Source organism: Perna viridis, chromosome 11 (genome assembly GCF_037379345.1).
Source record: "Perna viridis isolate PV_CMFRI_1.1 ecotype Kerala chromosome 11, ASM3737934v1, whole genome shotgun sequence".
Lineage (NCBI taxonomy): Eukaryota > Metazoa > Mollusca > Bivalvia > Mytilida > Mytilidae > Perna > Perna viridis.
Genome location: NC_142455.1, coordinates 21,835,732 through 21,907,820, shown reverse-complemented (window position 1 = coordinate 21,907,820; position 72,089 = coordinate 21,835,732). Strand labels below are relative to the sequence as shown.

General features: G+C 33.0%; 3 protein-coding genes across 3 annotated transcripts; 1 reads left to right on the top strand and 2 right to left on the bottom strand.

The window, feature by feature from the left end:
- The first annotated feature begins 35,828 nt into the window (after positions 1 to 35,828).
- LOC148603349 (glycoprotein-N-acetylgalactosamine 3-beta-galactosyltransferase 1-like) lies at positions 35,829 to 43,602 on the top strand. The gene is made up of 3 exons (XM_088552749.1): positions 35,829 to 36,203; positions 39,571 to 40,166; positions 43,245 to 43,602. The coding sequence occupies exons 1-3, from the start codon at positions 35,924 to 35,926 to the stop codon at positions 43,338 to 43,340; spliced, it is 972 nt and encodes a 323-aa protein (XP_088408875.1). The 5' UTR covers positions 35,829 to 35,923; the 3' UTR covers positions 43,341 to 43,602.
- On the bottom strand, positions 37,524 to 38,330 carry LOC148603350 (uncharacterized). The gene is made up of 2 exons (XM_088553245.1): positions 38,324 to 38,330; positions 37,524 to 37,744 (listed from the first exon to the last, which is right to left on the bottom strand). Exons 1-2 carry the CDS (start codon positions 38,328 to 38,330, stop codon positions 37,539 to 37,541), a joined length of 213 nt encoding a protein of 70 aa, XP_088409371.1. The 3' UTR covers positions 37,524 to 37,538.
- A 2,140-nt stretch (positions 43,603 to 45,742) lies between the features above and the next one.
- On the bottom strand, positions 45,743 to 48,479 carry LOC148603348 (uncharacterized). The gene is made up of 3 exons (XM_088552751.1): positions 48,425 to 48,479; positions 46,190 to 46,656; positions 45,743 to 45,862 (listed from the first exon to the last, which is right to left on the bottom strand). Exons 1-3 carry the CDS (start codon positions 48,471 to 48,473, stop codon positions 45,842 to 45,844), a joined length of 537 nt encoding a protein of 178 aa, XP_088408877.1. The 5' UTR covers positions 48,474 to 48,479; the 3' UTR covers positions 45,743 to 45,841.
- Positions 48,480 to 72,089: the final 23,610 nt, after the last annotated feature.

The following is a 72,089-nucleotide window of genomic DNA, read 5'->3' as shown; positions in this document are numbered from 1 at the left end:
ATTTTCAAATGTGACGACGAAAAACTAATTGAACCCATCTACATTGAACAAATCTAAAATGAAAACGAAAAAACGGAAATATGGCAAATAAATAATCTTTATTTAATGTCTAGGAATTGTTAATGAATTTGAGATCTTTCTGAGTGAAATACCTAACAGCAATAGAACTAAATATAATCAAGATTAAGGAAACATAACTTCTCGCCATGGTGTAAGCCAATCTGTTAAATGAAGCTATTTTTGATAGATTTGTCATTAACGACTATTGAGATCATACAAATAGACAAACTTGTAACCAAATTATGACAAAAACTTATTATTTCGGAAGTTAATGAAGTCTGAACCAGCTTGAAGCTTTCTTTGTTGATGATAAAAAAAATTCCATAGTTTGCATTCATGAACGTCTTTGCACTACAAGACAACGTTAAAATTGCCATTACGTGAAGTATCCTGCAGAATTGAATTTAAATATTTTGATACATTCTTCTTCTGTATAACTCACTAAGCAATCTGGTGTTACATGTGATTAGTATTTTTTTTTATTATTTTAATTTTTTTTTAAATTTTTTATGTGTTTTTATTATTAATTTTTTTTTTTGCAATGTTTTCTTAGTCCCTTTTCGATGCAATAAAATGTTATGCATAAGACACAGCATTTGAAAGCAATAAGACTTTGTCCTTTGTGGAATTAATACGTTGCAGTATATCTCATTTTCAATCATATTAAATATTTATCAACGAAATTTTCAGTTCGTATTATTCGAATAAGCCACAAAACAACCTGTCAAAATTTACACCCATGTTTGAGTAAGCTGTACTGTATATACAGTGTATTACTATTTGCTTTTCTATAATGCAAGCTTTACCTGTCATAATTATTTACACCTATTTTTCGTGTATAAGCGCCGATTACACCTTGCATGCAACAATATCTTTTAATCATGCTTTCCGGCAAGCTGTGGTTCAGATGTTCACGTCACAATCTCTTACATGTAAGTTTCGCGTGTAGCGCCCTTAACACTTGCGTTGAAAACTCACCTTTCATATTTACCTCTCACAATCATTCATACCATATGATGTGTCTAAGATCTGGTAAGGCTTGTGTGATAAAAATACCCGAAACCGTGTGTAGTGTAAGGTCTGTTTTATATAAGCCTGATAATATGACTAAATGCATGTGCTCTAAGTATTGTAGGTTATAATAAAAACCTAATGATGCTATCACCTGTAATCATGTGTTGTGTACAGAGTAACCGACTCTCCCAATATCCATTTTATATGTTCGATTAGATTCAAGACTTAAGGTTACATCGTCATGTAACCTGTACGTGGTGTACATGTAGTAGGAAATACTGAACATTCAAAAAGTTTAGAAAAGTTAAATCACATCAAGACACACTCAGCTGTGAAATGGTGGACAGACACTATCCTATAAAGCATATGCAGCTGCGAGACATACACGATATTGTCATTAAATTTCGATAAAGTATATTCATGTGTTACAAAATTCTGGAATGTTATTTGTTAATCGTCATACTTTTAATAACAAATGCGTCATTAGCTAAGAAAATGTGTGTACATTTTATGTCACAGAACAACTAGTTTTCTTTTTTGCTTTTATTGTGTTGTGTACATGTATATAATTCTACATATATCACTCATAAAATAAATTTATGAACTGACAACTACACACTTTAAGTTTTGGACTCGTGGTGTACAATGATAAGTTGTTTGTTTACATGTCGATGACGGACACTAAACATGTTTAACAATGAGCCAAACTAAGGATCACGTTGATGTAGGACGAAAATATTTATAGCAATAGAAACTAAAGAACATTTCCCTACAGATGTACTTTAGCAAGTACCTTGTAGCAAGCACTTTTCGTGAGGTGCTAATTTTGACTTAACTTTTGGCTTAATTACTCAAAGCACCTTTTCGCATCTGCCAAAATGATAAACGCCAAATTTATTTCTAAACCCTACAGTTGAGATCACTTCTAAACTCGTTTCGATTCTGTCAGGATTCGCTGTCATAGAACAGTTCTAAACTGTAAAAAAAATGTTTTGACCCATGATGCGCTTTGTTAGGATCTGTCAGGACTTTGGACAATCTCTGTCATAATCTGTCAAGGGTCGTTACATTTTCCTGTTAGGAACTGTTCTAGGTAGAACTGAGACGTGGATCATAAGAGGTCTCGACAGATCCTGACAGATTCTAACAGTTACTAGCTAGAAAATACTTCTCTGACTGCATAACATACAGTACACATGTACGTGATTCCGAAAAAAAAAACGTAGCACCCGAATCCCAGTTCGTACGACGGGAAGGAAAATTATATCCCTGTTGTATTTGAACTTTTTTTTCAATGTTTTACAAGACTGTTATGTATAGCATGCAGCACCAACAAAAAGTATTGTTTGCTGTACCAGGTGCTACGGCTTGACTTCTAAGAATTTGGACTGAATTTTTGTTGTTGTTGTTGTAGTCACCTGTATGATAAGAGTACCAATGTAGACAATTTTAAACATTTTATACAGAAATTTTATAGACTTTCATGAAACTTGAAAATGCTCACACTCATACATTTTGCAAGAATATGACATTTTTAAAGAATTTTGAATGAAATGTATAGATAGCAGTCACCAATTCAAGGATTAAATTTCAATTTTAACTTTTAACAGAATAATTTGTGACTCGAAAACTACTTAGTAAATCTTGAACTTCGTGAGAATTACCAATCATCTGAAAGTTATCGGTTACCGTTTTTACACTTAGAACAAAAACATAAAATTTTAATTTATAATTAAATAATTTAATGCAATTACAGGTCTATGACAGAATGTAAAAAAATAAACGTGTAAACACTGATATTTTTTAAAAGATGAGTGACTGGATCTTAATCGATGAAAATTGGAAAATGAATCACAATCGAATGATTGTGGGGAGATGATCACGACGAGATATAAAATTGGAAATAAGGGTAACAACAAAATTACCGATTCATAATCAGTTCAAGACCAAAATAAATCTGGCAAAGTAGATATTACACCACCGAAGCAGCTGGTACCGCAATGGTTCTGACTTGGTACAGCCACTTCAGACGATATGGTGGGTTAAATCTAGGTTTTACAGCGCGCTAAACCTCCCTCTTTCACTGCGGCCTGACTGTAACCAATGCTGATTAAAAATCATTTGCTTGCTATTGTCATAATCGGTAATTCAGCGGTCACATCAGCACAAAGAACATTTTACAAAAATTAATCGTTACACATTGTTCAAGAAGAAACTGAGTATTTTTCAACTAAGGACTGATACCTAAAAAAGAATTTTGTAAGAGATCCCTTAAGACGCATTTCCTCATACCCCTGATTCTGGAGTCTGTTACGCAGATATTTATGGCGTTCATGGAAATCAGAGTATTCAGTACTTGCTCTAGCGTAGCGAATCAATTGTGAAATATAAACACCATATGCAGGAGATGAAGAAATATTGCTGCACTTGTCAAGAAAATTTATGATATTAAAATTAAAGTCGTCTTTTTCAAATCGTATTGCTGAGGTGACCACTGTTGTCAAATTCGAGATGTAGGTCAAAAAAAGATGCAGAACAGGTTGTATTCAATGTAAATTTTGAAATCAAGATTTTTTTTCTTAATCTGATTGGCTAATTTACGTTAGTCACATAGTCTCCATTATTAATCGCGGACTTCCTGTTCTAAATTATGTTAGAGTGTTTGGAACTGTCCAGGGGCATGATAGTTTAGAACAGTTTTTCGTATTTCTTTGTCAAGACCAAGGACAGTTTCTGTCAGGATATGTTTGGGAATAGGGCAATATGTGCTCCGACCCAGGACAGCCTCTGTCAGACCTTGTCAGGATCTGTCAGGATTTCTGTTTTATTTACTCTCATAGAACAGTTTTCCTGACAGATTCTGACAGAGAGGTAAGAAGTGATCGCAACTGTAACTGCTTCAAAATCACTACATCTGCATTTTACACCCACCAAATAACCCGGTAGTCACCGAGAATAACAAAGAGGTAACACAATATTATACGTTAATTTATATTGGTGAATATTGTCCTGCAAACATGCTAAATTCCACGGGCTTTCAAGTGCAATATAATTGCTGGCGTAGGATAATATTTACCTTTTAAAATGCAAATATCTTTTTATCATGTCGTCATTATTGAGACAACCTTATTCGCTTATATAGATACAATGCATTATTTTCCGTAATTGAATACATGTACATGTATATCAACACGCTTTGGTTATTATCCAGAATAAATATGCAGCACCCTTGGAAATACAGGAATATATCATATATTTAGATTAAAATATACCTTTTTGCATATACATTTAAAGTATTTAAACTTGTGTCATTAACCCTTTATTGAATACTCTACATCACACTTGTAGATACATGTATATATCGCATACCCTATATTATGTTCCTAGGCCTATATCGCATATCCAATATCGCACCCATTCAAGGACCATAGCTGAAGTATAATTATAAAATATATGGTATAATGAACATGGCATGTGTAATTTTGCGCCACATACTTTGGCATTTAATACTCAGTATATACTGCAATTTTTTAAAAAAATGCGGAAATCAAAAGAATGTAATCCAGGGACAAAGACCAGACATGGAAAACAGGCATACACAACAAAGAACATAACATAATCAAACTAATACATACAAATTAAAAAAAGTAAAATGGGCAACTCCACTAAAAACTGAAAGCATGGATCAGGTGCACCGGTAAGCATCCTCTGCTATTCTAAAAACACCCACTGAGTTGATCATCAAGCCAAGGGTAGACAAAAGAGGAAAGGAGACAAAAACACGTTGAACAAATCAGTTATTGTGGTGCAGATGGATGTACCGTAACGATCCACGAGGTCATCATGACGACAATAAAACTTCTGTAGTGATGACTTCAATCTTATAGCAACATAACCCTGTTCCATAAACCTCAATGTAAGAAGTCTAGCCCGATAAAAAAAAGTCTGCGCTGTTACAGCAAGCTATGGAATAACGTATGACTTTTTGATAAAAGAGCTTTAACATCTTTCGTATTCGTCTAAACAAGTAAAGGATGGAAGGTCATGATCAGTACGACTGGTATAAAATCTGCCTATCGTCAAGGCAACGAAAAAGATAAAGATGTTTACTCTCAACCACCTATGGAAAGTGACTCCTTATGGCACAATACGTACACTTAAACATTGTCTGTATGTACTAAAGGATGGTGCAAGACAATCTTATTTGATTGTTAACTAAGAACTGATCAAACTAGGATTTATTATGTGAATCATAGAGCAAGCTTTGTTCTATTTTCACAATGAAAGAGGCGTCAAGGACGTCATTTGTTGTTATGTAGACGGTTTCATTAATGTTGGAGAAAAAAGTTTTAATGGCAGTATGGAGAAAGATTTTTTACTGGCATGGTTATTGAAAGAAAGTTCAGTTATATTGGATTTGAATTTAAGCAGAAATTCGAAGGAAACACCTTTAAATTCAGATGAGCAAACATTATCTCGGCAAACTGTAGGTTAGCTAAATTAGGCTATACAGGGATCAAGACTTGATATTGCCTTGCGTAAATTGAGTTAAGTACCAAATTCAGCAAAGCAACTGTTGGCTACCTAAATAAGGCTGTGAAGATAACCAATACACTTTAAGATTTGATTAGCATTGTGAGATTCCCAGCACTTGATTTAAACACTCTTAGTCACCTATACAGATTCCTCTCTTAGGAATCTAAATTATGGAGCAGGCTGTACACAGGGAGCTGTCATATGGATAATGGATAGTTCAGAGAAGTTTTGTCCACTTTGGTGGCATTCTAAAATCAAAAAATCAAAAAGTTGGTCTAATCCAATTTCGCGGTCGAGGCTTCCTGCTTACAGAATGGATCAGAATCAAGTTATTATTTCAGGCACGTGGTTAGAGAGAATTATGGGACTTTAAAAAGGATAATTCTAATATATGCATTTGTATACAATACACGTGTTTAGTCAGTTGGATAATAAAACACTTTGTTTTGATGTAGCTGCACTCACAGTCAGTTGAACTTAGAGAAGATAAACAAATATTGTGGTGTTCGGGGATGCAGTGTGAAAATTAATTTATAACATTTAAGTGTGTTTTTTTATTGAACCAATCCTAACAGATTCGTCTGATCCAATTGCTTGAGCTTTCTGTGTGTCTCTATTCGCTCGAAAAGTTAGAGTTCCTGTAATTTACTTGGCAATGAGAGTTATCCCTCTTTGCAGGCAAAAACCCTAAATGTTTCAGTTATTTTCATAAGATTCGGAGAAAGTGTCTCTCCCATTGTGTTTAATATATATGCCACTGCCGTCGAGTTGTCTAATTTCATGCGCACATGTATTTTGTATTTGTCTTTCGCTAGAGCTTGAAGGCCAAATATTATACTTTCAAATTATAAGTTATGAATCAACCAGTTTATTTCACTTTTGCATTCGGGAGAGAATGTAATTATTGGCTTGTAATTTCCTGAATGCAAAAGAGCTTCTGACTAGTGCATTTGGAGCTCCCGTATGTACAGTGAAGTTGGGGTTATCGCTTCCGCAGTTTAGAGTACATATTGAACTCGCAAAATCGCGTGGATTGACGTTTACTCCGCCCGTAACAGGTGCTCGCATGTTTGTATTATCCCTGTGCACTTTGTCTTGGAGAACGAAACTTCCATTTTGTTCGAGTTATTATCAGGCCAAGACTCGGTCGCTGATTTTGACCAGTTTATATTCCACCCAATATAATGTGTAGGACTAAGGTCTAAGGCAAATATTTTTGTCTTATTAGGGCTACAGTGGGTTTTATAATATATGTAATATTCCGTGGACCGGAGCCCAGTCCAAACGGAAGAAACACTTTTTGCACAGCTTGTCCAGGTGTATGAATTGTAAGCCTTTTTTCAGATCGAGTTCGCCATCCAATCCCCCTTTTCAGCAATCGTTTTAATATGTGGAAACCTTACATTTTGAAATGCTCGTATTTTATACATTTGTTAAAACCTCTTATATTTATAATGGGTCCAATTCCCCCGTCCTCGTTTGGGCGCGTAAATGGAGATTTCTACTAATTTGACGGAACTCGCCGTAAACAAACTTAACTCAAAGAAACTTGCCCTAACTGAACCTTATGCGACAGACCGTGAAGGACGGGAGAAATCATACATAATTAGTGCAGATCAAAATCGTGCAACTTCACAGTTCATTACTTTATTGGAGATTAACAATATTAACACAGCATTTGCAACTTATCTTGGAATCTCATATTCTGTGCAGATATTTATGCTTTAGAGATTTCAAATAGGCGGATCGGAAAAAAAGTGGGATACAAGGCTATTGAAAGCTCAAATAAGCAATTTGTTTGAATAGTAAAGGGGATTCCAAACCACGGACGCTACACACACACAAACTTTTTCAAGCTTTACCATTGCAATTGTAAATGTAAAATGCTTATTTTAAGTCACAGCTATTTATTTATAGTCTAGAGCTCTCGAATTATCAATCTAAATGTCTTTGGCTTGAGAGCGTTTTATGTGGATATAATTTTCCAATCTTCTAAGTTTAAGATAAGTGTTATATTTTGAAGGAGTTTGTAGTTAACTGATATGTAAAAGTATGGACTATAACATATTTTACTAGTGCTCCTTTAAATGACCATGTATGTAGAATCTACAATACCACTAAAAGTCACTTTGCTTGTTCTATCACTTTTTAAACGTACAATGGCAAGGCGATCACTCCACATCATATCTCGAGACTTGAGATATTGTATTGATAATAAATGTGTGTCTATAAAATACATTTCAACAATAAGATTGTTATTGAATTATGGTACTGATACTGTTCCTGTATTTATTAACTGATGACTTAAAATACAATGTAAATTGCCCCTTTAATACAACAGGAGGTTTTAGCAACCATAATTTATACAGGGCAATTGCCCTGTATTAATTTAATACAGGGCACATGCCCTGTATTAATTCTGGCTCTGTATAAAAGTTAAACTTGTCCGCCATTTTGTTTGAAACAGACTATAGAATTCTGTTTGCCAAAACAATTTAAAAAAAAATATGTCTTTTTTTCATACATTTAATTGATCTACATGTATGTTTCATAAAGGGATCACTTTATGGCTAAGTTCTATATGTGAAAACAAAAACACATTAACACACAAAAAATCAAAACTGTATAATGATCTACACATTAATAAAATTCGTGGGAAAAGCTAAAGAATGCATTAAAAACCTAATTTGAGAAGGTATCAGCAAACTTGGTATATTAATATAGATCTATATAGAAAAGAACAGTTGGGGTGAATAAATGCATCAAGAGATCTGGAGTGTTACAGTCTTCACTAGGAAATATGTCATACTGAGCTGTATTTAAAGGTTTGTACAGATAACTCCTGTTATTTTAAGTCATCAGTTAATAAAGGGATCATAAAATGGTTATGTTCATATTAATCCTGTATTATGTCCAAGTACAGTCGTATTGGGTTGAGATCACTTGTATTGGCCCGAGGCGAAGCCGAGGGCCAATACAAGTGGTCGAAACCCAATACGACTGTACTTGGACATAATACAGGATTAATATGAAAATAACCATTTAATAACCCTATAGTACAAACAACATAAAACTATAATTTGAAGTACTACATGTACCAAGTGAACACGCAACTAGATTGACCTCCATAAAAGATGAATGTTCAATGACGTTCTCAAAAATGAAAACTGTTGAATGTTTTGTCATTTGATTTGACGACGCTTTTTTGTTAAATTATTTTCTCTTTAGAGTTTCTTTTCATTTACAGTTCCTACTTTTCTATATACACAATTTGTATACGTTTGTTAGTCTAAATCCCTAGCTGTCTTCATTACATATTTGTCCGAAAATAATTCAAAATTCGCATAGTCTAATTTTGATCTTTTTGTTTGCAAAGTGTATCTATACGAATTACTAAATCACAAATACGCTTAATGTTTGCACACTAATCTCCTTTGGAATTCTAGTACTTAAGTGTGAAATATAGTCACGAGTATTGTATCCGAATATACAAATGTACATATCCATGCAGATTATTAAGTTAAAACACACCACGTATGAGGTATTGCATTCAGTCGCTGATGAAAGGACGGACGTGTCGGGCGAACGCACTCACTATTTCCCTAAAATGGGAAAGAATAATTTCATATCCATTTTCTAAAAATATTTTGAAAATGGTAATGGGGTAATCAGGGAAGTTACCTACAACGAAAAAAAACAATAAAAAAACAAAGAATTATTCAGCTTTCCCCTTGGTGACACCAACAAAGAAGAGAGAGGGAGAAATATAATTACATCCGGACAAATTCTTGAGAACACGGACTTTATGATATGATGTACCGGTATAATATAGCACAGACTGTCTGCATTTGAGGGTAGTATTTATGCACTAGATCACCATACTCAGAATTTGTCTCGTGCGATATCCTACCTTCGTGTAATAATTTAGTATCAAAGTACTCATTCGTCGAGTCTGCTATACATATGTATACATATCGACATTAATTCGCGAAATACCCCAGTTGTCAAAAGCACCAGTTTTACACATTTATAAATTGCCCAATGCCTCATGAGCAGGAATAACTGTAACATGTGTAAATCCATTTAAAGATCACAGCAAACTCAATATGTACTATATATATTACTGTGTCATAAATTCAGAAAAAAAAAACTCGGGACCTAAACAGTGACGATTTATATCTTTTCGCTTCCAAATGCGCCCATTTTATTTTTTTATGCGAGTTCGAGTGATTATTCTGAAAGGACGACTTGTCTGTCCTTTTCCTTTTAGTTTCAAGACCTTCCTCTTTCGCTTTCTCTCTGGCCCTTTTCTGTTTTTGCTGATTTTATTCAAAATGTTATAGAAGTTTTCCCCGTAAAGATTGCCACTCGAGTCAGCAAAAGTGTTCTTGTTACGAGAAAATGCCTCCTTATCTGTTTTTCCTCCTTTAAGTAATTTTGCCATTACATTAATTCTTTGCTCATGGAGACAAGCAACATTATCTTATCCTACAAGTAGGACCGTACGTTCATAGGTTTTATGCTTCTGATAGGTGTGATCCATGTTTATTTGCCGTGGTTAGTGCTGTCTAGTTCTTGTCATACCTTACATAATGTACCCATTATTTTGGCGTACCCTTTTTCTTAAAAAAAGTCAAGACTATTGTCTTGAAATTTTATGATACATAGAGCTTTACGAGCACCAATAAGACATTCTACAAACTCATCAATTACTGGTGGATTGAACACTACATTTGGAGGAACAGGTGCATCTTCAATCAAATAACCATTTACAGCACTCTATTGAACTAATTTATTAAAATATATATTTACGTGTCGTTCTATGCTTTACGTGATAATCTTCTGATTTATCAAAGGGGTCAAACTTATCATATTCCTCGTCGGAGGCTAATTCAATAAAGACTTGCACTTCGTGCCGGAAAATAGTCTGAGATTTATCCATCTTTATTTTCAGCCTCAGCTGCTATTTCATCCCACAGCTAACTTCAGAGGGATCCGTTTACGAATCTTATAGTCCTTAAGATCTTTGCCGTATTGGCTGTAAATGTGGTCTGGTAAAGGAGACGACGAAGTTTTGTCCTCTGCCGTCTAAATAAGGGTAACAACAAAATTACTGAACATAAATCATAAATCTGGCAAAATAGATATTAAAGCACTGGAGCAACTGGTACCGCAGTGGTCCTGACTTGATACAGGCATTTCAAACGAAATTGTGGGTTAAATCTAGGTTTTTTTTAGCGAGTTTAACCTCCCTCTTCAAGTGCAGCTGGAATATACCTGTGGTGATTAAATAGCATTTGAATGCTTTGCGTCATAATCGGTAAAATGCTCATAAATTACACACTTTGCCACAACTTGTATGCATCACCTGATAAACTGCTCGTCCATAACGATTTACAATTTCAATATTGTAAATCTATACATATATTATGTTTAACAATTCAATACGGAAAAAAATAAGAACATTAACTAAGGTTTCTTAAAATTTTGATATTTCCTTATGCTTTAAATGAAACTTACATTCAACGAAGAGCTTGCACTTGACAATGATATGCATTTTACCTTTCAGTTGTTTGATTTTTACATGTTGAAATCTTATAAGTTAAAAAATTTAGATGCAGTGCATAAAATTAATTATGGAAAGCAATAGAAATTTTATTCTTTTATGACGACTGCTGTGAGAATGACTACAAATTAATTAATTTTGTCATTTATTACGTTTTAACATTTCGAAGCGAACGACAAAGTCAATTAATTTGTTCTTCCGTCAATGTCTTCAAACGAAACAAAATTAGAAGACTTTTGATATTCTTATTCCGCTTAAAAGACGCAGTCTTAAAATATCAGACACTAGTTATGTGTTTCATGTGTGTCAATAAATTGCATTTTCATATTGTATAGTTTATATTAGCATTCCGAAACAGCTACAGACCCCATAACCAGTCGTAGTTTGTCATTCGGTTATTACACAAAAACCTGTTCAACGATTGTATGTAAAATCGGAACTTTGCTACATTTGATTTATTCAGGTAAAAGATAAATGATTCATTTGTGTACATATTTACAGACCGATCTGTATGCAGTACGGACCATAAATATGGCTGGTGTAGATCGGAAAAGATTGTTTTTTTTTTTATTTATTTTTTTTTTTTTTTTTTTGGGGGGGGGGGGGGTTGATATTGGGTACAAGTTCGGGTCCCGCGCAAATTTGACAGCGCTAACATCGTTGAAACTTTTTCAGACACTTCTATGCTTACGTTACCTTTCTTGTACCAATTTGATCCAATGCAGCAGCGTAGCGAATAGAGTCGTCACATTCTTAGACGTTGATATAATATTGATTTGTTTTGACATGTATCGTTAATCCTCTACCCTGCATAACATCACCTGGATGATCTGTCTCGTACTACCGTATTTTATTTACTGTTTTACAGCCCTAAATTAATCCTACGAGGGGAAATGACCCGGCCAGTGAGTTCCAGTCCCGCGGAGGAAACAACCAAAAGTTCCGAAAGTTTGACAGTTCTAACATCGTTGGAAATTTTCAGACCCTTCTATATATGCTAACGTTATCTTTCCTGTATCAATTTGATCCAGTGGAGTAATGTAGCGAATAGTGTTGTCACATGCATTCTGAGACGTTTGTATAATATTGATTAAAACAGTATCAGGGTCTACGACAAACCAAACATTAAGATATTTACATGTTTGTTAAAGATATGTACATGGAATTTACACTGTTATAAAAACTGTCCACACTGAAGTCGTAGAATGTAAAAAAGGCATCGATTGACACTAGATTGGATTTATATATTGATTTAAACACTATGGTTCCTTGTCAAATTTATGGGTTTTAGAGCACCCCTTCATCACAATCATGTAAAGATGGGTCAGTCACTGACTTACACATAAGGCAAATTAAAAGAATTTAAAAAAAAACTATAAATTATGACGTGGATTAATTAGATATTAATGGGAATAATAAGAGAGTAGAGCTACATTCAAAAGGTGAAAATAGACTCAAATTCAAATGAAGTACAAATAAGTAGAAGATAAATAGGTCCACGTCTTACGGCTACAAATATAAATCAATACTCGGAGACGGTACCACGTGTCTTATATTCAACAAATTTTTCACAATTTTATTTGATATAATGCTGAATGAAAACAGTTATTGTGTTTAAAAATCCTTTGTTCTAGAGTAACTTAAAGGCATCGATCTCCAAGCCTCGTTTATCACATTGTCTCGTTAAAATCAAGTACAACAGACGTAGAACTTGTAGAACATTACAAAAAATCAAAATTTGAACCTTAAAAGTGATCCTTAGGGTAAATTTGACATTATCTAGAATTTCTAACAACAACAAAATAGTGTTGACGGTCTTCTATCCAATGTATATTTTGTACTTTGATGAATATTGATAAATGGGATACGAAGCGATGCAATCGTCATTCATTCACGATAATGATTTTGCCTCTGATTAAATCTGATGTAGAGATAACGATTTCACTGGACAGGAGGTACTATCAAGATGACATCGGATGAAAAGGGCAATGTAGCATCAGGCTATGTAATTAATCATTTATAGCAGACTTTAATTGATGCAAAAAACAAGCTTTGCAACACATCTATCAGGGAAACCTAACCTAGAATATCAGTGGGAAAAACTCGTAATTAGATACTTCCGGTGCTCGATGAGACTTTTAGAAACTATATTGTCATGTAACAACAAATGTCTAAATTTAGGTAATTAAGTAGCTGTCTTTGTAAGAATCATGCAAAATCTGACAAATGTTATACACCCAAAAAAAAAATGCTACATATTTTTATTTTTGTAATTAAGTTGTTTTATGGGTCTATTCTATGAAATGTGTAATTATTCATTCACATCTGCCTGCTCTTAGGAGATAATCAAAATTGAAAATCCAATAGATTCCATTGTATTCAAACAAAATATCAAAAATAAAAATATGTAGAGTTTTTACCCATGAATCACATTTTGCATGATTCTTAGCATATTTTGTTATATCTATTTTCATCTAATATTAATTATAATCAGTATTAGTATATTATTGTTGTCGATACAATTAACGATGGATTATGATATTAGTATAAACTCTACTTTCATATTATTTTGTTTTTTATGGAAACAAAAACAAAATTATAACATGTATATCGTTGTTATGGCGCATTAATATTCTATCCTTGTCAAGTCACATGTTTCGTACATTCTCGCACCGATAGAACTAAACCTCACCTGTATATCAGATTGTTTTCTTTCAGATAATTTAGTCAAATAGCATTTAACGTCTATTATGTCAGCGATGTAGCTAGAAACGATAATTCTTATGTTAATGTTATATTGTAACGTCACAAACTTTATTCCTTCTAATGGGCAGAAATGGACTTTAGATCACAGGCACAAGTACTCCAGGATTTAAAAAAAGATAATTTGTTTTCTAAAACAATCAAAAATTTATTGTTTTTAATCATTATTATCAAGTTCTGGTGGAAATTTTGCCATTTTTCACAATGTTGACACTTCCCCAAAATTCACATATACTGTATAAACCATACCAACAAGGCAAGAAACTTCTCTTGTACTAAAAATATCACATACTTTGCTTGAACGGAATCCCTTCTAGTACATTTCAATATCATTTACTAAGTCAATGTCGATCTCTATCGCTTCCTACTTACAAAATCTTACTTCTCATCACATTTTTGCCGGGTTACATCTTTCAACTTCAGAGATTTATGTCGCGAATCGAGACGATTTTTTTTATCAGGACGGAAGCTGCTGTAATTATTCAGGGGAGTTAATTATGGGTATTCTAAACAATACACAATGTATTTTCCCTCATATTATAATTTTCGTACAAAAATCACAATAGGCATTGATTATAAAAAAAAAAATCAGCAATATTACAGTAATGGCCATTTCTCAACCATACTCCAACCCCTGAAAAATGATTTAGGTAAATGGATGTCTCTGGATATTAGGGGAACCAGATAAGTACACTGAAATGAAGTTTTATTTGTCGATCTTTTCCATTCTTGCAACTGCCATTTTGCACCGAAGATTTTTTTATATTTCAGTTACCGAAAAAAAAACTGGGCTTGGCTCCTGAAAAAAAATCAAATTTGCCTGCTAATTTATTTTGTTCGTAACCTTTCCATACTTAACATGTACTGTTCTACAACACGGAACTACTCGGAATGCGGGAAACACAGCGCTTTGGCTGCATCTTCTGCACTGATTATAATTCGTCTGGCTTCAAAAATACATACACTATTCTTGATCATATAAATATTTATTTGCGAACATAATTATGTCGAGATGCGAGTATAGACATGAAGGAGATAATATATCTCAACACCGATATCGTTTAATACTGATTATGGTTTAAAAACAAGGGAAAGCCCTTTATTTTCAATTGAATATGTATGGTATATATGTGAATTTCGGGGGAGGGTCAAAATAGCAAAAATTGCTAAATTTTCGTCAGAACTTGCCAAAATTGGTAAAAAAAACCATGAATCTAGAATGTGGAAAAAAATAAAATTTTAGAAATCCTGGACCCAAGTCCCTGTGCTTTTGATAAAACAAACCCGATAACGATTAGGTCTACAGATCTGATTTATGGGATGAATTATGGATTTAAGCAGTGAATTTAATCAATTCAATATAGTGGAAAAGGATAATACAATATATGTAAATATATAAATAACAGAAAACTATTAATAAAGTAAATAAGATATCATCTTTAAAGTTAACATATTATATCGAATATTTTCTTGGACATCTTTGTATGTATACATCTGAAGGACATAAGCTATACAGATAATAAGGACATGAAGGCATCATTTTTTCAATTCATAAATACTTAATGACATCATTTCTGTGAGATAACAACATGTCATTTCTAAAGTGAACATGCAATAAACTGTTTTGAAGTATAAAACAACCGACAGCTGTTGAATGATTCAAATGTCAATGTATTCAAGGAGAAGAGAGACTTTGACGAGAACGTTTACAAAACCATAAATACTGGTGACAGTCTTCATTTTTGTCAAATCAATTATACAATGGTACTTCCATATCAGTTATTATTTATATTTCTATAAGATGTTTACAAATTGTTGATAGGTTTTCGATAACAAGTACTATCCATTGTTAAATAAGATATTTGCATTAAAATTTTAAGTAATATTCTTCTCACGATCTGTGAAAATCTTTAAAAAAATAAAAACTGCCGCAACATCAACTAATCGGTGAATAATTGTTGTTATGGTGTATGATTTATGAAACTTTTCATCTGAATTTTGGAAATTCGTTCCGTAAAAAGTGACGATTAAACAAATTTATAAAATTAGGTACACGTTTCATCTAATTTTAGCAGATGTGGATTATCGTTCATTGTTTGATTATTAATCATATTATAAAACTTTTCCATAAATAAGAATACGTCAAATACGACGTCCTATTCACATTTGTATTCTTTTCTTTGTTTGTTGTAAACAATTACACTTTATTTGTATTTATATGCAATGAAATTGCAGTGACATAAGTAAGGAGCAAACGATCATATAAATGTAAAATATCGAATTTAACGAGATAAGGTACGGTGAATAAGTCAAAGAGACAACAACTCTACCAGGATGGAAATATCAGCCCAAGACTACCCATTGGTCTTCAATCAGGGGCGTAGCTGCCTATACGCAAATACGCAGTTGCGTACTTTCGGAAAAAGTGACAAAACTAAAAACACACATTTTAAAGATGAAATAAAGGTTTTATGCAATGACTCACCGGGGGCCTTGAGCGACCCCCGCTCCAAGACACCTCGCCGTAATTTTGCGTACAAATAAAACAGGCCTAGCTACGCCCCTGTCAATGAACGACGAAGAAACCCTCACACCACAGTGCAAGCTGCAGCTGGCCCCAAACCATCATTATACACAGTTACAGCGAAAGCATTGTCCCAATATACTTAAGTAACATAGAACTAAACTAAAGGTGAAAACGACATAGAGAGACCAGAAATTTCCGATTTTGGACAGGCGCACAACAAAATGCATCGGGATTAACGTATTTTGGCATGATCACAACACTCCCTCTTTAAAATCTGACCACCGTGGAAAAATATCGTAAACTGGATACAATTGCAAAAATCACTGTCGTACATACAGCTCATTTTATATTAAAAGGTAATGATTTGTTTTTAAACTACGTTGTTTGTCTGTTCTTTCGTCGAATATTTTTTACCTCATACTATACATATTATGTACCTGGACGTTAACAACAATAATATTCTTTTTCATCGATGAATTGTTGGCCAAAAACACTATTGATTTGGTAAATCTTGGGGAACCACTACATGTTACACTGACGACATAGTACTAAAATGGAAAAACATCCACAATTGTTAGTATATTGGGGTAGGGATGGGGGTGGGGATGGGGATGGTGTAATGGGGTATGGGGGTTTTGAATAGGGAGGATGGGGAAATTAGTTTTTTCGAAATATTTGTTGATTTGAAAATGTACTTTTTCTATGGAGAATTGGAAATTACCAATTGGGAATGGCCCTATAAATGTGAAGCTTATTCTATTCAGGAACTGAAATACTGAAATATGGTGAATCCATTTCCCTTATTACTTTCAGCTGTTCAAGCACAATATACAGTTGTTTTCCACTTATACAAAAGTACAGCTATAATTTCCCAATTTTAAATAATAAAACAAAAATTATCTAATTTCTGACGCTCTATCATGACATTTACATAATAACTATAATCGAAAATGAAAACGTATAGCCCGTCAGTTAAAAGTTAACGAGATTCATTTCTGGTTCCAAGTAAATCGTTCGTTTAACTGATATTTGATTTGTAGAGTTCTATCAAAGCACCAATTGTAGTTGTTATTGTAAACACAAATGTTTGCAGATAAGTTGTATTTTACATTGCAGTGATTTTGATATTTAAGGACAATTTTTAGTCATTCGATTTCTGTGCCTTCTCTCCGTAAATGTATAAAAAAACAATGAATCTCTGTCACATTTAACTTTAAGGTAGTAATTCTTAGAGCTTACTCTACGCAAAGCTCGGCAAATTGACTAGTTTGTATATATTTCTCACATAGTGTTCGTCTTCAGTAGTTAATATATTGGTATATTTGAACATGAAGGTTTACTGTTTTAAGTTAAAATGGATAGTAAGAGGACAAATAATGACACCAAACGGAGTTTTTGACACAGCATATCTTTTTTTCAAAATATTATTCAGCATATTATCCGTCTTACATGCGTAGCAATGATGCGCAGATATGTTTGATTTATCTTATTTTAAGTAAACATTCATATACAAGAAAGAACCTCTTGGACAATTCTTCTGCATATAGCTTTACACAAAAGAGGTATTTACTATATATCAATTCTTCTAACTTGTTACACCACTGGGTTATGAATTAAGTAACACTCCAGATAGGAATGAAAAACGTGTTTCATTGTTGGAAAGCCTACATATTCTTATTTTTGATATTTTGTTTAAAATATTATAGCACAAAATTGTAAATAGACATTAACATGTGGCTTTTCATACAACTTTTTTTCATAATAGAAAAAAATATAGAGAATTTACTGTGGAATTCATTATCATGGGAGATAACTTTGTAAATGACACTAATTTCCATGTGGATTATCTCCTAAATCAAATTGATTGGAATGAATGATAATATATTTCAACATTTAGACCCCATAAAAATTAAAAATGTGTAACCTTTTTTAGGTGTCTCACGTATTAGAGAATCTTCATGGTACTTACAAAGACTGCTACTTAAAAAGCACAAAAATAATATAATAGTTTTGTTTGTGGAATGTGTTTGCAATTCATTCTGCACTGATACCATTTATACCAGTTGATTGATGAGTCCGGAAAGGATCTCTTCAAACGACTTCTGAAATGGAAAAATGTTGTCAGATAGGATACACGATGTCATGATAATTCCCGTCGAAGACCGGACAAGCACCTATCGATGAGTTGATTAATGGCAAATTGTCTTTTAGATAACCGTGCAGTATATATTTAGTGACCTAAGACTCAATAAAACGATACAAAATCTGACAACAGATAATGTACTGCTCACGACATATTTAGGACAAATCTTTTGAGTAGGATTTATTTTCATTCTTTGATGGTTAAGTGTTCAAAGTTTAAGCTCCACCATGAATAAAATAATAAGTGGTGCATGAAACCTATGAGGACGAACAGACAAGAAACAAACAAAGAATCTACATGTAACTTTCATATTAAGAGATTAATATGACCTTTTTAAAACACTAATCGCGAAAAGAATACCTCTATTTTTTATAAACAGTTTCATATGTTTATTTATGTTTCATCTTAAAAACAATATATCCCCTTTTTCATCTTAAAAACAATATATCCCCTTTTTTCATCTTAAAAACAATATATCCCCTTTTTCATCTTAAAAACAATATATCCCCTTTTTCGCTATTTCTTCTCTTAATCTATTCATCTAAATGAATAATTAATGTTTATCTGACTTTTGTCAGTTAGATGCCATTCAAAAACGTATGGTTAGTATCTACAGTGTAAAAAACGAACCATTAGAATGTAGGAAATCACATGATTAAAATTATAGCAACTAGTTGACATCTGTTCAGCTAAAAACAAATAGGGACAAATATATAATTAAAAACAAGTCCTGAATACTTCATGTAGACTAAGTATATTCTGCTACTTTGTTGAGTCGGGGGGGGGGGGTGTCATACGTTAATTGATCATACATGTATATTTTTTTTATAATAATAATAATAATAATCTCTTTATTCAGAAGCAATTCAGCTTACAGAAAATATATCGATCAGTATAATATATAGTAGGTGAAAATACGCAGGAGTAATATGTATATACATACAGAACGGCAGAGAATAAATGTTTATAGGTTTCTAATTTTTTCTGCTAAACATAAGAATGTACCTAAATTATTGAGTTCTTTTACATTTTGAACTGACAACAGTTGGACAAGCTTATAATTAGACGGTCTTCTCCAATAATAGGTTTTAATATACTTATATAAATAATTTATAGTGCGATCTAAATAAAATTGTAAAGAAAAAGGACTGTGTATATATCTATAGAGGAAACACTTTGACGAATTTTCAAAAAAGGCGTACATTTCTATAACAAAGGTGTCAGTTATTCTTGTTTTTAAATTATAAATAAAAACATCCTCATCAAATAAAGACTGGTATATCCAAACCTCTTGGAAACCATATTTAAACAGTATATCTTTTACATTTTGTAACCAATTATATTTATACTTGTCATTACTACCTGTTTATCCAACGTATCTTCATATAGCTCTTTCAAAATACAAATTTCAGTTTTCAACAACATAAACCAATACTTGATAATTCTACAATATCTCTGTATAAACATAGGGCTTCGTCCCAATTCACCATACACCATAAAATTGCTCGTCGATTTCTTTACTTTCAAAATACGTTTTAAAATGGACAAGTTCTATATCTTCAGCTTTGTGAAAGCCCCACACTTCACTACCATAATTTAAAATGCTTGAAATATAAGTATCAAATAATGAGAGTAAAGTTTCATGATTAAAACATTCATCCACAATTTTACTAAACAAGCTAAACATTGCCTTTCTCCCTTGCTTTGCTAACATCTTTTGTGCAAAACTACAGTTACCATTAAATCTGAATAAAACACCAAGATATACAAATTCATTGCAGACCTCTAATTGTACATTATTCAAAAACCATTTTTCATCTTTATTAATACGACCACTTTCCCTAAAAACTACAATTTTAGTTTTATTAAGGTTAATATTCAACCCATAATTTTTTGAATATTTATCAACACAGTTAATCATATATTGTAAATCCTTTATATCATCACTGAACAATACAGTATCATCAGCATACATTAACAGAAATAAATTTAACATTTTAAGCTCATTTGGTTGGCATCCTTGTCTAATAAGGTCTACTTCAATGTCATTTATATATAAAGAATATAACAACGAAGATAGTGATTCCCCTTGCATCAGACCAACATTACAACTGAAGAAGTTAGAGAAAAGACCATCTAGTCTAACACAGCTGTTTATATCAGAATACAATGATTTAATAATATTAAACAATTTACCACTCACGCCACATTTTGCTAATCTTAACCATAATTTAGAATGTAAAACACTATCGAAAGCTTTTTTATAGTCAATGAAACAACAATATAGCCTTTTGTTTTTACTAAACGAATTATTTATCAGTGAGTGGAGAGCAAAGATAACATCAACTGTGCCAAAACCCGGTCTGAAGCCAAATTGTGCATCGGTCAGAACAGAATGTTTATCACTCCATCTTGTGAGTCTGTTGTTTGTAATGGCTGTAAACAAGTTTCCGAGATGAGAAACAAGAGAAATACGTCGGTAACTTCCTGGATCATTACTGTTTCCTTTTTTATAAATCGGAATAATTATACTCTGAGTCCATATTTCTGAAAACTTCCACTATTTAATGTTAAAAAGATTAATCAACACTGGAATAATAAACGGTTTACTAAATATCACATATTCATTTAATATATTGTCAAAACCACTCGATTTATTACGTCTAAGTTTATTCATACACGACACTAAGTCGCCTTCAGTAAAGTCTACCTCCAATTCCTCAAAGACAGATTCATTCACTCGTGGATTATCTTGCGCTTTTCCGTGTAGAGTTTCATCATATGAAAGCTTACTAAAATAGTTCTCAAAATCCTTCAGTGAAATATTACTGTTCACTTGCTTCTTCTTCACTTTAAATTTCTTATAAAACCGCTTTGGGTTGGTTTTTCTTAGACTTTCAATCATGTTTCCTGATTTATTTTTATATTGCCGTTTAAGTCTATTTTTTAAATTCTTGTACTTTTGTTTGTCTAAATTCAATTGTAGCCTATTTTCGTTAGAATGAAGTTTATTAAAAGTTTCTAAAGCACTCCGATAGTCAATATGTAGTCTCTTCAACTCAGCTGTGAAGCAGGGTTTTTCAGTCTTACTTATAGTTGTACATGTAGTGTTATGTTGCTCACAATAGTCACACTTACGTTTTATCTCGGTCTTTGTAAAACCTTCAAAAATGTCTTCCAATAGAATGTTAAGTAATTCTACACTTCTGTTCACATCTGTACTTTCGTCTATTAACGATGCAATCTCATCAAATTTACCTGCGTTTTCAATCAAACGCTCTCTGATTCCATCTCCGCTCTCATCATTCCATTTAAAAACGTTATAATTCATATTTTGACGATTACATTTTTCTTGACATAAGGTATTATGTTTAAGGAAAATATCTGCAAAAATAGGAGCATGGCTAGAATAAGTATTAAAATTACCAACATGAAAATTTTTAACAACATCCATATCATTTTTTGGAACTATTAAATAGTCAATTACACTCGACCCATTTTTGTTATTAAATGTTATCTTTTCACTTTCTATACCAAATCGTCCATTACAGATACGCAGACCTGTAAAATAACATAACTGTAGTAATTTTCTGCCAAAAGCATTGACTTTCTTATCGTCTTCAGATTTTCTTTTAACCTTATAATATTCATAGTCATTTTGGTAGTCAATAAAATCTAAATCGTCACGTAACTGAGAATGAATTGCTTCCCCTTGTATGTAATCTGGTTCTAAGCCCACACGTCCGTTAATATCACCAATAATTGCTACAATACCTTTATTGGAAAAATGCTCAATATCTGTTTCAGGTGTCTCAAATACATCAATGTCATACTCCCTGTGAAACATGTTTTATCAGGTGGCATATAAATAGAACATAAAAACATATCTTTATTATTAAGCATTATACTCTTATCAATTCTGAACCAAATTATACTATCAGCACTAATTTTGATTAATTTTAAATATGGTTTCAACCACTTTTTATATCATACAATAACACCACCTCCATTGCACTTTTCCCTATGAACAAAGCCTATTAAGCTTCCATTTGAAACAGAATGATATCAATCCAAGTTACTGTGACGCTTACATGAGATTGATGTAAAATGCTAAATCCAATGATTTGTTAAAGTTGTGTCCCTTACCCTAGGTCTACCTCCTTAAGCCCTACTACAAAATTGTACTGTAAACATGTGTTTACTTTTAAGTACAATATCGATTACGTTATATTGTTCGTTTATTCAATATTTACTGGAAAAGAAGTTAGGTATAATTTTTGTTGTAAGAATTGGGCTAAATGGGGAAAATCAGAAACACGCAAGTCAAAAACCCACCGGTTTGACAATATAACTTCATTCAAGTATGCTTTCTACATTTGAAAAGACCATTATTTGATCTCTGCAGCTTTTGATTTGATCAGAATCTTTTTAACGGAATGTTGAAAAATGAGGTTTTTGGTAGAGTTGTCTGTCCTTGAAATGCTAATTTTCGGTGCATTTCAGTGACATTATAACACAATAGTGATCTGGAAATTTTGTCTTTTTCCTTAATTCTGATGGTGCAAATAGTCAAATGGTAGTTAATTTGTCATACCATGTTTCACCCACTGGCTGATCCTTGCAGAGACAATTAATGTCATCCCAATTAACTACCATGATTTTTGTCTTATATGTATACCAATAATGAAATTCCAAGCATTATATGTGTTCATTTCCCTTCCTAAATTCAGCATTTGATGGCACAGAGATACTTAATTCTTGTAATAAGTTTCTTCTAACCTTCTTCTACGTGCAGATTTTGTGTTATTGAATAGACAAGTGATTAATTACCTTACAAGTCCTCATAACGATGTTCTTACAATAGTGGTTAATTAAGTATAAAATACATTTGTAAAGAATAAAAGAAATATAACCAAATATGTCGGCGTTAAGTCTTGTCTTCTCAAGTTCAATGACGTAACGGAAGTCCTTATTTGCAACTATTTAATTGTAAACAGACTGTACAAACTGCATTTTTCCCACCAGAGAAGTTGTTTCGTAGGTGTTGTTTCAACATTAGATAATCATGTGACATGCTTGTTCCATAAAAAATCTTATTTCGGACCACCACTTGTTATCTTAGTACAATGTATAGATGAGAAATATCCCGATACATCGGGGTGAGCCTCACTAATACAAAAGTGTAATTTACATGTAGAAACGTTATTTAAGGTAAACGGAAAACAAAAGACACATGTATGTTCGAAAATCTTTATTAATTGTTATTATATTAGTACAACATTCTTATCAACACTTTTCCCTAAAATAACGTATCTAGGCTAGAATATCTCATACATGAATATTAATACAAAAATGATTCAACCTAAGATTAAGATACATATAGTAATTGGAAGAAATTCTTTTTATATTTTTTTTAAATTAATATACAGAAAACGTCAGTTTTAACTAATTTTTCCAGAATAATGGACGTGTTTTTAGAAAATAAAGTCGAAAACAAAAGAAAATAATTGCGTTTCTCTGTTTGCTGGCCAGTATTTACACTCTTATGAGGCAAGACTTTATACGTACCTGAATAAAAAGAAAGATCGCGGCACTTTGTCGGGTCTGTTTACTTCCGCTAAATAGGTATATCGTTAATAACCTCCATTTGTAGATTTGGGGATGTTCGGCAATCGAATAAATTTTCTATAAAATGAAATAAAGGACATGTACACTACGACTAACTATTTGGAAATAGACACAAGAGGAAGACTTATAAGTACGACAGACTCGATAATTGTCCATTATAGATCGTCAGTTTTTCATTTGTGGCAGCATTCTGTCAGCTCTTGCGTAGAAGATCTTGCCAAGACTATACTTATTTTGTGCATTGTTAAACTTATCATGAAATAGGGTAATTCATCACTTCATATACATTATTAATATTTTTTGTTTTCATTAAATGTAATTCTACGGTTGATATTATGACCTTGTTGGTAATTGTCGGATGGTCATTTCCTCAATGAAGAAGATTTGGTTACACTGTCTTTATTGCCTTCTGTCAGATTCAACATCATATAAGCAACTCGATGGGTGTTTATAAAGAAGTAAAGGACGCTTATTCTACCAGTGCACCTGATTCATGCCAGGTTTTAAATGGAATCGACTTTCACATAGATATTCAGTATAATATATATATATATATATATATACAACGTCTCAGAATGTGACGACTCTATTCGCCACACTGCTCCATCGGATCAAATTGATACAGGGAAGATAACGTAAACTTATAGAAGGGTCTGAAAAATTCCCAACGATGTTAGAACTGTCAAATTTGCGAAGCAAATTTTTGGTCGTTCCCTCCGCGGGACTCGAACTCGTACCGCTGTGACATCTATGGCAACACCGCCTGCACTAAGTCCAGCGCCCTAGACCACTCGGCCAGCTAGGCTATATAAAAAATATAGCTTTCGTTGGCCGGGTCATTCCTCCTCGTAGGATTAATCTAGGGCTGTAACTTAGTACACGATGTATGGTTGTACGGGACAGTTCATCTAGGTGTTATTATGTAGGATAGAGGATCAAATTAATGATGCACGTCACAACAAATCAATATTATACAACGTCTCAGAATGTGACGACTCTATTCGCTACACTGCTCCATCGGATGAAATTGATACAGGGAAGATAACGTAAACTTATAGAAGGGTCTGAAAAATTCCCAACGATGTTAGAACTGTCAAATTTGCGAAGCAAATTTTTGGTCGTTCCCTCCGCAGTGTAGCGAATGTACATTGGAGGCTGCTAGTTCAATAAGGAAGGACACTATATTGGTCAGTCAGGTTACCATGACAGCAATGGAACTTTTTGACGTGTCGACTTAACATTATGTGCTGCAAATCTTATTTCGGCGTCACGCATATAGAAGCGTATAATATCTTAGGACTGGCCACTAGTTTGCATGGCATATGGGAAGTGTTGTTTTTCTTCTCAAATTTAGAAAGTGGAGTACCAGACAGCCGAACTGTTGCCGTCTATTCACGATTTTTTGAAGTTGTTTAAAATAATGCAATGGTATACAATTCCTGACTACATTTGTATCATACCTTTTGAAGTTGTAGAATTGCACATTGCGTCACAATTGCCATCTTTTATCAGAAATATTTTCAATATTATTTTAATCGTGCGGTTACAATATCCACTCCGTGCTTTTTACTGAAAAAAAACTTGAATCACCACTACATGTATGAGGGCCATGGTAAATACGTCAAATACAAATATAAGCCCGCGTGTAAATGTAATCCTACTTTTATATTCGGTGTGCACCAACTCTTAGTTGATCTTATTTGTCCCGACCATACATGGTTTTATTTTTAATTCAAAATTTGTATATACATGCACTTTAATCTGTTGTCGACCCCATTTACATAAACAAACTGTAGTTCTTCCGAGTATTATGCAACTGATCTGATTGCTGTCCCAGATGTGTTCAACATGTATAGTGTGGGTTTCTATAAATTAAAGTAACCAAGAAGTTAGCTGAACTGCAAGCCTGCATATCTCCTTCTAATTTTGAGTATTGATAAAAGAGTAGCAGTTGGAATTTACTGAAATCAAAAGATCCAAAATCAAAGAAGGGACAATTTAAAGATACTAAAAAATATTACTTGTACTTGAAAGAAAAAAAGTATAGACAATGGGGTAGAATGTTTCGTATATGTACGTTCGACTTTGCTTTGCTGTCCTTCAACAGGATCATGTAATATTGAACATAAAACACTTATAACTTGTTCTGAACATAGAAGTTATTATCTAGTTTTCGATTTATCTCAGACGTGTAAAGATTTACATCCGATATACATTTCAGGGAGTGGGGGAAACTGGGACACTTCGATGATCAGCTAACTTAATTACTCATAACATATCTCATTGATATGTATACTGAATGGTTACCACATTAATTTTGTTGCATTAACCAACGTATCCGGTTCTCGATAAATGTTATCTTGGCATTAAATTATATATCTGATAGTTATGTTTCTATTACAGCAACAGTCTGTTAAGATCGCTTCCGGTTCACCAATTCTCCATTGTACATTTGTAAATGTTCGTAAAAACATCAATTACAAAAAAAAATATCTACCCACTTAATTTATATGTGCCTACTCAAGAAAGAAATATTTGTACGCTTGACATCTTAAATGTAAGTAGATTTCAATCTTTTGTGTTGTACGTTTTTTTTTTTTTTTTTTTTTTTTTGTTGTTGCCGTTGTCCTGAGTGTGTTTGTTTTTGATGCTCTTGTACTGCCTTAGACTTCGCGTTGCACCTTCGTTATTACGTTTACTACTTCTTACGTCTGCATTAAATAGTATTTTGTTGAAGCTATACTTCCTTAAAGAAATACAACGCGCCTTCAATTAAGGCATTTCCTTCCAACGAAGTTCACAGTTCATGCATATCTAGCGGGTTTTTTTTATTATTATTATGTTGTTTTTGTTTTGTGTTGTTTAGTTTGTATTCAATTTCATTGCAATTTAAAATATCTATGAACATGTATACTTTAATTGAAGGAATTTCATTTAGTCAAGGATGATAATTCACTTTTATGCTAGGTATCGTTTTAAAGAAGAACAAGTTAACGATGAAGAAAAGACTGTTTTCGATACCAAAATAGGACACCGTTAATTACAAACAAAACCTTTGTCGTTGTGTTCTCTTCTTAATGATGTTCTAACCCTTACAAATAGTGGGAGTATGTGCATAATACCGGTTTGTTAGAAAATATATTACCATGGCAAAAAAAAAAATGATTTCTCAATTTCATATTTTACAAAATGCAAGTATCAACATTCCTTGGAAAACAAAAATGAGATGACAGTTAGCGATAAAGTTCTAAGAAGATATCCTACCATTAACGATTTTTACATCTCATTGCATTGCATGCTGTTTTAATAGATCGGAAACGTTAAAGACACATTTCAAATCTATAAAGGGCAATTAAGGCCATCCGAAATTTGTATCAAAACGGAATATTATGCAACCGTCACAATTATTGCTTCAAATTACATTTATTTTCTGCTAAATAGTTATAAACATCATTAAAAACTACTTTAAGTCAATTAGTTACGATCGTTTCAGAAGACACGTTTGTTAAATATTATTCAGTGGTTTATAACTATCTGATCTGAGCCCACTTTCTCAAAGTTTCTCTCAATTTGTATCCATACATCAAAATTCAACCTGATTGATCGGTTGTTATGGGGAAACTCGAGTGGAGTAATTGACTTTTATACCTTTGTATTTGGAATCAGGGATTGTCAATGAAAAGAATTCTAATAATTAAATATGAATAAATACATGTATTAAAAATAGTTTATACATTGTACATGTGCGTTGTATATGGGCTTGTCTGGAGACATTGATTTTTGAAGTTCTTCCTGTGGTGCCAACAAGATCCGAAAAAAATGACCAGACTCGTCATATCTTATTATGCATGTTCAAAATGTTTTTAACCTCATTTATTGTTGTTATTTATATTCATTCCCTTCACTCGGCAGGTCCTGGATTCGCAAGTGGCAACATTGACACCCAAAGAGTCTGACTTAAGTAATAGCGTCAATCACCTAGTCATCTCACCAACGATTGTGGGGGAGGGGGCGGACCAAAGTTATTGTAGTCTTGGTTGACGAGTATCTAAGTATTACTTAAATGAATTATACATGGATATTCAATAAATTTTCAGTGACGAATCCTGAAAATTCAAAAGAGGCTGGAAATAGAGGGACGCGGGCCAGTTAGTGTCATTGTTTTTCTAAGGAATCAAGTAGCATTTCAAAGCATAAATGAGGCAACCCCTCCTTTATGGATCCATCTACGATATTCTGATTTCAACACAAATGATTGTGCAGTTTCCTCGAATATTTAGAGTATACTATCGCTATGAAGAAACAAGAAGTTGTGTCTATCGTCGGACTTGTCATTCTGATGTAGTAACAATCCCGAATCATTAAAGTACTTAATAACATAAAAATTGATCCGAGCAAAACTATGCCACATAAACCGTTTAACACGACATGGAATAAATAACTAGATTAAAAATCAGTAAAAGTGAATGAAGGATTCCATTATCAATGGCACTTTGTCAACCGAACCAATTTCTTTAAGCGTTGGAGCAAAATTGACAATTAAAACAAGACAATACTTAAATGGGAGATTCTTTGTATGGAAATGATAGTAATTTAAGTGAAAAAACATATGGTTTGCAGTTGGAACTTTTGTAGGGTTTCACATGAGATTTAGATTTATTTTTCATGGAAGGAAATACATCGTAATTGTATTACGTATGTCATCGCACTGCATGCATGCATAACATTGAACTGTTTATTCATTCAAACACTTCACCCTTACATGTATACACGTCACAAAACTAATGCAATTCTTATGTGTTCGTACCTTAGTCGGGACATGAAGTTTTATCACTGACTGATTTACATAATTTTCCATCAACAGCTCGTCACATCTTGATATAAAAAGCAATAGTAGTTGCAAACAATATCTAATTATGTAAAAATACTATTGAATTTTACAGCACTCAACTGCGAGTATTTCCATAAGTATGCGTGTACGTACATTGTATGTGTCCATATGTACATGTACATGTATGCAATGTTGCCATACACGTCTACCATAAGAACACCGACTTCTTTTTTTTTCCGAACTCATGAACATTCATATCATGGTGATTTAAACATATTTCACGTGTTTTAAAGTTAACATCAATTCAGTTGTCTCAGGGTAGGGTGCTCTCCTCGAGTACGAGATGTCGTGGGTTCGATCATTGGCCGTGTCCCACCAAAGACTTTGAAATTCCACCAAGCATTTATTTGAAGGGAATACATGTACGTTTACGACAAATTGGCTCGGAAACATATGTGAGTGGGGTGGTACGCCTGCCTGTGCGCTATTGCTTCTGTAAGCCAGCATAATAAAGATCGGACCGGCTCGGCCAGTTATCAGTGATTATTAACCAACTTACTACAATATGTATAGAAATACCCATCCTTCATGAACCGAAAATTTCTATAACTGGTCATTACGAACCGGAAATTCCTACAGCCGGTCATTACGAAATCACAGCCATGCATTACATATTTCAAAACAGGGCATCAATACGGGGCCATTATGAACTAAATCAAAATGGCATACATTTCTTAAAATAAGTGACAACTTTAATTAAGAGTGACCTAATAATTTAATTTATTAGATTAGGATATTAATTTTTTTTTCATTGACAAACTCACCACCTCCATTCTCTTTATATCAAAACTGAAAAAAATTGGATTGCAGCTAAACAGTAAGACAATCTCTTATTATAACTACAAATAGCTAAATCAGTCATTTTAAAGATTTCGCGATATGCATAGAAGTACATGCAATTTACTTTACCTTATTCATTATTTCATAAGAATAAGACGTATTAATATATTGCTGCATTTTAAAAAAAAAATATATGCTATAAGTTTTTATGCATTGTATTTCCAATATGCAATGAAAATCAATATTAGATTCGTTATGCGTTCGTTAAGTGTTCGTTTCATTCGTATACTAGTTCAGATTGTAAGCATTATATATACAGTACGTTCGAGTTAGTTCTGTATTTGGTTGTTCATTCGTTAAAAACTCGTTCTAAATGCGCTTTACTCGTTGCACCTTCCAAAGCAGTAATTGCCCATCTGACAAGATCTATTTACTATTTTTTTTTTCTTAAATTCGTTAGCAGTTGGTTTGTTAAATTCGTTATAGTTTAAGGGTCTTAACAAGCACAACGGATAGGAAACGTTTTAATAACGTACAAAAAGACAACAAAACTGTTTGGCAATTCATTAAGCGTTCGTTGCTAGCACAAAAATTATTGACGTTCGGAACAAATTGCCATGATTTCAAACGAATAGCAACGAATAAAAACTAAAGGAAATAGTTCGTCTTTTGCGTTTCTATGACGTTCCCGGGGCGTTTAACAAAATTGGAGTTCGTCTCCATTTCTTTGGTAAAGTCGTAAATTGTAAGAATTCCCTTTTGTATGGACGAGGACATGTTTACTTCTCTATCCATTTTGAGAAACACAAACATGACATTGTCTTTGAGCGTCATTACTTATTGTGTGTCGGTAAAACAGGTTGTCACTGACCGAATCCATATATAAACTGATTCATAATGGTCAAACTATATTTGACAAGATGGTGATCATCAATAAGACAACTTGTCATCTGTTGTCCATCAAAGACTTAATTAAACTATACTTCAGTAAGTGGTATTATTGCTTTGTCCGTACAAAATATTAGTATTATTTTTTTATTGAAGCCATTCAGCTGAGATTTCCTGATATCTCTTGAAAGTTTGTTGTCCGGTAACAAATCAGCAATTTTTTTTAAATCACTGATTTAACATTCATTACACGGTTAATTGTATCTTATTCAGATTTTCATTTTCTGGTGAACTTACATCTTTCTTATTTTTAATATAATATGTACCCTCTTGTCTTATATTTTATGTAAAATGCCTTTACTTGCTCTGTCATCCGTTCAGACATAATCTAGTTATGTTTCTTCCTCATGTGGTTACCCTTTTATACGAATGGTACACTTTCGGCATCGTTATTAGCTTTTAATTTTTTTTTAATATTTATAAAAGGTATGCCAAAACATAGAAATAACCAGCTGAGCCAGAAAGGCAGCATGCAGTTAGACATACTACTTTTTTAAGGACAGAGTTTCAGGAGGCGGAATTCATATGCGAAATTGCTTATTTTTTTATTTATTTTATATCTCATTAAGAATTGACAATACTAAACATTTTGTCTATTGAAAAATAACATAAATTTTCAGGCGCGTAGCTGCCGTTAGGCAAAAAAGCTTTTGCCTGCACTTAATTTTGCCATTTTTTTTTTTTTTTTTTTTTTTTTTTTTTGGAGATAAAACACATCCAGGATAGGCATAAATGATTCTCTAAAACGCTATCTCCGCGGAGCTTTGGGGGGGCTTGGCCTCCCTAGACCCCCTGCCGTAATTTTGCCTACACTTCAATTTGGCCTCAGCTACACGCCTGATTTTCTATGTGCATATCGTTTATTGCGCGTAGTGCAATAAACGCAATATGCACATGGAAATTTTTTTCAATAGACAAAATTTTTATCATAGCCAATTCTTATGAATTAATTTTCAAACATATTTTTATCTTTGAACATGAGAAAAGTAGCGCTTAATTCAAGTGAATTGGGGCGTGTCAATATTTTTTTTTTATCCAATCAGATTACAGTATTTATCTCAAATTAACTTATATGAAAATATAAATTCAACTAGATACATTCTTGATATTTTTTCTAAAAAAAAATAGAAAAAAATCAACAATTAGTCAATTAAACTTGCAGAGATTGAAAATAAGAACACAATTTAAAAAATTACTTTCGGTCAAAAGGAGTATCTTTTTTTATTCTAATCAAGTTATTGTTATCGTGACCATACAAAAAGCAGGATTCCATCTAAATTATTTATTTGAATCAAATCCGTCAACTAATATGCAATTAGAAAATTTCCGGAAGCATCGCTGCTTCTGAGACAAAAAGTAGGAGCGTAATCAGAGAATTGCATGCAATACACGTTTAAGTTTTTTAGAGACACACTAATACTAGTATAAGTCAACTTTGATTATACCATTACATCTACATATATGTATTAAACTAATTAAATAGCAGTCTTTGCAAGAATCATGCAAATTCTGTAAAATGTGATACAGCTAAAAGAAAGGCTACATATTTTTTATTTTTGATATGAAGTTGATTTATGGGTCTATATTATGAAATGTGTAATTATTCATTCAAATGTGCCTGGTCTTAGGAGATATTCAACATTGAAAATCCAATAGATTCTATTGTATTTGAGTGTCATTTACAGAGTTATCTCCCTTAATTTTTAAATCTACAGTGCATTCTATATAATTTTTATTTCCTAAGAGCACGGGTTATATGAAAAACCGAATATTAGTTTCTGTTTACTATGGCATTTCAAACAAAATATGAAAAATAAAAATATGTAGGCTTTTCACCCATGAATCACATTTTGCATGATTCTTAGCTAGAGTACTACTTAAATTAAAAAAAGAGAATCACTACAGTTAAGTAACTTGAAGTACCAGTATTGTTAATGTTCAGAATGGAAGTAGTTTGTTTGTGAACCTATTTCATCGTTAATTATCTTGATGTGTTATATTTTCTCAAAGTCGTCACTTCTGTTAGATATCTATTATAAAAATACCAATGTATCAACAATGGAACAATTCAAATAAAACCAAATCCAAGTGCATGGACTGAACGTGAAAACTGGAAATAAAGACGATGTAACGAATAGAATATCACTGATTATGACATGGTCGGTGCCTATTTAGAAGTCAAGCATTTACAGAGAAATAGACATAAACAATAAGGGAAAATAAAGTGAGTGTATATCCTGCCTGCAATTAGGCTGATGTGTCGACGGGTATGCCTACTCCGTGACCTAGCGTATTTCGTGGAGTATTCCCTTATTACTCCTGCCGTTAAATTGTTAATATGAGACAGGTGTAAGCTGTAAGAGGACGAAGTTAAATTTATATGTATTTTCAAATATAACACACCTAATGCCTTTTACAGTTTTGCATCAACTAGGATTAATTGTTCTTCGTACTTTAAGGAAACTTCAGAACGCGAGCTACATGTTTTATCATAATTATTGTTGTTAAAGAAAATCCTTGCATTGTATTACCCTTGTCATCCTGTCAGACTGAAATCAGGTTCTCATTGCTTCTAAGCTCAAAGGTTAAACTCGCATTAATCCTTCTACAATCAAATGTTTTTCCTCCATTAAAATTTGAGTAGTCAACATTTGCACGTTACGCTCTTGGTGTTTACACAAAGAAAAAAAACATAGTTTGCATCTATTTCAAGCATATAAAATGCATATCTTGTTGTAAATAGCTAAAAATCACAAAAAAAAACCCAAATAAATTGTTCGTTATAAGTATCTTTATCTACTTGAAAAATACTGGCATCGGAAAACCAAGAAAGTTCTTTCAAATTTGGAATAATTCATTAATTTTTACTTTCTCCACTTCCGGTAAAGACTGCTGGCACGAAACCACAATTAATTTTCCCGCTGTCTTCTTTATAGCCTTTCTGTAATTTAAAAAAATTCCACCGGCGCAATTCAATTCAGATTTTCAGGGATGTTAATTTGAACCTTCCAACAACTTATATAAAAAATATTAAAAAAATTACCATTATTTTTTCAAATTTTATGCATAAACACAGAGATACCCTAAAAAATGACCCAAAATCGCTTCTGGATGTCACAAACTTGACCTTTTTTGACCTCACCAAATCACAACCTAAATGTCAAATTTCTCATTTCATCTACTGAAATAATTTCATTATTCCTCTTCCATTTGAGCACAAAAAGTATGAGAAATTCTGAAAGGAAGTGTTTCTAAAACATTTTTGAAAAATCCCCTATTATTATAGGAACTATATTCGCATACAACGAAAAGCTAAGGGCAGATAATTGTGGTCTCGTACCTGCTATCTGGGGTAAAATGGTAGGTCACTCAACAAAGAGCAAGAGAGAAATTCAGGCGGGAAACTTGCTAATTTTTAGTAAAAAATCGATTTCAAAAGCGCAACAATGCTCTTACTTTCTCCGTTAATTATGATAGCTTCGCGAAAGTACAACAACGAGACAAAAGTATTAAAACAACGGTATGTTTATTGTTTAAACCGTTTTTTTTTTTTTTTTTTAGCTGTACAATTTCGGAACATTTCCGGATATCCCAATTCGGAATAAAACATTATTTAATATATTTTTATCCGGTCAAAGAGCGACAACTCATGTTTGTAATTGTTTATTTTGGTTTCGGGGTTATGATTGTGTGCTGAAAGGTCAACTATTCTACATCTTCTACAATTGGTTTTTCTTCGCCTGCTCTAAGAGCCGCGCATGTACAATGTGTGTTTCCCCACTCTGTAATCGACATGGTGTCAATATTACAAGTTATCGGTAAATGAAATAAGTATTCATAACTATAAAGTTTACTGCTCTCTTGATAAAAAGGGATTAAAACTGAAAATCATATTAAATAAAGAATTATTAAAATTGAACTGCATTTTTACTTTTGACTGTTAAAAAACTATGGAGGGGATTCGTGGAAATTTGTGGATGGAAAATCAAAATTCTAAAAATATCATCATACAAAGTACCTTTTAAAGATATTAAAAGCGTTTTGGATGTATCATCTGTAACAGGATGGCAGCATCGGATTTTTTGGCGAACGGGTGTCGCTAGGTATTGCAGAATGATGACAAACGATCGTCTGATAGCCCGCTAAACGATCGAATGCCAATGCCCTTGCTCTCTATTTATAATAATTTACATAAACTTATATTATTTACCTCTCTCAAAATTGTGAAGCTTGAATGCATGAGACAATCGGCTTGATTTTTATTGCCTCTTTTTTATAATTTCATTCTATATCTTGCGATATTATTTTCCCTTTTTTTGTGTGGTTAAATTGACTTTGTAACATGATTGTTGTATGATTAAAATTGCATTTTGAACAAACTTTTAGTTTTGACCACGAATTCACTCTATAAAAACATTGTAGCATAGATATTGTGTAAGTAGAGCAATTATTTTTGGTTTGTTTCAAAAATTTAACTTATATAAGAAAATTTAAAACTTTAGGAATAATACATTATCATTATTAATGCTAGCTGTATAATGAGAGACGACGGAAATAGCCCGCTTCTCGAATCTTTAACCAAATAAGTCGATACAATTATTATTATCGATGGACACATACAATATATGTAATATACAGAACCACCTGTGGTTTGAACATTACATGCAATTCACTGAATACTACATTAATTATATATACCGTCCCCATATTTTATGTTATAATAACAAAGTTTCAGTGAATACGTATATATGTACGATGTATAATGCGAACAATTACGCAACCAGCCAACTTTTATTGTCCAAGGATATTTACATAGATTTGATATGAAACTTTTAAAAACTTGTTAACATGTATAATGAAGAACGCACACCTTTGATGCTATTAATGTGTGCTAAAGTATATCATTCATAAATAACTAGATAAAACCAATCTATCTTTTATGTCAATCGATCATTGTTTTGTATTTGGTAATGTCGTAACAGATTGTCTTTATACTATTTAAATCGGTCTCGTGAAATGATGAAGTTTTAATCCGGAATCAGAAGTGAATAAGTAAGGTTAGTCATAATGTCTAAAGTGAATAAAATTGTATATCATTCTGATGGGTTTCTGTTGGAAAAGTTCCTCTGTGGAGTTTTCACTGGAGCGATTTTATTTTTTGTTATGTTACAAGTTTTTCGATACACAGTAAATCAACCAAAATCAAGGAGAGATTTGAGTGTGGATTTTTTCCAACGACTGTCGGAGCGCATAGAGTTTCTAAATGCCGAGTCGGATACGGATTTAAGATTACTTGAACGACCAGAATTGATGCCAGATCTTGAAATGGATTCCAGCTTTCATCATGGTACGGACATTTTTATTGGAATACATTAAATATATACAAGTATGCACACTGGAGATGTAATTCAAATCAACCCAACAACATTGGTAATTTAGTTTGTGTAAATTAGATGTAATGAAACTGCCATCTATTTTTATGGGGATGAGCGAGGGTGAGATAATAAAATCACACTTGAAATCATAAAATAGAACCAGATATCATGGTAAAATAGGCAGGAAAGGCAATGGATCTTTTACAAAAATAAGATTAAAGAGTAAATTTAATTCAGGACGAAAATATAAAAAAAAAACACACAATCACGTTTTAAAATGATTCAGGCCCCCGAAAAATCCGATTGGTAACGGAGTTTTTGGGACTTTAATTTCTGCGATGCCATGGACGATACAAAAAACCAAACATGAGTTTACGACTAAGCTTGCGCATAATAATGCTTGCATTTTTCTAAACATGCATTTCATTTCTGGCATAAATTAAAAAGACAATTATCCTTTGTATTAAAGTTACTGTTCGCAATTGACCCCATCATTCAATAAAACCACGAATAGCATACTCTATTCCGTAATAGTTTCTTTGATATTCATGAAAATCAAAATCAGTTTGTTGAAACTGGACTCATTTCAATGCATAATCTTTATTTTGCTTATTGTTTTAATTGATTACAGCAAACTTTCGATATTGTTTTATTGATTTTGAAAACGGAACAAATACGCATCCAAAATAACCAATCTGAACAATTATATATCATAAGTACTACCACTTCTTGGTAATTGTAGTGGGAAGATTCCTGGGGGTGGGAACCCCCCCCCTCCCATTGTCGTTGGAATACTTGTTAAATTCGTCGAACTTGGACAAAAAATGAGCAAATAATAGTCAGGTAATCCATTTTGAACCCTTTAATTGTTTCTAAAACCTCTGATTCCACCCCTCCAAGATGAATTTTTAAATTATAGCAGAACGTTTCATAATGATTGAGTGTGGTGAATTATTTTAGGTTCCCGTTCCGGCAATACATATTGATCCGTTTCTATATCTTCCTGTGTTGTTCTGCTTGTTGTTCTCCTTCTATATCTTCCTGTGTTGTTCTGCTTGTTGTTCTCCTTCTATATCTTGCTGTGTTGTTCTCCTTGTATGTCTTACTGTGTTGTTCTGCTTGTTGTTCTCCTTGTATGTCTTCCTGTGTTGTTCTGCTTGTTGTTCTCCTTCTATATCTTGCTTTGTTGTTCTCCTTGTATGTCTTCCTGTGTTGTTCTCCTTGTATGTCTTCATGTGTTGTTCTGCTTGTTGTTCTCCTTCTATGTCATCCTGTGCTGTTCTGCTTGTCGTTCTCCTTCTATATCTTCATGTGTTGTTCTCCTTGTATGTCTTCCTGTGTTGTTCTGCTTGTTGTTCTCCTTCTGTATCTTCCTGAGTTGTTCTGCTTGTTATTCTCCTTCTATGTGTCCCTGTGTTGTTCTGCTTGTTGTTCTCCTTGTATGACTTCCTGTGTTGTTCTGCTTGTTGTTCTCCTTCTATATCTTCCTGTGTTGTTCTCCTTGTATGTCTTCCTGTGTTGTTCTCCTTCTATGTCATCCTGTGTTGTTCTGCTTGTCGTTCTCCTTCTATATCTTCCTCTGTTGTTCTCCTTGTATGTCTTCCTGTGTTGTGCTGCTTGTTGTTCTCCTTCTGTATCTTCCTGAGTTGTTCTGCTTGTTGTTCTCCTTCTATGTCTTCCTGTGTTGTTCCGCTTGTTGTTTTCCTTCTATGTCTTCCTGTGTTGTTCTACTTCTATGTCTTCATGTGTTGTTCTGTTGTTCTGCTTGTTGTTCTCCTTCTATATCTTCCTGTGTTTTTCTCCTTGTATGTCTTCCTGTGTTGTTCTGCTTGTTGTTCTCCTTCTATGTCTTCTTGTGTTGTTCTGCTTGTTGTTCTCCTTGTATGTCTTCCTGTGTTGTTCTGCTTGTTGTTCTCCTTCTATGTCTTCCCACGTTGTGCCCAATGTACAATGTAAATAGGTACAAAGTGCGGTGATCTTGAAATAAACTGCTTGTTAATCACAGGCTTTTACTTTTAATTGTCTTTGGGAAATTGTGATCGGGAAATTGTGATCGGGAAATTGTCCTCGTGAAATTGAATTTGGTGATTACCTGTCATTAATTATTTTACTGTACAAATATCAAACTCAACAGTGTTTCGCGAAATCAAGACATTTTAACTAATTTTGTCGCAACTGGGTTACAGTTAGTAACTTTTGCAGTGCAACTCAAAGTTAGCTACATTTAGTCTGGTAAAACAGAAGAAATCCCGAACAGCCCATTCAGCATCTGAGCATTTCTCATATATGTACATGTTAGTACATATAAAGAGCAATCAAGGGAACCAGGATTCTAGCGGAAATCAAACGAATGTAATCCAGGGACAAAGACAAGACATCGAAACCAGATAGACTGTTGTTTCTACTGAAATAAGTATCATCTGCAAAGTAAAAAGGTTTACCTGTCAACAGTAGAAATGCAATTTACGGTATAACACTTTGTTGACAGTAATGGACTAGTACTAATGATTTGAATATAAATACACATGATTGTTATATTATATATTCAATAACTTGTTTATTTTAACACTGGTGAGGCAATAAACAACAGTTTTGTGCTTAAGAAAAAATAAACTCAAATCCATATGTCTATACAACCGATGGCAGTTATAGAATTATTTTATCGACATATCTTTTGATGTTGCTTTTCTTAAATTCATGCTAATTCATGATAATAACGTATAATAAGCAATATATTGTTTGTGCTGTTAGGAATGAAAATATGTAGGCAAATTCGAGGCAATATTTACTTATATTTACTTTGTTTCTCGACAAATGAGACTTCCACAGAGGAAGTCTCATTTGTCGAGAAACAAAGTATAGAAATATGAAGTAGTCATCATCATCATTTGCGAGATAAACTCGTCTCAAGTTTTGTATGTGATTGCCTGTTATTGTTCTGCTTGAAATTTTACTCATGGAACCTGAGATTTCTGTCTAGAACTCACAGTGATGTTAGATATATTACCAATGTAATGATACCTTCAGTCAGTCAGAACAGTGCAGTCTTTCTCATTGTTTAAAAGTAAATATACATAGAACATTAGTTTTCTTTATTTGTAGAAATATGAATCTAAAGTTAGGGATAACAACTTTAGTCTTCGTATCGCTACATATTTGATGAATTTATTCTTCCGGCATCCCATGTTTTTCATTGGTAGTTAAGATTATCTATCTTAGTATTTGTCGGGGTGAAATAACGTGTCATAAATGACCAGCACGTTGGAAAACTGATGGATATCATCTGTAAAACGACGGATCGTCTTAGTTCGCATTGTCATTGTCAATATCTTATTGCAGATACCTTAACGGAAGAAGGTTTGGCTTTAAAGAATATCACAATATCATGCTACATAATTACAAGTCGTTGTTACAAAGGCGCCACAGCGATCAACAAAACATGGGGGAGGAGATGTGACCATATACGTTTCTTGATACCTCGTGGTAAAAGAAGTTGCAATTTACCAACCATTTATCTACCAAACACCCAGTCTTTCTCAGAACTTTGCAGCAATGCATTGACATTTATTCAGAATAAGTTTCAAAACGAATCTGATTGGACATTGGTAGCGACAGACAACAATTACGTCATCATAGAAAATGTTCGCTTTATGTTGAAAGAACAAACACCAGAAGATCCTGTATTGTACAGCTACTATGAAGAATATAAATTTTCAAGAAAGGACCCTAGTGCAATTTATTTGTTTAGTAAGAGTGCAATGACAAGATATAGCCAAATCTCCGGTTCCATACGTTGTAACACGAGATCTGGAAGATCGACTGATTTGTATACGGTATTATGTATGGAAGACTTGCAGATAAAACTTGAGGTAAATGGCAGCCAACATTTTAATGCTGCCCCATTGGAGCTAGGGTTTAATAGCAACAGTCAAAATGTAAGTAAACCATTTATCTCAGTAGACTCTGCTATGTGCATGGGTTTGACACGGAATTAGAGTCCTGTGCAAAGTATGGGACACAATCCAAACGAAATAATGAAAGCACATGTACATAATTTCAAATGGGGAATATGTCTGAACGTAAAATATGCATATATTTCTGTTTCTGTTGCTTTCTGTGGCAAAATTATAAAATCTTTCAATACGAGACATGTTTTTTCCCACTAGTTGTTTTCCTATGGATTGAAGAAAACAAATCATTTAATGACATTATGATACTTCAATTGAAACTTTTTAGAACAAAAGCAAGGTTCGTATAACAATATTTATCGGATAGTTTCACATTTGTTATCAAAATCATTTATGTAAATGCGTAAGCTATGACAAAACAACATTAAGTTTTTAAGCCGTTAAGCCATAAAATACGTGCATGCAATTTCAATTGTAGATGTGCCTGAAAACCAGACCTTGTTCTTTGTGTATCAAAAGTTATTTATTTATTTATTTATTTTTATTCAAGTTCATACATTTTGTTGGAAAGTATATCAATATCATTTACAAAAATGAAGCACTGTACATTATATTAGTTTTCTGGGAAGCCAGCAAATATTCGCCATGCATATCATTCCTTACGTGCAACTTCATGTTATACCTAATTAACAGGTGCACATTATATGTATTGTTTTATTAAGGTTTAAAAGTGATATTTCGTCTCCTATCGATTCTCATAAATATCTAATGAACCTTCTACAAAATAAAGTGGTCAGCAAAGATCATATGTTTTGAGTTGTTCAGATGTTAACCATGTTACATTCCATGATCATGAGTACAAGTTTAATATCATTTTACATTTTGCTTTTTTTTGCCGAACCAACTTAATCGAATCATTAATTTACTATGGTGCAAATGAGCTCATGTTTCCAAACGAAAAGTAATTGGCACACATGTAACACTGTCGCACGTGGTGCAAAACAACGCACATTTTCCTTCAACGGAACCCCCCTTTTAAAATTTTAAAGACCCCGAGTGTTATAACAGTACAAGATAACTGTGGCAGTTAACATAGCATTGCTTATAGTTTCAATTTACACGTACAGGAAACGCGATCCATTGAGACAGTGGCTACAAGTTAAACTATTAAATGATTTATATATTATTGGCTCTTTTAAAAGACTTATCGTCCGTTGAATAGAATGCACGTGATAGTATTAAATATATTTTTATTTACAATTTGCACTGTTTATAGTACTATAGTCAAAGATTAAGATTAAGTTTGATTTGTAGCACAAAGGCGGTTTTCATTTTTTTTTAACTTTTGCCATTGTCCTTTTCATGCTTTATATATTCCGTGTCCGTAGCTCGTCACCTATTTTGTTGCAATGTTAGTCTTATTAAATGTGTTCTATTTTTTGTCCCGCGTCTCCAGCGCCTCCAGCGCAAAAATAAAAAAAACCTGTTTTTTTTGGTATGAAATATGTTACATATAAGTAGGTTAAATTCGTTATACAAATACTCTTCATCTGTTCTATCTTGTAATAGTGAATTTTCTAAGCGGTTTGTTCCGACATTATAACATGCGACAGATGTGATTTTATATTTTACATTGGGAGATAAAGTTTAACACAGTATGATGGTTAATATATACATACTATTTCGATGTTTCATAGATTTTGGCATGACAAAGAAGACGTAAGAAAAAGAAAACACATTGATCTTATTTACGTACATGTCTGTCTAAGAATCAGGCAAAATGTGTACAAGAAAAAAAACGCGGAAATTTTATGGCATTATCCAAGTATATATACTTAATGTCCTCCAGAAACAACAATAAAAGTGTTTGTAAAGTTTGACTTTTCAACATATTGATAGGTCAAATTTGGTTGAAATGCACTACGATATTTCATGCACCTTTTAGCTCACCTGGCCAAAGGCATCATGAGATGGACCTGTGAACAAAATTTTCAAAACGATTGGTAAACTGATGTAGGAATTACTGCCCCTGAAACAGTTCTGGTTTAGGTCATGAAAATGCTATGAAAAGCATTTCCTGCATTTGACAATTTAGTTGATTTTAACTTAGCCTGTCTCATTCCTCACGTTTTTCAAATAAGCAAATGGTAAACCAGGTGAGCGATTCAGGCTCTCTTGAGCCTCTAGTTTGTATAAGCAGTTAAAAAACTGTATCATAGATGCATCTGGATAAATTAAAAAAAAGCTTTTCAGTTGTCTTCTAGGTGTGTTGAATTATTTGAGGCATAAAAGACCAAATTAAGAAAAAAAATGAAGTGTCACCCATTGACTGATCCTTACACAGAATGTTATTTAAAGGTCAACACTTTATACATAACATTTATACAAAATCGCCACCTTGAGGTCTCCGATTTCAGTTTATTAGTCAATATCTTTTATTGGTTTTAAGTAATACGGACAGGACATGTAGACCTTCTGTTCCATACAGGAATTAACGGAGTATATTGAGTAAACACTACAAATAACACGTATCAATTTAATTTGAATATATTTACAAGGACGAAACCAACAGTGCGCATAATATGTTTTTCTTTTCTTTTTTTTCTTCACGTCTATATAAGGTTTCTGTAGAAATCAATGAGTAGACCTTACTTATTTTGTTTTCTGAAGATATATAATATATGTAATTATCTTACCCAGGAAACAGCTTGTCCAATTTACTGTACTGCAGTACATTTATTTAAGATTCATAAACCCTATGTGAATGTTACATCAATAATAAACCCGATCAGTATTGGGTGAACCAGGGAAGCCAAATTCCTTGTTTACTTGGTGCTACATCTATATAATGCCATTTTAGAATCCGAAGAGAGTTAATCGAGATCCAACAAGTCACATAGTAAAGTCAGAGAAAAGATTATCTAAAATGTTCACGAGATCTTAGTAGCCCTTTAAAAATAAAGCATTTGGCATCATCTAGCTATCAACAAGGAATCGGCCTTAAATATCTACATAGATACATTGTCAAGTTTATACATGTACATGTAGTCAAATGTTTCATGGAAAACTGAAAAATGTATGTGATTTTATGACAATGTTTTTCAGCTATCTCACAACATTGCTAGCTTCCGCATGGTGAGTCCGAAGAAGATGCTTGCTTTTGAATATTTCGTGTATCATCTACGACCGTATGGCTTGTAAACAATGAAATGAAGCTTTCACGTACACCAGATATAAGTGCAGATGTCTGTGATAGACGTATGTAGTGTTCACTTAGATAAAGAAACTGACTTGCAGTAATAAGTAGGATACTGTCGTACATGTAGCTGGAAAAATAGACTATTTTTCTATTCATCCATTTAGTACGGTTTTCTGAGTTCATTGTTTCAAATAGAATACAATCAAGGGTTCATCGTAGTTGTGTTCACGAAAATATTAGATAAAATAAAAGATTTCATAGTAATCCATACTTACATGTATGTAGAATATAAGTTAAAATAAGGATATACAAAAAAAGAACACCACAGACACATCCAATATAAGAGTAAGTGGATCATCACCTTTCGATATACAATGAACATCATGTCAATGTGATACACTTAAAGGAACATATCAAAACAGTATCACTACTTTGTTTATTTTGGCACTCTGCAAAATTGATAAGAGGACAGGTCAGTTTTATATATAATTATACATAAAATTTATGTTACTTTCTCATATTTTATACCTTTAAATTGCTCTAGATACATGTATTTGTCTGTAGCGAAAGTTAAATGTGTGGTAAAATTGAGCCCATATTTCTCGAAGCCATATTAGTGTGTTGACCCTTCATTTCACATGACATTGGTTGTGTCTTTAATGTATGACTTATGATGTACCATGATTCTCAACCCTGCATGTGAAGTATTGGGATTGATTTAACACACGATGGGGACATAATTTTTTGTTGGTTTAAACTGGTCTGGAGCTGGCATGTCAGTAAACTGTTAATTATTAGTCCTTTGTACTTTGTGTAATTTATATTCAGTTTCTTTATTTCCGTTGTGACAAGGTGACTCTGGCCTGTTTGAACCTAGTACACGGGCAATTCTTTCGCTGTACCTGTGTATAATGATGTTTTGGGACCAACTGCAGCCTGCCCTGTGATATGAGGATTTCCTCGTCGTTAATTGAAGACGAATAGGTGGGATTTTTGTCTCTTTGACATAAACACCGTATCTAATCACGTTATATTGAAATGAAAAAAATATAAATAAGTATTACTAGTAATGCTTGGTAAAATGCGAGACTATACTTTACTTTATAGCTTCGAGTATTTTTATGCTTGTGTGAATATGCATTCTTGCATGTATAGGTAAATTATACAACTTACACTTAAAATTGTATATTACCGAATTAACTTTAAGATTTGCCTATATGGTCTCGTTGAAGCGTGCTTACCACGAGTGCGCTCCATGACCGAATAACACCAGGAGATGTGGTATACTTGCTATGTGAGACGGTCATCCACTAAAGCTAAGCAACGAACATTTAAACTTCTACAGATCACCACATGGGCACACAAAACTTTTTGATATTGGTGCTAAGCACGCCGCAAAAAACGATTGTTTGACCGCTTGATTGGCTCGGAGTCAAAATATTGTGTCCTAGTATGATGACATGCCTACTGCGGGCTGTTGTTTCTGTGATTTAGCACAATAAAAATTGGGCTTAGTGTGTCGGACGAGTACAAAGCAGTGTTTGTTGGATTTATGAACCGATTTTTCCAAAATCAATAGAACATCATATAACAATCAATCAATCAAAAACCGATTCTTTACAAAAACGTATTTTCAAAGGCAGAAAATATAAAAATAATGATAATAATAGAAAAAAAAGATAAAAAGCGGTCTTGTTTTGCAAACTCTGAATTACAATTATTCCACAAAGTCGATTAACATACATGTAAAAACATGCACATGCAGTTTTTGTTTTGTTTGTTTGTTTGTTTGTTTTTTGTTTTCTGTTTTGTTTGTTTTAACCATCAGTTTATCAAATATTGGGACATAATAAACAAGAAACCCACTTATATTCGTAAAATGTATAGCTATGATTCGATTGATTTTTTTCTTGTCATTTATTATGTGCACAGTCTGGCTGAAAGTGTACTAAAATAAAACATTTTTTCTCTTGTAAACATTATCTTGTTCGTGTATTTGATATGTATCAGTACAGAGTAAGATTGAGTTATCTTTCTTACGCTGTTGCAATTATAATACACCTTGACATACATTACAGAGACGTCGGTCATAACGGTTGTGAAATGATAGTATTAAAAGTCGTTTCACCCCAATTACTCGATTATCGGATTGTCTTGGAATGTCACATCACCTGCATTTTGTAGGTAATTTTAAGTTAGTATGTTTTTTATAGATCAATGAAGTAAAAATTATTTAAAAATTCCAAAATACATTATTCCGTCAAGGTGTTACTTTTTTGGGAATCTTGATGATTTTGACAGCGTTGTGTAGCTTCGATCAAGGTAAGTTAATCTATAAACATTCCAACAGATGTTTGTTACAAATATATTTATTATAAAAATAAACAATACAATGTGAAATGTTCACATATTCAGCCACACAAGTACTTCTGTTGGGCCCCATTGTTGCTGCGACTATCCAGCAAAGTTTTTGTTTCATGATAACAACCTGGCATTACACTCCTCAACCTGACAGTCCACCGCTCTGAAATAAAATCAAATATGTTAATAATCATGCAATACATTAGTTAACAATTATTGTATCAGCAAGTAAATACAGTCGTATAAAAGATAAACACCGTAAAATTAGATGCACGTACAAATGATAACGTATTCCCTAGTCAATGGTGTACTGATGTTCGAAGAAATTTATACGCATGTAGTGAAATGGTTTTCTATTTCCCAAAAAGCATAACATATGTATCCAATTTATGTATTTAAGAGTTGATCTCCGTAACCAGTAATTGGTCGCTACATTTGCACTAACATGAACACATACAATTTTAAATTACACAAAATAAAAGATTTCTACCTGCATCAAGAAGTACATTGTCATAGGATCAATTCCAGATGAGGTAGGGGTTGAAGGAGAGGGTTTTGATGAAGACATAAGGAGAGGTAGCATCATTGGGTCCATGCCGCCCTGTTGGGACATCATGAACAACACCATTGGGTCGATTCCTGATGATTGCTGTTCGGCAGCCTTCTGCTTAGCCAACTGGTTTGCTGCTTTAGCAACTGCAGCATTTGCAGCGGCCTTTGTATTAGCAGCACTTGCTGCTTTACCGGTAGCAGGTGATGATCCCATCAATGCAGCAAGTTTTGCCATCTTTGCAAAGGTGTTAGAGTCAATGACTGGAGCGGCACTCAAGTCCATCATGGGCATTCCTCCCATACCGGTCATACCCATTGGTATTCCACCACTGGCACCTCCCATTCCCCGCATAAGAGACATCATCATCATAGGATTTTCCATTAACCCAGCTAACTGACAGTAGCCTGACAATAACAAAAAAAGTAAGATTAATATACATGTAATAAGTTACATACATGTACATTGTAGTACAGAGTCTAGTCCCATATTTTTAATTTTATTTTTGTTTGTTGATGTTTCATTTTTTTATTGTTTTTTTTTCTTTGTTTGTTTTTGTTTTTGTTTTTTGTTTTTGTTGTTGTTTTTGTTTGTTTGTTTTGGTTTTTTTTTTTTTGTTAACATGTTTGATTTTCATGCTTTATTGGTTATAAATGTATAATTAGTCTTAGTTTTATTATTATTTTTTTGTACGTTTCTTTTTCAAGTTTATTTTTCCAGTAAATTTCCTTTTTTTATTACTTCTTCTAGGGAGATGGAAGTATGGGATATTCTCCTTTTCTACCAGAGAGCTTTGACAAAATACGGCAATTTTCGTCTGGGCATATATGTTTGTTAACGTTTAATTGTTTTGTAGTTCGATAGAATATTACAACTTGAATATAGCTGGTTTTGTTTTAAGAAAAAAATATATATTTCGATAAGACATCAAGCATGTGTCCTGTACAAGTTACAGACTAATTTGACAACGAACTTAATTGCATTTGAGGCAGAAACATCACACGTATGTCGTGTACAAGTTGCAGACAAATTTGACAATCTATGTAATTTCATTTGAAGCGTCTGCCTTTAGTTCAGTGATAATCATAAGATTTATATCAAATCGTGCAGACAGATTATTGACTGAGACGACTTTAATGAATAGAACGACTTAAAATAGTTGACAGTTCACAACCAAAGACAAACGCTATACGTCAGAATGATTCACCTTTATTTGTCAGAGAATACACCGCGAAACACAAAAGCAATTGCAATAAAATTATTAAACAAAGAATGTAGTAATTACGTGACATTTTCACCCCATTTTATAATTTTGTCTTGAGGTTTGGATTGGTTATTTTGTAAAAATAAAACGATGAATAACATAACTCGTTTATCACGATTGGGAAATAAAACTATCGAGATGTGTTATAAACTTATCAAAAAACACTTAAGGTGGAACTTTTATCATTTTTATATTTCTGTATTATTACAAAAATGTACCTCTAGCGGTTATTAAAACCGGGGAACGTCATTGGCTGAGCAATTGTAGGGACTATGATTTAAAAATAAATTCAGATTGATGCTTCACATCTTCATTCTTCTAATGAGTAAATAAGTTTTAACATGGTTGAGTATATTGTACGATAAATAAAATGCATTGCAATAATTTATTACTGCATTAAAAACCAATAAATGCAATTCGCCCTTGAAAATAAATAAAAAAATAAGAATGCAAAGCCCCGCTTCCTCCCACACCTTAGATATATAGATTCCCCTTACAGTCACTTTATCTCTCTATCGTTCACCTGGAACTGTTACCAAACTGATAACTGCGGCATAATTTGGCATCTACAAAGTTCGGCTTTCTGAAAGCTTGTAGTGTTTGACTGCACTGGTCTTGCTGTTCGCGAGTTACATTTTTGTACTTTCAGAAAGGAAGCAAACTTTTCGAAATATGTAACCCTGTTTCCAAATTGTGTATCCATTATCTTCTTTGTATTATTTTGCCGTCTTAGATACATATTATTCAGATGAAAAAAAAAAAAACTTTTTTTCACATATGTGCAACAAGTATTTAACATACTTTCTTAACTTCCACAGAAACCAGAACATGCTTCTTATTTTCAAATTTAAATCCGTTTAATTTGTTAAAAGACTGTATCTAATTATACATATAAAAATGACATTGCTTACCAGAGCATGCTAGCGAGGCTAGAAGCAAGAAAGTAAGATATGTCCTCATGTTCAACTTCCGTCCTTTTAGTGCCCGGGTTCGGGATTGGTGTGCCGGTTTTATACTGTCATCGTGACGGTATCCTCAACGCTTCCTTTTGATTGACGTTTTATGAATGAAATGACAAGATATTTACAAAATGAACTCATCATTTTACGGTTATTTTGCTGTGTATTTGTTTTATATGCATGTATTATGTCAGGGGCAATTGATAATTTATATTATCCGTCTTAAATGTTATATTAAGAGGGCATTACCTGACGTTACCCAATTTATCAAATCGTTAAATATAACACGATGAACGGTGATGTTGTTTTTACTTCTACGTAAGGAAATCAGAAGTCGTGATTAAGTTTCTTATACACATCAAATGAAGTATCATTGAAAAAATATTATCATCGAACTAATTAAGGCGAAAATGTATGTAGGGTGCAACTAACGAAAAAATCAATTCGTGCAAAAGAATTTTTTTTTCTAATTTACGAGATACATCGACATTTACGACTCAATAGAAGGAAGACCAGCCTCTTTGTACCCCCTCAAATTGGGTTTTTTTTATGGGGGCATTCATAAATTCATTGTTTATAATGAAATGAATAAACATGTGCAATGAGGGAAATACATGTGAATGACTGGATTCACGTTTTAGGCATTTTCCAAAACTAAATCAATTGAATATTTTGTTGATGATTTGAGATAATCTTGACAAAATCAAAGGCTACATGTATGATACAATGTAATATGTAGAGAGAAAGTGAAGACGAACTCCGGTTTCACGGCCCTGTAGAAAATAGGCGAATCGTACGGCTATACGTTATAAAATGTGTTTACTGGAAACTGACCACTCCTTCACATTTCCTAAAACGACGGTCTACCAGCGTCAGAAGAAAAGCTTCCCTAACGTAGAAATAAGACGTTCGTCTTACTTTTGATGTTCATACAATATACCCAATACACATAACATCTGAATATAAACAATAGTTATTTATTACCTTTGCATGTATTATACAAATACATCCGATGGTCAATAGTGGACATTTCTCCATTGTGTATTGCGTTGCTCTTTTATCATCATGACATGTTAGGTGACAACTGACATATTATTGGAATGACCTTTGTCCGAAAAGATGAAATACGACGTCCTAACACCGCAAAGGAAATTAAAAGCTATGTGCGGTTATTTAAGATGTTCGCAATGTTTTGTTTTTGTTTTTTTTTTTTTTTTGTTTACTTGGTCATTTAGTTAAAAGTACTTGTACATTTGTACCTATACTATACGTGTACAAAGTTCGAATTATTTGCGGAATGTTTATTGAATAGATTGGGCGGTTGTAAAACTACGGCGCGACTTATACAATGTATTACACATGTAAGAGTTATGACGTAAGCTAATTCAGATGCATATTAATATAATATAAAACTCAAATACATATGAATTCAGTGCATACACTGCAGAGCTCAGAGTTAGGGTATCATAATAATAGATACATCTAGTTATCAATAAAAATCAACTACTGCCGGGGATCTTTTCAGCGAGAAGTTAAAATTTACCAATATTATTATGCTATATTATATTAAGGTGACGGATTTCTATAAATGTATGGTAAAACCTCCGTCGTATTTGTTTTAAATAATGAAGACTCTTTAGAATTTCAGGCTCTAATGCCATAAAACTTTTAAAAAAAGAAATAAATAAAGTAGTCGGAGAGAAACTTGTGATGTCTTTAATTTCGAAGACTTTTGATTTGAGTTACCATGGAATTTAAGAACATTTTTCAAGTGCATGACATTGGGCCCAGAACTATATTGTAACAAAGAAAAAAGTTAACCGCTTTACTTTCACTGTATTTTTTTTTCTTTTTTTTTTTTGGTGGGGGTGGGTGTGGGTGGGCTGAGAACAAAAAACGGTCATCTTTAAATACAAATATCTAAACTAATAAGAGTGAAATAAAACAAAATGTACATAAATATCTTAGAAGGGTAATAATACCCATAAATATTATTCACTGTGTGGGTAACTTTACTATGATGTTAGGTAATACCCTATCTCCGTACAGTTAATTCAATATTTATCGTCTGCTATATTTTACAAACTATAATATTAAACTGAACCTTAGGGTTTAAAATAAAAAGATTGAAGTCTTCAAAGTCGCTAATCGTCAAATATTCACTGTAAGTGATTTGGACATACTTTAAACATCCGAAATGGTACAAATGTGATATAAGCTCTAAAATCGTGTGACTTCCAGTAAAATCTTGGTTCCTTTGATATTATTGCGTACTTTTTCGAAACCGTTATGACCCAAATGGCTATGTATAGATATCGGTGTCCTGCTAATATATATGACCTTCATACATCATGATGTATAATCAATTGTAACGAACGCCTGTGTTTGAAACGGAAACTGGGTAATATTACATTAATTCAATACTAACCGATTATTTCATCTTTTAATGTAAATTCCAGTTCTAATACAAGTAAAAAAGCACGCATAGACATGCGTATGAAATGTTTAAAAAACGGTACGTTCTATCAATGTTTAGGTCACTTATAACATTGACAGGGAACCAGTTTATGAACCAGATTTAGCAGCTGGCAATAAATATTCATAAATATCGGGGCGTGCTAATGTATATGATCTACATGTATAGAGTCTTGTAACTAGCCTCAGTGCCTGAAACGGAAACCAGGAAATGTTCAAAGCTAACTGATCATTTCATCTAAAGTTCCCGTTCTCATACAAGCAAGAAGCACACGTAGAACACACGTGTATGATATTTAATAGGTACATGTACATTTTATCTCGGATGAAGCTAGAACTATGACACTGTGGTGGTGAACACGGCGAAGATCCTCTGGATTATGTGGCGTATACATTATATGTAACTGCACATTAATGCAAATCATATGCGAATATTAAATACACAAATTACGAGTGCAAGACGCTGCTAACACTGTTAGATAACGGTAAATGTTTTTGTGATAGTCTATTACACGTTTAATGGAAGTGGCTTACAACTATTGAAGTACGCAGCCGTGTTAAGTCAATGCAGAAAATGAAATACATGAAATAAAATATGTAGCTTATATATACGTAGAAGAATACAATTTACCTGTATAATCCTCTCTGGAAAAAATGAATAATTGTATTAATTTCTATTGAATAGATCTCAAAATATTACAAACAATAAAACAATGAAAATTAAAATACCTGATGATATTATATTATATTATATTATATTATATTGGTCATGGCAGGTATTGAAGCCGTGTTTTGAATTAGAGCTACATGTAGTACACCGGACTGTGGATAAGGGACGTGCTTTTAGGAAATTAAAAAAACATAGGCTAGGCAACGTTCCGTTCTACGAGAGACACCCCCATCCATGATCAATTAAGAAAAAAAAGATTTCTAGAGGTCATAATTGTGGTACAATTTGCCGTAATTTCCATGAACAGTATTGATTTGGATTTAGGTTTAGCTGACTAAAGTGTTTTTTTATTTAAAAATTTATTTTCTGGAGCTACCGTTCGCTCCCATATTGATAATATTTTTAGTGGTGTCTAAGTAATTGTGATAGCACCACTACTTTATTTCGTCATTTGTTTAATATCCGGCAAACAATAACTGAAAAAAAATTAATAAATCTCCTTTTTGTATCCAGGGTTTTTATTTGCGTTTACATGTGTAACCGATATGGCAGATTAGTTCCGATTACCCAAATAACTTGGTCGCTCGTTATTGTTAATCTTCCTGAAATTCATGCAAAATCACTGAAATATGATGTATGTATCTCATCAAATGTGACGATCGATCTTCTGGAGTGAAAATAGCTACTGTTTGACCTTAAAAACTACGCAAAAATGGGGAAAAAGTTCTTCGTTTTGATAGTGTGTTACCTGTAACTGATTTTTAAACCAGGCAGTGACTTCTAATTTCAAAGTATATATAGGTCATTCACCAAAACGACATTTCACTTGCTTCATGATTCTTACTCAAACTGGCAATTAAGTTATATAATTAATAAATAGGAACACAAACGAACGATAGAATTTAAAAAAATGAATAAAAAATGAAGTCCTTGAAGATGTCAAAATTGATCGGCCAACCTACAGATATAATATAGTCTTATCATTTTTGTATACATATAATGTTTTAACATTCCGGCCACATTAATGCTATGCAAGATAAATACAGATAATTGGAATTGGTAACATCTTTTCAAAACAATAATTTCCTGAAATGCTTTCGCTTGGCAAATTAGATTTTTATTTAATTAGAGAAAGAATTTCATCAGTCTCTGGCCAATGAACCAATTTTCATCAAAGAGTATGCAAACCGTTGAAAATAATAAGATACCGCCCCTAAAGTCTGAAAGAGTAATCATGGGAACCAAGATTATAGCGATAATCAAAAGAATGCAATTCAGGGACAAAGACCAGACAAGGAAAACAGACATACACGACAAAGAACATAAAGTAACTAAAATCATACGTACAAAGTAACGAAAGCAAATGAGCAACTCGGACTTAACTGAAAAAATGTATGCTATATATATCCTTTTGATACAAACGGTCGGCATTCCAATGGGAACAAATTGTGCTCCTTTACTTGCTGACCTATTCCTTCACTCTTATGAGGCTGACTTTATAGCTGATCTGATCAGAAAGTAAGAATATCGTTTGGTTAGATCCTTCAATCTCAGTTTCCGCTATTATATAGATGACGTATTATCTCTAAACAATCCTAATTTCGGGGATTTGATACATCGCATCTACTCAAAAGAACTTGAGACAAAGGATACTACAGACACTGTGAAGTCAGCCTCATATCTTGACCTACACTTAGAAATCGATGGTAAAGGAAAACTATTTACCAAACTATACGACAAACGTGATGACATTTCACTCAGAATTGTCGACTTTCCTTTCATCTGTGGCAACATCCCTTCGGCTCCTGCGTATGGAGTGTTCCTTTCACAACTCATACATTATGCCAGAGCTTGCCGAAACTACGCAGACTTTTTGTATCACGCTAGAACTCTAACAAATAGGCTTCTGGAACAGGGTTATGTTGCTACAAGATTGAAGTCATCACTACAGAAGTTTTATGGTCGTCATCATGAACTCGTGGATCGTTATGGTGTATCCATCAGTACCATGAAAACTGATTTATTCAACGGGTCATAGTTTTCCTTTCCTTTTATTTACTTTTTATGATCAACTCGGCGGGTGTTTCTAGAAAAGCAGAGGACGCTTATCCTACCGGTGCACCTGGTCCATGCTTAAAATTTTTAGTGGAGTCCGAGTTGCTCATTTACTTTTGTTACTTTGTGTGTATGATTTTAGTTACTTTATGTTCTTTGTTGTGTGTGTCTGTTTTCCATGTCTGGTCTTTGTCCCTGGATTACATTCTTTTGATTACCGCTATAACCTTGGTTCCCTTGATTACTCTTTGAAAGTTCTCCGGCCATTGTCATTAATTTGTCCACCGACAAGCTGTGTCCATTTCCATCATGAAGATAAGTTTTCGAATAATTTGTCATAGTTTACCTCATCCATTTTAAACCCGATATGACATCAATCAGAACGTGTACTGGTTTCTAGAAAGAAAGATTTAGATAAACAGGCTGTGGTGCATATGAAATGTATACATTATAACCCAAAATATTACATGCTTTAGATTTGCTTACATTTTTGTATATTTTATGCAATGTGCATTTCGTCTTATTCGTTTGTTCTTTTTGTTGTGTTTCATGTTGTCTAGTTTGCTATTTCGCTGTACCTGTGTATAATGATGTTTTGGGGCCAGCTGTACCCTGTCCTGTGGTATGAAGGTTCCCTCTTCTAGAAAATCATTTTCTAACATTCAAAAATAGTTTTTAATATTAGAAATTCATTAGAATTTTTAATATTAAAAAAATATTTTTTAATATTAGAAAAGTGTTTTGTGATATAAGAAATCCAATTTGTAATATTAGGAAATGAATTTGTAATATTAAAAAATCATTTTTTAATATTAGAAAATGCTCATTTTTGTCCACTTTGGCTTGCCATATATAAGTCTATCAGATACATAGGCACGTGAGCTATAATAATAGTTACAATTCAAAGAGGTAATAAATCACTTCTTGCATGATTGCTAGACGCTTTCTTAATAGTTGTAGTGGTCGTTAACATCGGCACCTCAGCATACGTACAATTGAATATGACATAAATATTCCACTGTGGATTTTATAACCTGTAAACACGTCTTACGACCGTCCCCAAAGTGTTGTCATATTAATTGCCTATAATGAAAAAGACAGTATATCTCATCTTTGTGTAGTTGTAAGCTTTTCATATAAGGAAAGCGTAATCTTCAAGGGAAAAGTCGGAAGCAAAAGATGCCATAATAGGGGAATAACCACTGCTTGGATTGCATACTACTTTTCAAGCGCGGATCCAAGGACTGGTGTACCGGGCGTATGCCCCCCCCCCCTAAATCGATGAGAAAAAAAAATTTCAACACAATTTCACCCCATATTATTTTTTGCCTTGCTTTGCACTGCATTTAATTCAACTTACGTCCCCCCTAAACTCAAATCCTGGATCCGCCCCTGTCTTTTTTCCGCAAATTCATTCCATTTATTGCCAGATTAAGATCAGTGTGTCAGAGATTTAAAAGTCAAAATTTAAATTTGATTACCGTTAATATGAAGAAATTTGTCCATTTTTAGTAACTTTATTCTCTTGGAGGTGTTTTATTGCATTTTTTTTTGACATCGTCTCTGCAATGAGCATGTATCGCTGTGCAAGATTTAACCTTCTTATACTGTAAGTCATACACAATGGAATTCTGTAGAAAAACGATGAGTAGAACGAGGAAACAGAGGACAATATACAAGTCCAAGAAAACAAAGAAATCCCCATAAACACATATAAAACAAATGGATTAAAAGAATGAACACGGAAAATGGAAATAAGTACTCCTTGATGCACATCTACACATGATGTTTAACTTTCCTATAAAATGCTATCAATATCCTTAGAGCGGTTTTAGAAAATTAGCTTTTACAAGGTTTTACCTTGTGAAACCTAAAATTTGGAACACCTCCCATGGGAGTCCTCCGACAGTTATAAATATTTTCCGTCATGCACATCTAATTTAAATAAATTTAAAGCTACCAACCTTCAAAGGCTCATGAATCACTTTCAATTTAAAGATCAAATGTTGTATACAAATAAAGATTGAGCTACTGTAAATGTCTTGTGCAAAAGTAATTAAAGGAGCAAGATAATAAAACTAGATGTAGAGTCTGCGATCGAATGTTCGAAATGTCAATATTACTAATATATTTCGCAATTTTCTTTACATCAACAAGAAGCTATGTATTAAGTTATTCAGTTTCATAATAAGTTGATAAGTTAAAAATAAGATTGTATTATTGTAAGAAAATGATAAAATGTGAAAAACACAACTGACGTTGCCAACTTTTTTTAAATAACCTTATTAGTCTTTAATATTTTTAGCGACTTCTTGCACTCATAATTTCAGTACTTTACATTCGCATATGATTTGCATAATAAGAAATTACTACTCCACATTTAGCTGAAATTGGTGCCGTGTTTATCACTATAGCTTCATACTTTTAGTTTCATACGAGATCAAAATGTACCTCTTAAATATCATACACGTGTTTTACGTGTGTATTTTGCGTATGCCGTACGAGAACGGAAAGTTTACATTAAAGGAGGGGTCGTTACAATTTACTATATAGCTTACATGTATATATATATTGTCAGGAACAGGGGTGGGGTTCTCGAAGCTATCCTAAGATATGTCCTAAGTCACGTCCTAAGACCAACTTTAGGATGGAGTAAGGATCATCTTATGACAATGTTAGGATGTGTCTCGAAGCTACCTCAGACATGTCTCAAGTAAAGACGCCATAAAGACATCCTAAGTATATTTTGTGAAATGTTTAAATTTTCATTTACAATATGTTTTTAAAAAATATATTAAATACGGGTAAATGGTTGATATTGTTATATCAAATAAACAAAAATTCTGACATGATAAGGCAAAAACCTTTTGATTATCGGGGGAAAGGGGAAGGGGGGGGGGGGGCTATGAATTTTTTTTCCAAAAAAGTCTTGTTTCTCATATTCGAAGAACAAAACAAAATCAAATGATTGCTTTCTAATTATATGCATGTGAGTGAATATAAAAACCGAATGAAGTTATTGATTTTCGATTGTTACATGTATGTATTAGAAATAGACACAGCAGCATTTTTTTTAATAAAGTGTCACTGAATCGTGAAATATTCAGGTCAAAGTTTAAAATCATGCATATTCCTTAAAAATATGTTTGAACCGACGTGTGCCAGTCATTCTGTGGTAATTTTTTCGATAGATGATACTAAGACACCTATTTAGTCGTCCTAAAGTTAGGATGAAAATTGCGACTCATCTTAACTTATGATGGCTTCCAGAACACGACTTAGGAGAGAGACGAATCCTAAGATAGTCTTAGGACACGTCTTATCCCTAAGATAGTTTCGAGAAACCCACCCAAGATATATATTTATATATATTATATTATTCAAGATCAAAACATAGATTAGGAAACTGAATCACGCAGAGAATGGTTTTATATTTATCAAAGACATACATAACCACCAAATGATTAGGAATCTGAATAAGAGTGAGAAAAGAGAGTGTGTTTATCAAAAACTGGAAATGAATTAAATGTGGAAAACAATTAAGAAAAGTCAAATCAAATTTTAGTAGTACATTGTATTGATGTCTAACATCATGCTGTATACCAGCTTTATACTATGACCTAACAATGAATTATTTGTTCTCGTTAATTCCATTATGATCTATGACCGTAACAGGTCAAAACTAGTACTTATGGTTCGAAAAGTTTTCGATTTGCTGCAGCTACATTATGGAGCAGTATTCCGAACCATTTTTGAACAGAAAATTCATTCAATTAGTTATTATTTTATAAGCACTACACTAGTTTCGATTTCCAATGAAAAAAAACTCCGGATCTCAGTCTTGCCACTGCCGATATTTCTGGTGTCGATACTAGTTTCATTAGGACGTATAGTTTCACAATGTACGTAATATTCAAATGCTTGTAGGTTCTGAATTTCGGCATATTCTTCAGACTTTCCCACCATTTAACATGATGTTCGCGCGACTTCGATTCCTTGACCATACGAATTATCAATTTATCACCTAATCCGTCAGTGGTCTTGGATGCGAATAGTTTATAATGACCGCTTCTATCCATAATCGATTTTACTTGATTATGCCGTGTATCTCTAGGATTCACGGAGAAGTTTAGTCCCATCAAAATGAATGTTCTGATCGGTATTCTGCCTCAAAGTTCGTTTGTGCATTTTCACCATTCGGCACCACAGCTTCACCAACTGACATGTTCGGAAGAAGTAATCAAGGGAACCAAGGTTATAGCGGTAATCAAAAGTACGGTCGCCACCAGTTCATTGACGTCTGTGTTAAAGTTAAGTGTTTCGCCATTAAATAATCCAAGATAGCGATCGTGTTCTGAATATTGTAGAGAGGTTCCACCTAAAACGAAGTTGAATACACTTCTAGGCGAGGATACTTCCCTTATACATGTATGTATGGTTTTAATGTTCAATATTCACTTTCAGTGCCACCTTTCTAACCAGCGATCGACAACATCATGCTGACTCTATAGGTCTCCTTCAGTTCCAGCTATCAACACAATATCATCGGTATACAATGACGAACTTACGCAGAAATCATCTTCTAATTGAATTCCACATTTTACTTCGTTTATTTCAGGCACCAAGTAGTTTATTAAAATGAATGTCTCCGTTATAATTATAATGTTTTGGGGTATACTGGAACTGGAAAATTCAACGTCTTATTACAATAATAAATACTGGGCAAAACATCGTGGAATGCTTCATAATCGTTCATTCAATTATCTATTATTTTATATATAAGTAAATATATTTTCTTAGATACAGTTCTCACTAACCATTTCCGGGTCAAACGATCACCATGAAGTACTAAAAACACGCTGAACCTAGATCTATATATTTGTGTGTATTCTGATCAAAAGTAGTCAAAATAAAATTGAGAATGTTTACTTTAAAATCATATTTGTAATTTATTACAAAAGAGTATTAATATTGTTTACATGTGTGAGTAGTTTGCCTCCATGCTGTCACTTAGCAGAAAAGGCAAAAGTCTGGATTTTCAGTATTATTTATTCAAGTAAATTGTGTGAAGAATTTCTACGATCACCGTTCTTGAGCATAATGATTTTAAAACCTAATTTTTCAAGCTTCGCAATGAGATGCAACTCTAAGATGTCACGTGTCCTGGGAACTCATTGTGAAATTTACTTTTCTAGAATGTAAAGTAATGGAAACGTTAGAAATGGTAAGTGAAGCCACACTCTCTTTACTTTTTAGATTTTTTTCTATGCCCCACAAGAAGTAAGTCTCGTATGTTATGGATCGCTTTTCTACAGACTTCCGTATTTAAAGATTACAGAACGGTAATTATTTTAATTCCAGACAGAGCTGCATGATTACACTGATATATATTAACTACAAGCAGATACCTATATCACTGACATCAGTATAATTTTCGAAAGAACTTAATAATTTCGAACAATCCGCTCTCTTTGGGATTAAAGTTTCTATTCTATGCATTGTATATCTATATTGCTAAACAACAACTATCTATGCTAATCTTAAAGTGTTTTGTCCTTTTAAGTTATCTTTGGTACAATGCATTTTACCATTTTCTTGAGTTTTTACATCCCATGAGTTCAGATTTTATGACCGTCTGGTCACGATTTCAATTTTCTACAAGTAAACATTCATCAAATGTAACCCAAATATTCATATGCAACCACCGTAGTTTATAATTAAATGAAAATCCGTCAAAATATAATCCATCTTGTAACAGCAATGTCTAAGTTCTAAATATAACCTCTGTTGTAACAGCAATAAGTTCAAGACATAACTTATCTTGTAACAGCAGTGTCTAAGTTCAAAATATAACCCATCACGTAACAGCAGTGTCTAAGTTCTATAATTTATATGATACACACCATAAGTTTCAATTGCTATTTAATATACGTTACTTGTTTTCCAATATGTTGGACAAAAAAATCGTTGATTTCAATATGACGATACTATTGTCTGTTTTCGATAACCAAAGGTTTGTATTTTTTTCATACTTTTAAGTTTCTGTTTGCTCGACGTTTCCATTAAGTATATTTCACTTTTTGGAATGCCAGTGATATCGGATATTGTATGTTGTTCTTCTCAATTGGCAAATAAGCATTAAACAAATGTCCTTTTTAAGTTTATAAGTTAATATTACAAATAATCAGGGAATAATGAAGCACACGTTATGAATTATTCCTTACTTGAGTAAAAATATATGAAAAACGACTGTTCTGAATACCACACTGTTTCTAGTCATTGTTGTAATGAACATTTCAGTACATTACTACATTAAGAGGTGAGCATGTTTACACGATGTCGATTATGGTAAGATCGCAAGAGCTAAAAATACAATTATACCAAAGTGCCAAGAGTGTATTGATCCAAGAAAAGACCGAGTCCTGTGCTATATACAGACATCTTGATTGATTCTATGGTTTATAAGTATTCTTATTTTGGATAAGGAACAAATAGTGTCAAAAACCGCACGATCAGAAACATGAAACAGTACTTGAAAACAATTGTAAATTGTTGTTAGATCCTCACGTATTACTAATTAAGGCCAGACTGACTCAATAAAAGTTTCTGTTAACTTCAAATCAGGAAAAGAACGTCCTTTGTGATGATATAATTGTGTTTGCACCAACAACTGTAGTTATACAACATTAATCCCACTATTTTCAAATTTATATACGTAACTAAGATAAGAAGAAATAAAAATGTAATAAGAACAGAGTAACTAGAAAAATTGTGAGCAATGCTGAATAAACTGATATCTCCATCCCCCCATTTAGTAACAGGCATCATTTGACCTCAATATTGTTTCGGACCAAAATTTAGAATTGGAAGTTCACAATTGAGGACATGTAATTAAGATTCCGTGAAAGTTTCATTTAATTCCATTCAGTGGTATAAGATGAGTAAGGGATAAAATATGGATCCACCCTAACGCTCTAAAAATGACAACATAGGAGCATGGACCAGGAACATCAGTAGGATGAACGTCCTCTGCTTTTGTGTTCAGCTCAAATCTTTATATTTTTGTTATGAAATTTTAGATAGATTTCAACGGTGTTCACCAGCAAACCTCTAGATAAAACCATGAATGTGTATGTCAGCCCAGACAAACTAATCGAAATCAAGTTAATCGTGAATCCGGATGATGTAACAGGCTCCAAAGTACTACATCAAACAGGAGTCAATCAAGGGTGAAACATGTTGTCTCTCATCATCGATAAGATAATAAAGATTGCCTAAGCGTTTAATGACATAAACTGAATAATGACGACAAGATTAAAAATAATCTCAACAACAGATTTGGTCAAATTCTTAGGTACGAAGTATAAGATGCAGCAAAAAAAAAAAAAAAAACCAATAATATAGACGACTATCACGCACCAGTAACTGGACTGAAATTAGTGCAACAAATCAAAGACAGATTCAAAAGAAACCTTGCAGAAAACTCTTGGAAGAGAAATTTAACCTTGGAAAAAGACAACAAAATCAACCAAGTTCAGAGAACAATGGATAGGTTTTTTTCCATCACACTTTATTCTCCTTGCGAAAAAAAAATGAATTAAGCCAGAAGTCAAAATAATTAAGATGTTCCTGTGTCATGTCCACATAATTCTGCATGCGAAGAACTTAGACCATAAATTCATTGACACAGCAATTCTGAAATTAATTAGTTTATTATAATATATTAAATTTAAAACATATATGCTAGATATGTATGATGTCTAACCGATCATGATTTGACCAAGTGCAACGATTGATAAAATGATTCAAACCCCTTTAAAAAAGTTCCACACACAGGCAAGTGTGCCAAGCTGAAGCAAGAGGTTAAAAACCTTGAATTGTCGTTGGCAAATAAAAAAAAACGAAAATACCCATTACAAGCATCCATGTATTGTCCATAAAGTGTTAACAGTCCATACATCGAAACAGAAACTCAGAAAATCATACTGCTGGAAGTGAAACTTAAGGAGGTAAACCTAGGGTAAGGAACACAACTCTTACTAATCATTGGAATGTTTGTATTCAGCATTTTACATCAATCTTGTGTAAGCATCAAAGTAACTTTGACAGATTTCTTTCTGTTTCAAATGAAAGCTTGATAGGCTTTGGTGAAATTGAATATGATACAAACATATATCTGATTTCAGGATCGAGTTACTTCCCTTACCCTAGGTCTAAATCCTTAATAAAGTTTGATTCTAAGTCAAGAATTCATTGTGTTAATAAAAACGCATCTTATAAACTAAATATTGTCAATACATAATTTATTTCTAAATAATATGTGTAACACGAAAACGATTTTGTAATTATCACAAGAACTATGTATGTTAAATAAGGGTTACAACAAAATAACCGAACACCAATTCATTCCATAATCAAGTCAAGTCCAAAATAAATCCGGCAACATAGATATTAAATCACCGGAGTAGCGCGCAAAAACTCCCTTTCCCATTGCGACGTGAATAAATCGGCGATGATCAAATAGCATGTGTATGGTATAGTGTCATAACCATTTTATCAGCGGTGATATCAGTACAAAGAATTTATAAAAAAGTAATTATTATCATCGTTTTAAAGAAAGTGAGTATTTTTCAACCATGGATTGATATCTAAAAAAGAATTTTGTAAGATACCCTTTTGAGAGGCATTTCCTCGTACCCCTGATTCAGCATGCAATCTGTTACGCAGATACTTTTGGCATTCAAGGAAATCAGAGTATAACTTGTTTTGGCGTAGCGATATGAATTGAGATACATGAACACCATATACAGGAGATGAAGGTATATTGCTCACAGGTAAGGATTTATAATGAAAATTTAAAATTTTAAAACTAAAATTGTCTCTTTTATCATACATCTTAGTACTGATATGATTACTGTTGTTGAATTTGAGATGTAGGTCCAAAAGAGATGCTGTACAAGCTGTTTCTTTAGTCAACTTTATCTCGAACTCTGGTTGAAATATTGGAGATAACCATGAACCGAAAATGGGTAGTTTTCGGACAATTCATCGTCAATACATCTGTATATGAAATTAAAGACTTTGACATCTTTTTAAATTTTTATTTTTACGAGATTCTGAAGAAAGTCAGTGTTGTATGAATACAAAAACAAATCGGCTAGGAAAGGAGTACAATTAGTGCCCACTGGAATGCCAACTTGTTGCTGAAAAGAAGCCCCTCTTACTGTGACAAATATGTTATCAATGAGGAAATCAAGCATGCTGTAATCCTGCTTTTTGTGTAGCACACTTTATCCTTCTTAGATTTTTAGAAGAAATATGTTAATTTGTACCCTGGAACAGCATAATTTCTCATATCGGCAAAAGATTTAAAAATAAGTCCTTTTAAACGAGACTTCAATTTATCATGTGGCAACATTTGTGTAAAGAGTTAAGGGGTCAACATTTTGAAGAAAACTAAGTTCCGAAAAACTGCGGGGTTTTAAGTTTTCAAGTAAATCTAAATTGTTAAATATCTACTACGAGAGTAATGAAGAGTCTTGAGTCTTAATGAACTGAGCTACGTCAAATATAATGCTCGATAATCTGTATTTCTACGAAGAAGGGCTAGCACCTCCGTCGTCGATTGCAAAATCTCTAAGATCGTTCAAAAGTGTAATTTGTAGTGAAAAACTATTTGTTCTATTGGAATTAATAGGTAAAGACTGTTGTACGTTTATTTCTGGGATAGATGTTAAACAGTTTTATTACATTGATTTCACTGTTACCTGAACTAGATAAATTTCTTATACCTTAAGTTTTATCGTTACCACCGTAAGGCATTGCAGTACCTAACTCTTCAATCCAAAAGAACTCCCCATCGGTGATGTACGGTCTACTAAGTTTAGTGTTGATAGTAAGATGGTAAATTTTCACGATGAAACGAAATATCATGTTCAAACATTGATCATGACCAGGCTGTAAAGAGCTCGATATTTTGAATTCTTGTCTTCGTATCGATGGGTATTTATACGGTTTTGCAAAGTTTGTTCAATTTCAAAACATTTATCAGACCTCACAAAGTACACTCGATACCGTAAATGACAATTTGGTACAACAGTCCAGAGGTTAATAAGAATTTAGAAGATAGTTTTTGCCAGTTACTGGTGAATTCGGTTGAAATAACTAACCTATCACATCTTTTGCAAGTAGTTTTTGGTTGGATAGAAAAACTGACAAGGTTACACAATCAAATCAAGCAAAAAGTTTCATGACAGTTCCTAAATGTATAATTGCTTGAAATATTATTTGTGTGGTAAACATGCTGCGTTTTACGTGTGTTCTATAAGAATTATTCAAACAATGGGCCTTTTGCATATTACAATTGAATATATCATTTCGGTTACAACAGAGTAGCTAAGCATTATGTAAAACATAACAATTTATATGTCTATTATACAGTTAATTGATGTGTTCCTACAGGCAGATAACCGAGTTGAATAACCTATCGGGGCACATCTGCAATTTGATATATAACACCACTCCAAGCTTGTTGTCCCTTAAATGTGTTCAGATATCAGCGTCAAGTAGTTGGTATCTCTCATGTAAAAAATTTAAAGATTATATATGCAGATAATAATACTCATTATTTTATTTTTTGTTGGTAGTTAAGTTATAGGTATAAAAAGTCTAATTTTTTTCAATGAATTCAACCATTCCAAAAAATTAGTAACAACAAGAAGGATACAAACAAGGTGAAATCCATAGACAAATTTACACGAAGAACACCACAAGACAACAATCAAGGAGCAAACCAACAAAAAAGACGAGTAGAGTATGCATATCGAAAAACGGATAAAACAAACCCCAATTAAAATTAGGTGTATTGAAAGATAAACATTTCTCCTACATGCGTTACTCTTTACTTGTATCTCATTAACGAATAAGCTCAATTACAGTACCTGAACAGATCCGTGCAACAAAAATTAGATCGGTCATCGGTCACCGATCAGTTTCCGGTCAGTCATCGATCTGTCAAACCGATCCATTAAACCGGTGATCGCATCACGTGACCACAGAGCGATCACTGTATTTTACGGTTTTTATTGTTTTTTTTTTCTCAATTTTACACATATTTACATGTTATAGATTTAAACATCACTTTATACTCTTATTTTATATTTCATTAATTTCAAACAGATCTTACATCATTTTACATAACAAAACTACGATCAGATCGTCCACCGGTCACCGGTCATCGATCTGTCAAATCGTTGCGCGGATGGGTTCAAGGACTGTACCAAATTTAAGATTATTTAGTGATAAACATCAACTACAAGTAGTATATAGCAATTGATGATATTGAATCACTGTTCAATGTGCGTGCCATGTCCACTATAAGATTCTGTTATGATGAAATCCTTTGATGTATGAATTCATTATTTTTCATAGTTTTCATTGATTTACACATATCAACTGTTGAGGTGGCATATATGATCATGCATGGTATATTTATTAAGATAGTATTTAAAAAGAAGAAACCGTTTTGTCATTACATAAACACCCAACATGTGTTAAATCAATTTTTATTACTCATTCAAAGAAATGGAAAAATAATACCAGACTTATTGTTGGTAAATGTTCATTTTGTAGTCACTGCCAATCGTTCTTCTGATATTTTTATATGCAGAATCTAAAACAATGCTATCAACTTACCTATGTACTTCTATCTAATCTATACATTACATTATATAGGTTACAGACCACCAATTCAACCAATGGGCATTAGGAACGTACGCAAAAATAGTCCTACGCAGAAATTACCCAGGTTCCTTATAGTGCTGTGAAAAAAGTTCTCATCTTATTTAAAAATTTTAAACAGTTTCTGAAAGGAAAAACATTTCTGTACATTTTACAGGTGCATCTTGCTTCTTGTGATGTGAAGCCTAATCTCCATAATATACCCCTATCTTGTGAAAACACTGGGATTTCCCATGCTATTTATAGACCTTTCACTTCCGGTGACCAGTACTGCACTGCAAGTCTGCCAACCCCACATGCCATTCTGAGGATTGTGAGCTAACATATGTAGAATCATGCTGATATATAGTCCTCTGCAGGTTAAAGTTAAGGTAAAGTCCAGAGAAGCCATTGAATATTGTGAAATTAGCATAGAAGCCCATGGGAAGTGGAATTAGTGGTTTCTAGCCTATATTTAGATGAGTGTTGGCGTTTGTGAATAAACAAAGGGAATGTTGGAAGGTGATTTAAATAGTTGAAAAAAAAAACAATTGCAGAATCAAGGACAAAACGCAACAATAGAATTAGCCAAAACGTTCGTGATTTAGTCTTAACTCGTGTGTGGTTTTGTTTATAAATGTTACACGCTTACATGAATGTAACGTTTTAGTCATATTAAAAAAAAATATGAGATGGGGTATTGTTGCCAATAAAATAATCATCCTCCAAATACCAAGCATCGAACAATTAACTTATAAGTTTGTTACTCTATACATCAGCTTTTATAAAATGAAAAAAAAAAAACGACATTAACGATCAGTTTCCAGTTTTGTTACTTTGTATGTATGATTTTAGTTACTTTATGTTCCTTGTTGTGTATGTTTGTTTTCCATGTCTGGTCTTTGTCCCTGGAATGCAGTCTTTTGATTACCGCTATAACTTCAAAAATATTACCCTTCCACTAGATTTGCCGTAAAATTGAATGTTAAAGTCGTCTTTTAGAGTATAAATTAAGGACATTGTACTTGTGTTTATACTTACAACGACGGTCATAATTTTATGTCGTCATTTCAATGTTTCATGTCACTTTCAAATCAAGATACAATCTTGATGAGAGATAACTCAAACAGAAAAGAAATATAATAGCACTACCATTACTTATGGCGTCTTTATGTCTGCAATGGATGTATTGAGAATGCTTTATTTTGTTACCACAACAGTCTGCCCAATATACAATACATCAAGTTAGTTGCAATATTAACACTCCTGTCTTAAAAACCAATTGAAGTAGACTGAGCTGAACCCGACAGTCAAATCAACAACCAGCTCTTCATATAAATAGTGCTACATGGTATCCCCATCAATGAAAATTGTTCCATGTCCTCAGAAAAAAGTCATACAGTTTAATTGACAAATTATCTTCCAAATATACAACTTTGTTGAATTTTTAAGATTCTGTGTATATTTGATATATGGAAAGAAGCAGATACTTTACATTGGAACTGTTTAAAACATTTAACAATTCAAATATACTTCAATGGACATATTGAACTTCTATCAATGCTTTCTAAAGATTCGTTGAATAAATAAATATACATAAATATATAAAACTAAAAATAAATCAAACTTACGTACCATTCTGTGTAAGAATAAGGCACTTAATTTTTCTCAATTTAGTCTTTTATACCTCAAATACAATCAATACATCTAGAAAAAAACCGAATATGCTGAAACATCTATGACACAGATATTTGCTGACTGCTTATATATGGAAAATGTGCTGGAAAAATTTCCAGTCATTTTTCAATAGTGCATTACAACTAAATTTGACCTTTCAATTTCTTGACAAGGCAGTCTTTACAAACACTTTGACGGTTTTTTTTTAAGATCATGAGGTATAAACACTTGGATAATGCAAAAAAAAATTCGTCTTTTTTTCATGTGCCGCAATGTATACACATCTTGCCAGATTCTTAGACAGCGATATAAAGTAAGAATGATATAAATATTTGATTGTTCATTTCATTTGGAAAGCAGAAGTAACATACGATACATTTCAATGAAGGTTGTTTAAATGACTTTCTGACAAGAACCGAAATGTTCTTAAATGGACTCTGATGACGCTGCATATTGTCAAGGGTCATGTTCAACACAACAGGGCAGACACTGATCCATCCAAAACATATTTTAAGTTGTTAAAACTGTCATGTCAGAATGATATCAAGTGAGATTAGTGCCAATTAACAGTAATTAAATTTTATACTCGACAAACATGACACACACACCCCACACCCCACCCCCCCACACACACACACACGTTCCCCTATTTGATAGCATGCACCTTTTGACCTCAATTTTGATTTGTTTCAAAATCTCAAATAGGAGAAGGAAACATGTAATAACAATGCTGCAAAAGTTTCATTCAAGTCCACTCAGTTGAATGTGATAAATAATGAAGAACAGACCCCCCCCCCCCAATTTCACAAATGACAATGTTTTGCTTTAGGAAACCCGCGAATTGAATTAGATCAATTAGTCTCAAATTGGACGTGCACAATTAATGTGAAAGTTTCATTAAATTCCACTCAATGGTATAGGATGAACAGCGAATAAGAGACGACTCTCCCTTGTCCTCATATTCACAACGACAAAATCCATACTATGTGAAACCCCAAAATTGATTCGGATACAAATCTGAAAAAGAGGTGCACGATGAAAACGGTTTCATTCAATTCTGTTTAGTGGTATAGGAGGAGTAACGGATAAGAGACGGGTACTCCCTTTGCTCATATTCACAGATGACAAGGTTTGTGTTTTGCTATTTGAAAACCAAAAAAGTAATTCAGATCAAATTCTTGAATAGGAGATACAAGATGCAAACATTAACAAAGATTCTGACTTAAGGAGTAATAGAGTAATGGAAGGATGAACCACACTATATACCCCAACTTTGCAGATAAGGGTATAATAACTAGTTCAATTCTAATTAAATAGAAAAAGACTGCGTTGCATCCATACAACCACATAGGATGACTAAAGCTTTCATTACTTTATGTAATGAATTTTTGCCTTATTATTGATGAATAGAATGATATTGCAATCGTCTTTATGATTTTTTGTATGAAATTTTAAAAACACTTTTTGCACAAAAACTTATTTTGCACAAAAGAGCGTGATAATTTGAAAAGTGAAGAATGAAATGTTTAAAGCTACTTCCATACTATTTAAATTTACTACCTCCTTATATTTAAAGGCTACAGCTATTCAAGACACAATGTCTTACAAACGTTTGCTTATAAAATATGTGTAAACATGTGTTTCAAATATTTTTTTTATAATAAACGAAACCAACCTTCAAACGTAGTAACATGTATGTACTATTATCGTTATTCAAATCTTATTAAATATTCAAGTGCAAAGAGCATGGTAAATTTGCTTTCGTATGTTTTATAAGCTCTTGTATCTAAAATTGCCTTAAAAGCTTTCTATGTCCTAGAAAGCTTTTAACGTAATATTCATTTTTTTTCTTTTTTTAATACCGATCCACTTGAGAATCTGGCAAATATTTATGCAAATAATTGTTTTATTCTACAATAGTTTAATTAAAAAAAAACACGCTTACTGATTGGATAAAAAAATTATGTCCATTATCTCATTTACCAAAGTTTGTATATGTCTGTGACGTCATCAACTTTTGTCAATGATTTACTCATTGAATTTGTTACCTAAATTAAATCACAAGAAATAATTTTTATGTGTGGCAGGATATTTTCAGGTCTGTACGAAATGCATTGAAGTTTTTTTTGTTTTTTCATTAGACCGAAAAAATGTAACAATCATTCCTTAAATGCTTTGAAAACATCTTACAACATATTTTCCAATCATAATTCTGATAGACTGAAATAGTTTGGTAATTATAAAAGCGCCAATATTGTACTGGACTTGCTATTTTTTTTAATTTTTCGAAGTACTGTTTACAAAGTGTGTAGCAAAGTTTGTATGTTGCTTATATGTATTGAGCTAATTCTTTTCCGATTTCTAACATATTATACCGCATATCATATCGCTAATGCTAGTTCGATACTCATGTCACTGTAAACTTTAATTTCGCTGATGATAGTTTTAAGTGTAACCAATCAGACACCAGGTCCGGGACGTATTAATAAAGCAATTGAGAATACTTAATCAGTACCAAAACAAAGTCACATTTTTGAATAGCTTCTTACATCGATCTGTATTTATTTTCGTACTATCTTTTTTATGAAATAGGTCATTTTACTGTCAGTCCTTATCTTTATGATAAAAAATATCCTCTAGTTGTCAACGGTATGTGTTAACGAGATTAAAAGTCAACTGTCATACATGGCAGCATTGATTTTCTGCCATTTACATTTGATGACTACGGTACATTTTTTTTTATAATTATGCGACTGCTTGGATAGATAGCTATGGTTATTTTCTCGGAGGTTTTTATCTCTCATAATCTTTACTGAAACGGGTTAAACCCGATTAGTAGAGTCGTACTGATATTTACGGTTAATGCTTCGTAATCCGCTTGGAAGGAGATTCATGATGTAATCAAGAAGTTGACTAAAGCTTTCCTAGTCCTTTTATTTGTATTTATTTTTGCAATACACTAATACTCTAATACAGATGTGCACGATTATCAAAGTTGTAAAGTTATATTTCACATTATGAGACGTTTATATATATAGACCGAGTGGTCTAGGACGCTGGACTTTGTGCAGGCGGTGTTGACACAGACAGATGTCACAGCGGTACGAGTTCAACAGTATTAACATCGTTGGGAATATATATATATATATATATATATACGGCTCAGAATGTGACGACTCTATTCACTACACTGCTCCATCGGATAACGTCTCAGAATGTGACGACTCTATTCACTACACTGCTCCATCGGATCAAATTGATACAGGGAAGATATGTAAACGTATAGAAAGGTCTGAAAAATTCCCAACGATGTTAAAACTGTCAAATTTGCGATGCAAATTTTTGGTCGTTCCCTCCGCGGGACTCGAACTCGTACCGCTGTGACATCTATGGCAACACCGCCTGCACAAAGTCCAGCGCCCTAGACCACTCGGCCAGCTAGGCTATATAAAAATATAGCTTTCGCTGGCCGGGTCATATCATTGTGATTAGATATCACTAGATCCGTGGATAAGGCAAGTAAAATTTTTAATGTATCTCACAAATATATATGACTATCGTTAATAAGTCTGTAATCAATAATATCATTGTTATAGATGGAACATCTTTATATGTTTTACGCCATAAAATGCTGCAAATGTAACGCATAGTGTAATCTGATTTTTTGTCAGTCTAAACTTATGACATTGCTGACGCTTCTCTTGCTTATATTTATTCAACCTCTTTGTATTTGGTATGATAATGTATATCAGCGCAGCTGTAACTGAAACAGTTGACATCATACTCGATAGGAACAAGGTTTAAGTGCTAAGTACCAGTTCAAATAGGTCACGCAGAACGATCATATGTTACAACAAAAATGTTGATACAAATAAAACAAAGTGGCATATAGAAAGCCTGAAACTTTTGTTTTTATTTTTTGTTTTGTTTTTGTTTTTGTTTGTTTTTGTTTTTTTCTGTTTTGTTTTGTTTTAATTTGTTTATTTGTGTTAATAAAACGATTACACTGTGCACTGTTGTATCTGTTTCGGCCACGTTTTTCATGGATCTGACGGCAAAACTGTCCAAACTTCCAACAAAGACCGCAACAATTACATTTGGTTTACATATTTTCTTCTTAAATAACAATCTATCATTATACTAACTGCATTATAATGTCATTATGACACGTTGAAGTTTCTTGTCTCATCCTGCCATTTTTGCAATGATTCCAGTTAATGACGATGCAATCTAATGGTAATGTAAGGCAATTATCTGTCGATACAAAGAATATCCTAGTACTTCACCTAGTGGGAAATTGCCATTAATTAGTTTATAAACTACTCCTAAAGAGAACTTGTCGCTTGTGAATATATGCAGTCTCAGGAAGTGTTTCGTCATGAAAGGAGAAGAAGTATTTAGCCTTGACATTAATTAAGCTCTTCATTTTTATGAATGCAGATGATGTAAAGCAGTATTTGTCCCTTCATGCATCAGTACAGAAAGTTAAATTCTTCAATATTCATTGTGTGTTTGTTTGTTCTATCTTGTGGTGGGTGACCATGTTCTTGACGTCTATCACAACATAACGCTTTACATTATGTTCAAGTGTTTTAACTCTCATGGGAACATTTCTTATCTGTCTAAATCAATGTTTAATTGTTGGATTGAGTAAACAATATTCCAAGGTAAAAAGCGTCATATATTGATTTTAACAACATTAAATAATTAAATATATTTTTTCGGTTAAATTGTTTGCTGAATTTGTTTTCAATGTTTCAGCATTGAGACTATTATTAGATGAATCAAGTTTGTGTCACAAAGAAGGCCATTTTTCTATTCACATTTGCAGTCTTATTCTTTATTGCGACATATTAACATTGTATGAATATATTCACATTGAAGTAAAGCTGTTATTTCTAACTTACGTATGATGGATTCTTATATTTCTTTCTCAACAATGTTGCTTGTAACAAAATGAGTTGAATATATAATAAAGATATTTAGGCTACAGTCAGGCACATTTTGAGGTTAATACTCAAT

Excerpts from the sequence above, each read along its gene's own strand:
- LOC148603349 (XM_088552749.1), top strand. The coding sequence starts at position 35,924 with ATGTCTAAAGTGAATAAAATTGTATATCATTCTGATGGGTTTCTGTTG. Across the intron at positions 36,204-39,570 it reads GGATTCCAGCTTTCATCATG|ATACCTTAACGGAAGAAGGT; the intron begins GTACGGACATTT and ends ATCTTATTGCAG. Across the intron at positions 40,167-43,244 it reads TTAATAGCAACAGTCAAAAT|CTATCTCACAACATTGCTAG; the intron begins GTAAGTAAACCA and ends AATGTTTTTCAG.
- LOC148603348 (XM_088552751.1), bottom strand. The coding sequence starts at position 48,473 with ATGAGGACATATCTTACTTTCTTGCTTCTAGCCTCGCTAGCATGCTCT. Across the intron at positions 46,657-48,424 it reads AGCCTCGCTAGCATGCTCTG|GCTACTGTCAGTTAGCTGGG; the intron begins GTAAGCAATGTC and ends TGTTATTGTCAG. Across the intron at positions 45,863-46,189 it reads CAATGTACTTCTTGATGCAG|AGCGGTGGACTGTCAGGTTG; the intron begins GTAGAAATCTTT and ends ATTTTATTTCAG.